Source organism: Cornus florida, unplaced genomic scaffold, assembly GCF_030987335.1.
Source record: "Cornus florida cultivar Cherokee Brave unplaced genomic scaffold, ASM3098733v1 CherokeeBrave_3.0.0_Hap2_Chr11, whole genome shotgun sequence".
In the NCBI taxonomy this organism is placed as follows: Eukaryota; Viridiplantae; Streptophyta; class Magnoliopsida; order Cornales; family Cornaceae; genus Cornus; species Cornus florida.
The window spans coordinates 13,983,193-14,055,281 of NW_026775581.1; the positions used below are offsets into that span (position 1 = coordinate 13,983,193).

Below are 72,089 nucleotides of genomic sequence, written 5' to 3' on the forward strand. Positions count from 1 at the left end.
GATTTGGAAACTCTTCCCTATTTGCTGTGTAGTTGTCTTAGAGTAGCTCTTGTGTGGAAATTATGTCCTCGATTAACTCTCTTGCATCTCTTGGGCCCAGTTGGTTGGATTGGAGGCTATGAATGGTTAGTGTTTTGAGGGATGAGGTTCAAGGCCGCTAATGCGAAAGCTTTGTTACAAAGTTATGCTAGTTTGTATGGAAAGCTAGGAATGCGAGGTCTTTTCGCGGGGAGCTTTGGCCTGCATCTCAAGTTCGGTCGATGGTGGTTTCTTAGTTCTTTGAATTCTTCGATGTGAGGGACCTTTACATATCTGTTGATCATCAAGTTGATAGTAGTGAGAGCCAAAGAAAAGAGCAGCTTAAGTGTGGCATCGTCCTCCAATATGCGGCTGGGTGAAGGTGAACACTGATGTAGCCTTTGAGTGTGGACAAGGGTGGCTAGAGGAATCATAATTCGAGATTGCAATGGGGTATTGGTGGCTGCAACTACCTCTTTCTTCTTAGACATACGAGAGGCCTCGATTGCGGAAGCCATAGTTATGAGGCTGGCTATGAAACTCATCCAAATCTGGGGGTGGTCTTCTATAGCTTTTGAGTTGGACGCAAAGGCTATGGTTGATTGAGGTGGTGGCCCATGGGGGGTCATTTTCTTTTCAACTCCTCGCGGGGGTCAAAGATCTCATATGTTGGTTGAGTCTTAGAGACGATTGGCTATTTTCTCATATTTACAGGTAAACTCCTTATTCTCTAATGATCATTCTTCTTCTTCGCTCTCTCTCTTTCTTTTCTCTTTCTAGATCTACTCTATATGCATATATATATATATACTACATACATCCTAGACCTAACATACGTCTGACAATCTCAAACTAGGTAACTAATATAATAAAGAACTAAAGGAATGTAAGCTGTTAGTGGCTCATTGTCAAGCTCCCAATAATGTTAGGAGCTTGGAATGTGAGAGGTCTGAATAGACCTCCCGTGCAAAAAGAAGTAAAGCAATAGATCATTGAAAATAAATTTTCCTTTGCTGTCCTTGTTGAAATCAGAGTTAAGGAGGGTAAAGCTCCTATCATTCAGAATCGAATTTGTTCTCAATGAGACTGGCTTGCTAATTATAAATCTAGCCATATAGAGAAAATTTGGATTGGGTGGAATAAAAGCCTGTTTGATGTGGATTTGGTTCATGAGGATACACAATCTATGCTAGTTCAAGTGAAGCATATAATGTCTGGCAGAAGTATATTTATTACTGGTGTATATGCTGCTAATAGGGTTAAGGAAAGAAAAAAGTTATAAAATTCTCTTAAGATGCAAGGTACCAAAGTTACAGGGCCTTGGATTGCTTTGGGGGATTGGAATATGATTAGATACAGTCATGAGAAGAAAGGAAGACTGAGGGTTCCTCAAAGTAAGCTTGATGAGTTTAATAATATGATATATAATATTAGTATGGAATACATTCCTATTAATAAAGGGAAATGGTCCTGGTGCAACAAGCAAAATATCCAAAAACGGGTTAACGCTAAGCTGGATAGGGTGCTAGTTAATTCCTTGTGGCTGCAACACTTTAATGATTCTAAGGTAGTTTTTACCCATGCTTCATTGTCCGATCACTATGGCATGGTAGTTCAATGGTTTTTTGATTGCTCAGTAGGCCCAAAGTCATTCAAGTTCCTTAAGATTTAGTGTCTATAGGCTGAGGTTGAAAATGTGGTGAGTAAAGCTTGGGAGATTAATGTTTCAGGCAGTCCTATTCATGTGTTACAAAAGAAGCTCAGGGTTTTAAAGGATGCTGTCAAAGTTTGGAACAAAGAAAGGGGTACTACTTCAGAGCAAATCCAATCTACCAACGATGAAGTTCATTTAGTGCAAATGAAGCTGCTTCATGATCCTGATAATGAAGTTTGCATATCAAAAGGGAGAAAAGCTACTGACAAGCTACAACATGCTCTTGATCTTGAAGAAATTGTGTGGGCTCTAACGAGGCCGCTTGTATACGCCAAAATAATGTAATGAATGTGCGGTTCAAGAAAAACCTTTTAGTCAAATTTAAATTTATAAAAACCATTACTACTAACGTAGCAAGAGTGAGTAGGGATCGTCCCAAGGGATTAGACGTGTTGGAATTTAACTTCGACTCTAGTGGATCACAAGATTGTAAAGGAGAGATTGATTGTTTGATTACACTAAAATTCAATTAATAAAAATGCAATTAAAATAAACTAAGTTGAGATAAGGATTTAAGAGATGAGAAGTGAGGTCTTGGGGTGCATTGGAATCGCCACCAAGCTTGTTCACCGAACCACACACTTTCAACTAATTTGGGGAAAACCTTCTTGTGAACAAAATGGTACTACTAATTGCAATATTAAGCATGGACCATCAAATTCATGTATGAATTGTTTACTTAACCAACAAATAAACTAAGTGTAGCACAACTCACTAATTCTAAGCATGACCCATCAAACTAGTCACAATTGTAGAACACATCAATCTAGAGAATCATGGAATTTGCAATAATAAGTCATGGAATATCAAATCAAGTAAAGATTGTCTACCTACCTACAAGCATGAATTAAATTGTAGAACAACCCATCAAGCATAAGTATAATTCATCAAATTAATTGACAAACTCATCTATTAAAAACCATGTCTAGCCATCACTAGATCCTTAATTAATCACACATAGAATGCAACCAACATAGAGAAACTAGTGTAGAGATCAATTCCCAAATAATCATATATAACACAACATGTAATCACAAAGAGAATCAATAAGAAGAATTAAACCATATGAATCATGTAAGACATAATTCCCAATTTAATCACATATAGACATGTAAATAAACTAGAGAATTAATAGGAAGAATTAGACTATAGAAATTATAGAAATATACCAAGATTCATTGTATTCACAAGGCTAAAACACTAATCACAAGATATCATTCCCCAAAAAATATGAAAGAGATAGAGGTTTAGATTACAAACTTGGGGCTCATCTAAGGCCCAAGGAGAAGTCTAGCTAATCATGGAGGAGGTGGGTGTGATCTAGGAACCCTCAAGGGCAATTCCCAAACATGGCTCCATCTTTTTCCTCTTCTTCTTTGTTGAATTTTAGAGAGAGAGAGAGTGTGTGTAGATCTAGAGATGTGTTCTTGGTGCCTCCACTCTTCTCTTTTCTTCTAACCCTAATCTCTAACTTTTCTAGAGAGAGAAAATAAAAATTACAATAAAATAAAATTAAAGACTAAAGATATATGGTTGATAGATTACAAAAAATGGTTCAATTCCCTTTAAATACAAGGTCATTTTCTTAGTCACTAAGTCAGAAATGCAACCCAAAAATATCTAATCCCGCAACTATATGGTAGGTGGAGTTCGGGTGCGAGGGAATAAAACAGCTCGCTGCCAGCATATTTTCGATCGATCGAAGAAATCTTCGATCGATCCAAATTTTCAGCATTTTTGACCTTTTTTCAGATTTTTCTGAAATCTTCTAAGAACTTTTGTTTGACTCCAAAAAGGCTATAATAGACCATTTTTAGCCCTTTTGAACCTTATCGATCTAAAATAGACAAAAACACAAATAAGTACTAAAACAGGAAAATAAAGATAGATGAATAGACTAAAATACTCTCGTTTATGTGCTAAAATACATCACATTTGAGCACTCAGAAATCCAGGATTAAATGGTTACAAGAAGGGGATAAGTGTACTAAATTTTTTCATAATGTGTTAAGGCAAAGAAGATGTGCTAACTCCATCACTCAATTGCAAAATTCCACGGGAGAAGTCTCATCAGATCCCAAGACCATCAGAGATTGGTTGGTTCAATTTTATTCTGACTTATACAAAAAACAAGAAGAGTCAATTGTTGAGATTAGGCCTTTTAGGAAGGTTTTGACTTAAGAAGATTGTGATAGGTAATGTGACAACCCGAATTTTTAAGAATTGAAAATTTTATTTATTTCATGATTTTATTTATTTGTCAACATTGACTGTTTAATTTTAGAGATTTTACCCACATGGAATTTTATTGGGTTTGATTTTTCTCACAAAGCATGAATATATATGTTCTATATATTTCATGTATCAGTTTGAGGTAGCATTGAGCTTCAGCTGAAAATGCAAAGAAGAAAAGAAATGGGAATTGTAATATTTTGGCGGGTCCCATTTGAATTTTAAAGATGGAGTATTTAGGGAGTTAAATTATTTTGTTACAATTGATATATATATATATATATATATTGTAGCATCTGTTGTATGGAGCAAATGGGCTGGCCGAAATGAGATAAGGAGGAGAGAGAAATTGGTTGATTTGGTTTCCTTGTTGCATGTGTAAGATATATATGCATATATATTTTTGATGTCTGTGGATGAAAGGGCAGCCGACAGTGGAGAAGAAAGAAAAAATTATGAAATTCTAGTGGTTGGCGCGGGTCCCACTTGATTAATGAGTAATGGGTGAAAGATTTTTTCTTTTAATATTTTATTTGGTATAGTTTTTGTTCTCATGGGTTTAAGAAGTGGATAGGTACCGAATTGGTTGGATTTGATTTTTGTTCTATTATATATATATATATATATGTTGAGGTGAAAGAAAAGGTGGCTACCGAGATGAAGAAATGGAAAAGGTAAATAAAAATGTTATGATGGCATTTTAGCGGGACCCACTATGAGATTGTGTGGCCAAGAAATTAATTGGCTGTGCTTTTTTCACGTAGGTTGGTCTGTTGTATTGGAGTGAGATATTGTATTGTTGATATGATGTGATAAGGAAAAAGCAAGAATGAAATGATTTTGTCTGATGGAGTCTTGTGGTGAAATGCTGATATTTGTATTATGTCGGTGGAGGATTTCTTTATATATATATATGTATCTGTCTTGTGACTTGAAGTAAGGAATGCATAATAGAAAAATTGGAGACACACACAGTGAGCCGAGAGCTCACACAGAGAGAAACCCGAGATTGTTAGATGACAGAGAGGGCCAAAGATTGATGCTCGGATGAATTAATTCTTTTACAGTGTAGGGTTCTTCATATCTTGAATGGCCTGGATGATTTTGTTTCAAATATTTTATTAATTGTTACTTTGCTAAAATTGCATATATATATTTTGTTTAAAAGTATATGTAGATTTTTGCGAAGCTTATTTTGCATGAAACTCTTTGAAATCTTTGCTATGGTTTTTTCTACTGGGACTTCCCTCGTCTCACCCCTTTCCAGTTTCAGGTACCAAAGATGATCTTGGATTGTTAGTTGCGGGCTTAGGTGGAAGAGTTGGTGTTGAGGATTTTTATTATTTAATTTATTTAGTGATGTTGTATATAATATTGAGGAAATTGATTTGTATCAATAAAGGATATTTTATTATTTTTGAGATTCTGGGTGTAATTTTGATGTATTTTGATTTGAATAAATCAAGAAATTTATTTAGAAAAATTTAAGGCGTGACAGATAGGTTGGACTGTGTTCTAACTGCAGAAGAAATCAAAAAGCTTGTCATGTATTTTAACCCTGATAAAGCTCCTGCCCCTAATGGTTTCCCAGCAAGGTTCTTTCAGCATTACTGGGGTATTATTGGGCAATATCTTATAAATACTGTGTGTCATTTTTTCAATTCTGAAAATATGCCTCAAGGTATCAACTCTACCTTCCTTACTCTCATTCCTAAATGTAATACCCCTAATTTTAAAAGGATAATCTCGAATTTTTTTTAATTATTTTATTGCATTTTTAATTGATTATTTGATTATTTGGCTAATTGTTTAATTTAAATTATGTGCTTAAATGGCGTATTTTAATTAAATTGTTAACTGATTTGCTTGCTTAAATGATGTGTTTGTTTAATTGTAATTATTTGTTAGATTAAATGATTTAAATATTTTATTTTATTTTTATGGATTTGGATAGTAATAATGGACCAACCATCTGGATCTTATGGATTACTTGGATAGGAGTCTTAATGGGTACGGATAGTTACTCATGGATAGTTGTATATATATATATATGTATATGTATATAAGGATAGTTTATTATTATTATTATTATTGTTTGTTTATTATAAATGGTAATAATAGTAATACTAGTATAGTTATAATTTATATATTATATTTATATATATGTATATCACGTTTATAGACTTAGCATTATATATATAAATATATATGTATTTTTCTATTTTCCTTTTATTTTCCCTTATTATTAGACTTGGGGTATGAATAGGACATAGTAAAATACAGTAGGGGAAAAATACAAATACAAAAAGGTACAAGTATAATTCGATATTTTTTAAAAATACGACGAAAACTAAAAAATACGAATACGGATGCATACGTATATAATACGTCATATGCACTAAAAATTCGGGACCAAAAATTCGGCTATACACATCTTATTATTTTCTTATATATCATATATTTGTTAGAATAATGAAGAATATCTAACAAATAATAAAATAATTTATTACAATTAACACTATCAAACTAATCATAACAGAAATAAACTATCTAAATATAATTAATCAATAACCATAGGTCCATGACATGATCAATTCATCACAAAATTAATGAAAAAAATTCTAATTCAATTAATCAACTATGTTGCCTAAATTAAAAATAAAATGTAGCTGTTTGAACCACTTAGGGTACTTTTGAACAAATTTCAATATGTCTACCTTTTACATAGGATAAATGTGATTTTACTATTGAAACCTCCATGATAGTTAGAGTTTTGTTCAACATGATCCCAAAATGCATCCTTTTTTTTTTTTTTTTTTCCCCTTAATAGTCTATATATTTATAATAAATGCATAAGTATATGGTGTGATACTTGTGAAAATATCTTTATATTCTACTAAAACATCTAGTGAATGTGGTGATTTACAAACTTCCAAAATAATAATAATAATAATAAAGATACTAACAAAATTTAAAAGGTCTCAAAACAAAACAAAAAATTTATAAATGTCTACAAATATCAATAAAAATCTATGATTCTTCAAAATTCTAGTGTTTTACAAGGTATATATATGTGTTTCATTACTTTGATTAAATTTCAATCATTGGATTGACAATACTAAGAGATTAAAAAAAAAAAAAATAGTAAAACAACTGAGTGGTCACAACCTTTCCCGATATTGCACAGCAAATAGTATTATTTTGATGGTGTGAAAGAAAAGAGCTATACCAAACAAAAGACGGTAATTTGAGTTAAGAATGTGTGATTGAGAAAAATACATCATTAGAAACGTGAACGAAAAAAAAATAATAATTAGGTTACTCTAAAGTATAAACATGAATTAAACGGGGCAACCAAAATGAATAAACGAATAAACGCGTTACATACGGGATGATGAAAAAACCCGCGTATTTTACCGTATCTTTTAACTCTGATCGGCAAACGAGAGTATTTTTTCAAAATTCGTACGTTTACGTTTAATTCGTGTATCATACGCGAATTTATTAACTAGGGAATAAGATTAGGGTATAATAGTTAGTGTGTGTGTGTGTGTGTGTGTGTGTGTGTATATATGCCTTATGTCTACCAAAGGGTTTTCAAAACCCTATTCACGTATTGTGGAGGTAGAGAGTTTAGAGAGGAAAAATAAGAGAGGAAGAAGGAGAGTTTGGCCAAGAGTAAGGGCTGAACCAAGGAAGGAAGGAAGAGGCTTGCTCGTGGGTTGAACCAGGAGCAACAGAGGGCTTCGAAAGCAGCTAAGGATCGCTAGAAAAGTTAGGAAGAAGAAGGTTTTGAAATCTTAAGGCAAGTTCTTTTTCTAACTCTTTCCCTTAGATCTCGTGTTCTATACATACCTAGGTTTGATTCCAGGATTAATTAGACAATAAATTAACCATGTATGCATACTAAATTGAAATTAAAACAGAATTTATGTGTAAGTATATGTATTTGCTTGATCTTATATATTCTTACCTGAAATCTTGTTTTAACTTGTGTTAATAATGCATAAGGACTTTATAAAATTGATTGGGACTGTCTGGAACTTAGAACTGATGTTTAGGACCCTTAGCAGAGGTGATCAGAGCGACCGAAGGTCACCGGAGACGGAGAAGGAGAGGTAGCAGGTCGAGAGCCGGCTCCCTCAGGCCGAGAGCCGGGTCCCTCTTGGAGGGAGCCGGCTCCCTTGCTTAGAACATTGCAGATTCGAGTTTTTTGGGTTCTGTTTGGTAATTTGGGGTATTCCAGGGCTGTGTAGGTCAATTTAGGTGTTTTATATGATTGAAGTAAACTTGACAAAATCTCAGAATACATAATCTACATTAATATGCTAAGGACTTGAACAATATGGAATTGTAATTAAATTTACATGTTGTTAATGGAGGATTTAAATTCCTTAAATTTATTCTAGCAATTTTTATGGTATTTTTATATGATTTTAATCATGTGTTGGTAGTATAATATGATTATATATTTATCTAATTTTTATTATACTTACTTTTGGATTTTTTTTTTAATGTATAATTATATTTGTTGCATCAATTATGAATTTTATGGATTAGTGCACCATCGTCAAGAGATGGGGGCATATCAGGGATAGATTAACTAATAAGTTAAGTCCTACCTATTCTTGTCAAGTCACGAAATTAGTTGGATGACATGCCATTGAAATAATATGGTTGGATAGTTTACTTTTATGTTTGGATATGATAGATTTTATATATGTATAGATATGTGCGATGAGATGAGCTTGAGTCTCAGGATTAGTGATTAGGGTATGTATATTGCCCAGGATACATAACTGGATATAGTGGATAGATGTGTGCCCTAGTTGTTACGACCCGGTCTGCCTTCCTTTCCTTTTTCCGGAAATTTTATGAATGAATTTTTTTTTCGTTTAATTTTCTTTTCTGAGCTCTATTTCGTGTCGCTTAGTGTCATCTCGAGTACTTAAAATTGGTTCCTGAGACTCTTTTTCGTGGATTAACAACTTCCTTTGAGGACCGAGTCATTTTCACATTTTTCGTTTTTCGACACTATTCACTTTTCGTCATTTTCCCTATTTCGTCATTTTCCCTATTTTGTCTTTTCCCCGTTTGACACTTTGTTGGCGTAACCACACTTCTTGTGTTCGGAGTTGGTTTTTGACTTCATGTATCTCCATCTTGAGTGGTTTCCACGAAATACGTATCTTTACTTTTGCAAGAAAGTACTCTGGTTGCTCCTGGTGTCCATAGGGGCATGGATGCAAAGTTCTTTGAAATTATTTTCTTTTCTTGGGGTGTTTTTCGTAAATATCTTTTAAAGATATTTTATTTCAGGGGTTTTTAAGAAAATATTTTTGGAAGATATTTTCATTCTGAGGCAGCTTCGCAGTTAACACTTTTTGGAGGGGCCATTGTGCAATTAATGAAAGTTATTACAAAATGTCTTGTTTTGAGCCTGGATCCTCGTACGGGATTCATTTTCACATTTCGTCGAGTTGTGTACTCTTGGAATTTCCTCCTGGTCGATGTTTTCCAGTTTCAGGATTTTTAGCCCCAGTTTTCGCCAAACTTGTTTTGGGCATAACTTTCTGTTCGAGACTCGGTTTTTGACGCCGTTTCTTCCGTTGTTCATATTTTATCATTTTGAATCTTTTTTGTTCACAAAGTTTTACCATTTCAGCGCGTCTGCTCAAATTTTACTTTTTCGGACCCGGCGGGGCCGTTCGGGGCACTTTTTGAGATTTCTATAAAAGGGGGGTGAGATATTTCATTTTTGATCTTCTCCCCTCTTCATGCACAACCTGGAGCTCCCATGGCAGCCCAAGGGGTGCTGCCATATTCTCTCTCCTCTTTTGGTTCACTTTTCCTTGATGGAAAGTCTTCGGCCTTAACATGTGTTGTTCCCCTCGCCGTGCTCTACTTTTCCCCCTTATTAGAATTCAGTTTTGACCATTTCTTGAGTTTGGTTTTGAGGTTAAGTTATGATTTTGATGGGGGTTATGTTCATGGTGTTGTCCCCGATAAAACCTCTCGGTATCGTCGAATTCGGAGCACTTTTATTTTGGTGGGCCTTCGGGATTTTCATCTCAAATTGAGGTAAGAGATCTTTTAGGTTTAAATTCTTGTTATATAGCATGCTTGTGATGCTTATACTACTTGTTTGCATGATTAAATATAAAATCTAGAGATTTTATTATTTATTTTTCTTATACGGGATCTAATTTTTCCGGTTGCTCATGACTTGGTTTAAACATGTAGCATGATTTTATATTGTCCCTTGATATGCTCATTGTCGTGTATTAAAATTGGAACATTTGAATAAGTATTAAAGATTTTATTTAATATTTATCTTAGGTGAAAGATTAATTCACATGGCCTTAACTAGCTTAAAATTAATATGTGTTAGCATATTATATTAGGCCTTAGCATGCTCTTCAACATAGTTGAATTTAAAAGTAATTGGAGGTGTTTTGAAAATTAGTAATTATTAATTAATTTGCCCCGAGTGCACTATTCACTCTATTTAAATTCTGACTTGATATTCTTGATTTGCATGCCATATAGCTTCACATATATTTGATTTAGAATATTCGGTTAGGTTTTGAAACCTTTTATTTAATTAAATTTCATGTTTAAGATTTAATCCTCATGGTGATATACAACTTGGAATTGAATTGTGGCATGCTAGAAAATTAAGCTTAGGTATAGTTGTTCACATATATAAAATTGAGATTAATTGCATGAGAATTGCAACTTTTATTTTATATTTAACTTTAGTGAAAGTTTAGTGAAATAAACTTGTAATGTGATATTTCACTAGTCCTTGGCATGTTCTCTAAGATATGTTAAATTGAGAGCATTTGGTTAAGTTTGAAAATCTAGGGATTTTAATTAAAAGAATTAATTAAAATTTATTTAATGGTCCCCTTAGCTTAATTAAGCTTTTAACTTGATAATTGTATTGATCATGACTTGTTACTAGCATATATTAATTTGGGACTATTAGAAGTTGTTTTAGAATTGGGATTTAAATTAGCATGATTTAATTAAAGTTCTACTTTGTTGTTCCAACAACCTAATTGAGTTTTAGAATGGATATAGGTGATGACCATGCCATGTCCTTTAACATGTATTAAATTGAGGTTATTTGGAATTGAATCGGAATCTAGAGAATTTAATTGTGTTTATCTATTTAAATTCTATCAATTTGTTCCATGATTTAGTTGTGTTTTAGAAGTGATTTCTATATTCAAATCATGGACTTGGAATTGTTGTATATTCATTTGGTTATGTTTTGAACATTGGATAACATAGTTGCTATGTTTGTATTCATGAGAATATGTTTTCCTTATTAAATATATTGTTGCCTTGTGTAATGATTTGCACACTTCGTGTTTAACATTTTTCATGCATAGCGTGTAACGAATCGCACACTGAAGATTCAACATTCATCATATCATATTAGTTATGGATTTAGAGCATGTATTGTATAGGTTTCCAAATTTGGTTGTGCTTAGTAGATAGTTGATTATCTTGCATATTCCTGTTGATATATGCGTTGTTGACAACTTGTTGATTTTAGAAACTTGGGGATGTCGTTGTTTGACTATGGCTAGGACGTGGTTCTAGTACGGGGGATAGTCCCTCTATATGGTCTAGTGCGCACATAGGGAGGTTGCCCATGGGGTAGTAACCCTAAAGTAACTATGTTGTGGGCCTGATCCGGCGTGACGTCCGAGTATCCACTTTGTTTGATTTCGCATTTCATTTTCAAGTTGATAACTAGATGATGTTGTAACTTGTTGTTTCTTATTTGTCGTTCCATTTTAAGTTACAGGATGTTAACTTTGCGAAATTGTGCTTTATGCGTTGTATTGGAAGTTCCAATGTTGGTTAAATTGCATCGATATTGAAAATCGTGTTTTAACGTTCTAATAAAGCTTAGGATTGATCCTATTGATTCTTTTATAATATAGACGTTAGGTGGCATGAACCACTACTGTTATTTTGTGCTTTAGATTCTAAGTTGATGGCTTTGAGAACTTAAACTTTGTTGCATTGTATAACATGCTCTTTTGTTAATGAATTGCATGGATAATGTGATTCTTGTTAACTTGTATTCAAATATGCTTTTGTTATATTGTATAGATTACTCTAGACCTAGTTCAATTGTATTAAAAATGCAATTCATGTTAATATATGCTCAAGCATTCTTCTTGTCGTGTTCTTTAGATTATCCCAACCATGATTCGTTTCATACACGTATGTATATCATGATTCTTGTTGCTTAGACTCTAAGGTAGCTTAGGATGCTCCCCGAGTCTCACTTGGACATAGACGTTAGGTGGCATGAGCCCCGTTAACATGTTTCACCTTAAGGTGATAAATTTGTAAAATGCTAGGTCGATGCATGCTCATCTCCTACGAGTAGCTTTATGTTACTCACCCCTACGATACTGGGGCATATTTCAGGTACGAAGACTTGGTTCGTGAAGCCTAGCATTCCTTGGATGTCGAGTAGCTTTCAAGTTTCCATTTCATGCAAATGTTAGCATGAAATGTCATTTTGTAGACTTATATGTCAAAATATGTATGTTTGATTCCATGTATGTAATGTGTACTTAAGTATACTCCTTTCAATGTATTTGATATGTATGAGATAAGGCCAGAGGCCAATGACATGTATATTGTATTCTATGCAACTTTTTAACTTCATGAAATGTTATGAAAAACTTGAAAAATCGCAAGTCATTGCTTCACCACGGTTGCATCGGGTGTGGGAATTCCATTTTCATTCTTTTATAGGGTCTTATTAATCTTGTATGAAGTGTGGCCAAGGGCCAAACGGTCATTTGATCCCGTTTTGCATTTTTGGATTCCGTGTTTTCCATTCCAAGTCCATTTTTGCCTTTTTACCCGTTGGGGGGTCGGATTTTGAATCGGCTATATTTTTAAGCCATGGACCATTGTACGCATCTAAATAGGTAAGTTACATTTGCGTGCATGGTCATTTCCGGATAAAACCTTATCGTTTGTGTTTTGAGCCTCTTGTGAATTCATTTCGCATTTTTTTTTCATATACTGATCTAGGGGCACTATGGACCTTTCACATCAGTTTTATTTTCGTCTTTTTGACATGGTTGAATAGAAAACATGATTTTAGGGGGGGTATCTTCTTCGTGTTTTTCCAGAAAATGTCATCTTGGTACCGGAAATCCCTCGTGAAGTTTCAGCTTCCAGTTTTCATTTAGCAGCTTTATGACCCTCTTGTTCAGTTCTGATCTAGGGGCATTTTCGGGATTTCACAGTGAGTTTTTTTCGATTCCGTTCACTTTGTCGGGTAGAAAACTCGATTTTAGGGAGGGTTTCTTCTTCGTATTTTTCCAGAAAAACTCATCTTGACCTCCGTTTCAAGCCTCAGTTCTGGGCAGATAAAAAAAAATGTAGCAGCAGCCAAGGGCTGCCACTAGCCATGTCCTTGGGCGCAGGCATGCATGCCGGTGGGCTCACGCATGGGCGCCGTGTGCGCCATGGCCCCTTGTCAGGCCGCCGCGACGTCAATTCTTCTTTTGGGCTTTTCTCCTTCGTCCGGACTCCGATTCAAGTGAATTTTTTTTTGAACTTGACTAATTTTTCGCTGTCTTTCCAACGGTGTGCTCAGTTACACCCGATTCTTCCTGGATAATTACCACTTTACCCTTTTTGCTTTAAGTGCTCGTTTCTCTTCGTCATGCCGTTTCTCCTTCGTTCGGACTCCGAATCATGCGATTCTTGAGTCCATCTTGATTAGTTTTTCGTTGTCCTTCCAGTGGTGTGCTCGATGGCACCCGAATCTATAGTTTTCAGAAATGACTATTTTGCCCCTGGGGGCTTATTTGTCATATTTTCGATCTTTTGCTTCCGCATCAGTTCTTGAAAAGTTCCACGACCTCATGGAAGGTCACTTTGACTTCTTAGAGTCTTGTTTTCTGTTTTCGCTTCCGCATTCGGATCCGTTATCGGATCATCCTTACAGTTCATCACAGGACACGCTGGCCTAAAAACCAGGGTCGTCACACTAGTAGGTATAGGTACTCATACCCACTATATGTGTGTTTTGCATGTTGCCTACTATTCAGGTTGAGGCAGACCTATAGTCCAGTGAGAGTCCTATAGTGTGTATCTATATATATATGAATTACTTAGTTATTGTTGAGTTGACTAGGATGTATACATGTATCGGGTCTCTGTTTGGATTGTAGTAAGTAGAATAGAACTTGTTTGTGGGCTGACCCACCATTATTTTTTCAAGTGTTGTCAGTTCCAGACTTAGAGATTGTTTGTGCTAAGTAGAGACAGTCTTCATCACTCTTCTATGTATGATTCTTCTTTTTATTTCAGTGTTGGATTTTGTTAATTCAGTTATTAGTATTGGGATTTTGTTTAGGGGTCCACGTGATAGATTTTCGAGTTGTAATCTAGATGGTTACTGGTATCAGAGGATTTGGATTATTAGAGGATTAATTCTATTGAATTATTTTATTGGAGGATTTTATTATTATTTAGTTTCTTTTTAGCTTCTTTATTATTCTTATTTCCTTTTGTATTCTATGCTTGTTTATTACCTTAATTGTTTAATATTTTCCTCAATTTTATGTGTGGATTTGATCGACCCGTGTTCCGCAATCGAGGGGTATCACACTAAGCCTAACCATGGGGATAAGATAGCAAACTACATACCTATAGCCTTATGTAATCTGGTGTATAAAATTATTTCTAAGATTTTAGCAAATATATTGAGCAGTGTCCTTCCCAACTTAATTTGCCCTAAGCAATCCGCATTCATCAAGAATAGAAGGCTTTATGATAATATTTTGTTGGTCTTTGACCTGGTCAAGGGGTTTAGGAAGAAGCAGGTTGATCCATCTATGGCCTTGAAGGTGGATTTGAAAAAAGCATATGATTCAGTAGAATGGGGTTTTATTCAGAGGATGCTGCAGGTATATGGTTTCAGTGTCAAATGGATTAACTGGATCACCAAATGTATTTCTTCTCCAAAATTTTCCATTTTGTGTAATGGTGTTCCTGCTGGTTTTTTCTCTGCCTCTAGAGGTATTAGGCAAGGTTGTCCTTTATCCCCTCTTCTCTTTTCTTTTGTTATTGAATACTTTAGTAACTTGATGGAACAAGCTATAGAGGAGGGTAAGATCAAACTGTACAAGGCTGTGGCTATGACAGATATGAAGATTTCTTATGCCTTTTATGCAAACGATTTGTTAATGGTGGTAAAAGCTTATATGTCCACTGCAAAGGCAATACTTGATGTGTTCAAATAGTTCTAAGAGGCTACAGGGTTGCAGGTTAATAAAGAAAAGAGCTCAATTATTTTTTCTAAAGCAGTGAAAGGAAGAAGAAGAAGATTGCCAAGTATTTTGTAGTTCCAAACTGAGAATTTTCCTTTTAAGTATCTAGGGCTGCCTTTGTCTAATATTAACTTAAGAACAGGTGATTTCAGAGCTTTGTTGGATAAGATTAATGTTAGACTAGCTCATTGGAACACTATCACTTTGTCAATTGCAGGAAGAATTGAATTGATTAGATCAGTTCTTTATTCTTATCTGTACCATTGCGTTTTTGGATTTAAGATTCCTTGGGAGGTTAAGACGGGCTGGAAAGGAGATTCAAGAACTTTTTATGGAGTGGTAAGCAGGATCTAAAGAAGATGTCTCAAATAAAATGGAGTCAGGAAGGTTTTAACATTAGAAGAATTCAAGATATTGATGTTGCTGCAAAAATGTCTCTCTGCTGGGATTTTGTGCAAAAGAAGGACAAATTGTGAATTAAATTGGCTTCATGCTATGTATCTACAAAGAGTTTCTTTCTGAAATGTGGTTCCAAAGTGCAGTGATTTAGCTATTTGGAAACAAATGATAGGGGTTAGATAGATGGTATTGGAAAATGTTGAGTTCAAGATTGGAGATGGAATGATTTTTAGCTTGTTAACTAATCCTTGGTGTGAGAATCAATCTCTGATCCAAAAATTTGGGGCTGCTATGCTTAGACAGGTGGACATAAATCTTATGGAAGCTGATATTATAGTGAATGGCAGATGGGATATGCCTGCTTATTTGCCTGAGGAAGTAAAGGATGTCATTTAAAGGCTTACTATTAATGCTGCGAAAGATCCTATTGTTTGGAAGCACTGTAAATTCTTTTTGAAAGCAGCCTGGAATATCTGCAGGTATACAGGTCAAGTTTTGAAATGGAGTTGATTACTTTAAAGATATTGTAGACCTAAAATTGCTGTGGTGGTATGTATCATTCTGCACAATAGAAATTTGTATTTGGTGAATCTGCAGAAGTGTGGGATTGTTTTAACAGTTATTTGTCACAATTGTTGGAAAAATGCAAATACAAACGATCATTTATTCTGCACATGTTCTTATGCTCAGTCCATTTGGTAGGAATTGTTCTGCTTGCTGCAAATGGAACTGCCAGTTTGGAATTCTCAGATGCAAGTTGTGGATTGGTTTTGTTTGCAAACTTCCAGTAAATCTTCTAAGATTAAGATTCTGAGTGCTATTTTTGAAACCACTATATGGAAGATTTGGACTGTTAGGAATGCTATTCTTCATGATGGATTTAAAGATCAAGCTTCTTATGTTGCCAAGACTATTGTATAGGAGGCTTTGTCTTTCAGCTTAGTCAAGAAGATTTAATACTTACGTTTTAAGTGTCTTAATGTTATTATATTCAGTTTTTTATCCTAGTATATACTGGAAACAGGCTTATTCTAGCCTTTGAGTTGTAAAAGGAGGTATGCCTCCTTATGCGCTTGTACTGTCTATATTCTGCTTATAAAATCACCCCATTCAAGAAAAAAAAGTATTATTTTAATGAATACGATATAGATATATATATACACATTATTATATATATAACTACTAATCCCCATGGGTCACTATCCAACCCATTTAGGATTTTATTCAAATCGTCCAAGATCCATCTAGTTGGTCCATGGGATACAATCCAAATCCATAAACTTTTAAAATAAAATAAAAATAAAATAAACAAATCATTTAACAAACACAATTAAACATTTAAAAATAATTTAATTACATAAACATATCACATGAAATCAAATAAAATACACATACACAAGTAACCACATAAATAATTTAACCAACTCAAATAAAATAAAAATAAATAATCAATTAATGACAGAATAGGGCAAAGGCCCATATACCCTTTTGCTTTTAAAGACAATGGGCCAAAAAAAAAAAAAAGGTCATGGTTTTTAGACTTTTGTTGTCCTCATGTCACAGAATTTATTGCCCTCAATAATAGTTGCAACTTGGACCAAAAATTCAACACTTCAATGATCAGCAGTCCCACTTATTAAGTAAAGGGAAAATAATAAATTTAGTCTATTTTTCATATTCTTTCTTTTTTTTCCTTAAACTAAATAACTTAAATGTTTTTTTATATTAAATTATCACAAATTGAACCAAGAATAAGAATAATAATTTATATTAAAAATGGAGTGCATTTACAAAAAATTAAAATGTAGACTTATATTGTAGCATGTATGTGCGCCAAGTGTTATTGATCAGGCCGACGATGGACTTGACTTCATATTTGGCAGAAATATTTTGTATACATACCACATTAAACCTAAGCTAGCGCTAATGAGTAGTGGGTTCATGAGTTTCGTGACGAGGGTATCCAATTTATCTTTACTTGGATTGTAATTCTGCAATATATATCAAGGTTTGAGAGTTTATATAAAAGTTGTGTGTTATTCTCCTTTTTCAAATTAAGTACCTCCTACACTACTCAATCCTTCGAGGAGGCTGGGGGTTTTCGGATTGTAATTCTGCAATACATTAAGGTTTGAGAGTTTATATAAAAGTTGTGTATTATTCTTCTTGTTCAAATTAAGTGCCTCCTATGCTCCTCAATCCGAGGAGGCTGGGGTCTTCATTGAGATTCCGTTGATAGTGAGAAAATTTACAGCGTGGGGGATCCCCACAGAAAACAGGCCCCAAAGCCTACAAAAAACACAGTGTAGGGCTGGCAGCCAAGAACTATACAAAAGACTGAAACAGTTGTACTGGTAACCACAAACAAGAGAAACAAACAACCAATTAACAGAATAGACTGAAGGACACACCCCACAGAACACTATCTTCCACAAGCAACAACAAAAACAAGCCAAAGCTAGCTGTGGATGAATTGGCATGTACCAATTCAGGTTGACTCTCAATCTGTGGATGAATTGGCATGTAACAATATTTAGGGAGATCCAATTCTCCAACTAAGCTTCTTATATACTAGATCAATCAATTGGCATTAGCTCTGATGGTACGGTCTCTCGTCTCAAAAGGATAGGTTGAGTGTTCGAGTCCAACAATAATTGTGTGTGCTTACGTGTTTACTGAACTATCCGTGAATTTGATAGAGCTTAGCCTACTTACATATTCCTCAAACAGTGCTGTGTGTCATTTTTGAAAGGAAAAAAAAAAACTCACAAATAATTTTGTTTCCAATACCAATTAGAGTTGACTTACCAAAAAAAAAAAAAAAACTAAAAGCTGAACCACAAGTACTGAACAACACGAGGTAAAAATTTATAGACAGCCCATAGGTCACTATCTTAATTCCTAGATTTAGAGGATCAGAAAGGCTATGAATAGTATCATTCTTGCTTCATATATGTCATAACCATGGACAAGTTGTTTTATTTATATTTTTGAAGTCCAAGATTAAATAAGTTTACAAGCCATGCCAAACAAAATCAGGAGCACAATGGTCCCAGAGTTCAATCAAGCTAGGGGTGTTTAGACTAAAATCATCACTAGAAAACCACAAAGAACTCTCGTTATAACCTGCATTATTAATCTTTGGCTCTTCTAATTCAAAGAACCTAACCGCGCTCTCACTGCCTTTTTCAGTAATGACATTTTGGTCTTGATCAGCTCTGCCATTATCGTCATCACAACGTGACTTAGAATTTGTCATGTTCATTGGAATAGTACTATACTCATTCCCTACTTTTGAGGCTGCTCGCGAAGAAGCTCCAACCTTGGTTTTCGTCTTCTTCACCCCAAGCTTCTTGCTCAAATGAGTGTTCCACTGGTTCACTTGATTATCAGTTCGTCCAGGCACACGTCCGGCAATTAAAGACCACCTTCATATTTAAGACGAGGATATTTGCCAATTTTAGTTGTTTGAATAAAACTAACATGCACTATGTCAGAGCAATAGGACTAATGGTGCAGCAAATGCTTATACTAATTAAAACCTTAAAGTAGAGGGTCACAAAATCTTACAATAATTAATCTCCAAAAAATAAAAAATCTTACAATAATTGCCAATACAATCTCTACAGGTCCACTTTAGAGAAGATTCAAGTTTTATATTATATATGCATTAATGTATTGATCTCCTTGAGCAAATCCAATTTGCTCACCATCCCTGTGAACACATTATCATGACTTTACAGCTGTATAATGTGAATTAGTAAAAAAATTATGTTTTCAGAAAATTAAAAACTGTAGATAAACTTGTTTTGTTGCAATTTTCTAAAAGTTCTGATAAAAAATTTGTTAGACAATTTATGTTTTTTTTCTTGAGAACTGTTTTAAGAAACAAAACTCAACCAAACAAACCCCCAAAATTTCAGAATTTTAACTATGAATTTAAAATCCAAACATTAAAATTCATTAAAAAAGAAAAAAAGAACTATGAAAATGATTGAGAAATATAGATCATATATATTGGTTAAGAACAATATGTATAAATGAAAAAGAAGATATATATATATATATATATATATATATATAAACAACCTGTTTCCTAGGAGATTATGAAGCCGAATGATGAGGTCATTTTCTTCCTCCGAAAATTGCTCACGCTTTACACAAGGACTTAGATAATTCATCCACCTTAACCTGCAACTCTTCCCACCCCTCTTCAAACCTATACATACATACATATATATATATATATATATATATATATATATATATATATATATATATATGAAAAGTTACACAAAATTAAACAAAAAATTAGCAACATCCACACACACACACACATATAATCCCAGTTGCATGCAATATAATACAAACTTTTTATAGATAAAAAGTCCAAATAAACTAACCTGTCATTTTGGCAACAGAATTCCACTTTCCTTTTCCATGCACTCTTACGTACTCCTTGAGAATTCTATCTTCTTCTGACCACAGCCCTTTTTTGTATCCATGACCTCCTTCCATGTGCTTGGAGCTCAGATGTTGGAGAGCAGAGAGAGAGAGTTGGGTTGGAGGTCAGATGTTTGGTTCCTGTATAGCCTTCTGTATATATATTTGTGAAAGTATAGTTGATGAAGATTCTATGTCAGTGTATAATAAAGTGTGTGGCTTGGATTTCAACATCTATATATGCTCCTAGAAGTCGGTACCTTGGGATTGTATTATTGTTAACTTTTGTTTTATATTTTTTTTCCCCAATCAGAAAAATTGAGATGTGTCATTCATGTCATGTGACATGAATTGTTTTAGGACTATTATATGGCAAAGCTGTCCGACTGCCAACAAATAATGTTGTTTGCTACTCTAAAGCTCACGTTTCATTAAGGTGTAGGCCCTATCACCGCCCCATCAGGCTACATAGCTACCATTCTCCAAAAAAATTTAAATGACACAGTGATTATATGATCAGATGAATCACATATGGTTATGATTTGTCGTTGCGGTATCATTTGCGATCAGTGTATCGTCTTTTATCGCAGTGTAACGAATTCGAAAAAATATCAGTCTAAACTAGTCGAACTCATCGATTTATGAAGGTGTGTAATAATATTAAACCCTTGAAAAAGAGTTATGAACCAACCGTTACAATGAACTATGTATATAGTCTCACAAATAAATATATCAGATATATTTTGTAATTAGTCAAGACTGTATAAGTATCTCATAATGTAATAATTTCCCAATATTCCCTCTCCCTTCTCTGTATTTGCACTTTATATATATAGATATGTATGTTTGTATTTTTGGAGGTACAATCAAACAAGAGTAGTGAGCCCAAAGAGCTTGACCACATACTCGGAACTCAGAAGGCTTATCTGCTAGCAGTGTGGAAAAGTCACATGAAAGAGAAAATTATTCTTTTGTTCTCCAACCATTCGAAGTCTGAAACTGATCTATATATATCTCATGCACGTGAGCTTGAGCTCAATCCATCACTAGTCTTCAAACAATAACGTGAGCTTGAGCTCAATCCATCACAAGTAACTACCATATATGGTTTCGAAATTCATATTTTTTTTAGAAAAAAATTGTCCAACTGAAATATCTTATAGTAATCAGATGAAAAGAAAACACATTATAGAAAATTTGTAGTGACAGTGAGGTAAATGATTCATAAAATCTAGCTGGTTTGAAATGTAGAGATTTAACAGTGGTGGTGAGCACTTTGGAAGCATTGATGTGCTACTAAAGTGAAGTGGAATATATGCTAAACATTACAGCAATCATAAAAAATCAATTCAATTAAAAACAGATCCAATGTCGGGAAACAGAATATACAGCATATTATTCAGAATGGATAATTATATATACCTCCCTTGTAAATTGCTAGAGACCTCCTATATAATTTAAAAAATAATACTAACCTTCTCAGTCAGGTTGATTTTGACCTGAACTTGTTAAATGATTATTATACCATTATAATTTTATTAGTTCAATGTATGAACAAAAAAATATCATTTTCAAACTTTCTAAGGACATTATTGAGTTGTAATTAAGTAAATTTTAAGCATGACATAGTACACAAGAGTATCAAATTTTATTACAGAAGGTCAGTTTTACTTAAGCCTAAACGAGAAAGAAGTTCAATGTTATATTTGAAACTAGATGGGAGGTCCCCCCTCCCTAACCCCAATGGGTTGGCTTAAGTGAGTAAGTCATTTGGTTGTGATGCCTCACGAAGCATCAAGTGTGAGGTTCGGTTCCTTTTGAATGCAAACAATTCTTTGAAAGGGGTGTGTGAGTGTCATCAACTATGAAAATGTTTTTTTGAAAGATCCTTCTTAGTTAGACAATTTACAAAAAATGCAAGTGTAATTATCTCAATTCAGAATTATCTAACGGATTAAGTGCAAAAAATACCCTCACTATATACAAGATGTGCAAGAAACAACTCTATTAAGAAAAAAGTACATATAACTTTATGTATTATTCATCTTTAGAGCAAATTGCCCCTAATCATCAACTTTGACCCAATATTTTTATAAAAATTCCAAAATACCCTTAAGCAACAATTTTATTTTATTTTTTTCTCTCCATCCTTTCTCTCTCTTCAAAACCGTCTCTCTCCACTCAAAAAAGGACAACTTGGCCAGGGTGAAGCTTGCAGTTGGAGTTCAGAACTCAACCATCATTAGACTAGCCGGAATCACGACACCAGTTCGCCATCATCGGATTAGCCGCAATTTGCGGCTGGAATATGCCGAGTTTTCATTTGGAAAAGAGTTACCAAACTCATCATCATGTACCGCAGCTTCACCGTCGATAACTTCAATCCATACTTGCCCGCCGTTCGTCGTCGTTTCTGTCCTCGCATATTCGCCAGAGTTCATCCTAGCCGTCATTCCCTGCCGTCGCTTTGAGCTCGCTGTTCTCCAAGCTCGCCAGTAAGAACATCCCATATTCGCACTAGTAAGCTCAATTGCCGGAATTGTTTGTGCGCTCGCCGAAGTGAGCTTGCTAAACTTGGATACTTCTCGTCACTTGAAGGTTTTGCACTCACCGGAGATTCAATGGAACTCTCTGTTTCTTTAGAGCTTCACTATCACCGAACAGTAACTTACCGGAGCAGTACCGTAATTTTTTGAAATGGTGCTCGCCGGTGTAAGCTAGTTTTGCCGAAGCTAGGAGCTTATGTAAATGGGTCTCTGATGCTTTCTTCAGTGCCGTTGGTTTTTCTTCGCCGTTTGGATCATCTATGTGGACATGGGTGTCGCCAGAACTTGGAATGCTGAGGCAAGCGTGTGAGCTTGTAGTTGCCGAAGCTTCAAGCTTGGAGGTGTTGGGAAACGTGCAAGTTTTAAAAACTTTTCGAGGGATTTAAATTCATAAATCTTGATTCATCACATAGAGACAAGTTTTATGCAAAAATAAAACATGATGTATCATTCAATTAAAAGATTGAATACTTACATCAAGGTTTGAGTAAACCTTAGATCTCTCCTCTAAAGTGAATGTTTTCACTTATTGTAGATCCCTTTTGCTAGACACCTTTTCCATGGATCTCCATCTTCTTGGTGATGGTCTTGCCTTTAGGAATCACTCATAAGCCTCCATGAATGACCTTGGAAAACTAGGCTTGTGGGAGCCTCCATTAGATGAGAACACTAACCCTAATTTTCTAGAGAGAGAAAATTTATTCCTCTTTCCTTCTTCCAAAAATCACACACCAAAATATACATAGACCATGTATATTTATAGGCAACATAAAAATAAAGAAAAGGAAACAACAAATCATTCTCAATCTCTAATTCATATGTCTCAAATCTAATATGATTCCAATATCAAGTTGGGCTATGAGTGAGAATCCATTGGGCCTATTATTTTATTGGCTACAATGAATTAATAATTGGCCCGGTCCATGGACCCAATTTAATTAATTCATAAATTAATTTTTACTCCACTAAAAGAAATTAATTGAACTCCAATTACATAATAAATAACCACTAAGTCAATATTGCACTTTGACCCCTCTATTCTTAATTAGTTATTGGATATATAAAGCCATCAATCCGACTACTTAATTAATATATTTATTTTGGTACCATTGATTATTTCTGGCTCGATCACAATAAAACATTTGTTTGACAAAAATAATAATTTAAATAAATAAATATATAATAAATCATTTTGTCTAAAAACACACGAAGGCCTTCGAATTTACTTTGTGATCAACCATAATCAATACAAAATAAATACAAGTAACAATGATGCAAATATTGAAAATATAACCCTCTAACTATTAATTACATAACTACTCAAAGTGTCGGTCTAAGGATCTCGAAAAATCCGCCGAACAAATCAAAGTAATTATTAATTAATAAAAGAGTCTATAATTTTCTCATGCTTAAGAGTCAAATGCCATGACGGTGATAGGGAGCAATTGCATACGACGGCTCTCGCAATATATCTCAACCTAGCGCGGATCCAGTTCAAATCTTAATTAATTATGAGTCCATCCATAATTACCGACTATGAACCATTTATGATTATTATTTATATATCATGCATTGATTGCCATCACATACATATATATAAATATTTCTTGTAATCAAATAGACACTATCAATTCTATAATGAATCGAAATATAATACATTGAATTCACCAATTGTATAAAACATAAATATTTCAGAAACGTCAGGAACATATGTTACTTTAATCCAAATAGGAATTTGCTATGCCAAGGCATATAAATCCCAACAGCTCCCACTTGCCCTCATAGCCAATTCAAATTGCACCTAACTCTAATGTTATCCAGATGATGATCAAAATTATTGATCAATGACACCTTTGATAATGAATCAACAAAGTTGTGTTCCAATGCAATGTTCTAGCTACAAGTACATTTTCTTGCCGGACAATATCATGTAGAACATGATACTTCCTCTCAGTGTATCTTGTTCCTTTATAGAACCTTGGGTCATTGGTTTAGACTACTTCTACACTATTGTCGCAACATAGCTCAATAGGTAGGCTAGTATACTCCACAACCTCCAAATCAGTGAGATCAAACCAATAGGCTTCCTTTGCCGCCTTTAAGGCTGCAATATATTCCACCTGCAGGTTTGAGTCAGCAGTTGAAATCTGCTTAACAATCTACCAACTGATTTCCCTTCCATTAAGTGAACATACATTAAGTCATGAACCTCATAGTATCTACTTCTGATTAAAAATCAGAACTAACATACCTGACTAGGACCATATCATCACATCCATAAATGAGTATGATATCCTTGGTCCTCCTTAGATAATTTATGATATTTTTCACAACAGACCAGTTATCAAGTTCAGGATTGGATTGATATCTTTTGACTATCCCTACTATGTAGCGGATGTCCTATTTGGTATAGACCATCGCATATATGAGACTTCAATATGCCGAAGCATATAGTTCCAGTCTCATTTACTCAATCTCCTCTGCTAGTCTTGGAAAACTACTTACTAGAGAGAGCAATCCATATCAATAAAACAAGAACTCATTCTTTGAGTTATGCATACCAAACCTGGTCAAAACTTTATTAATGTAGGATTATTAAGATAAGCCTATTTTCCTTTTAACCTGATCTTGCAAAAGCTTGATCCTAGGAATATAGCTTTTATCTTGAAGATCCTTCATTTAAAAGTAATTGAACAACTACCTTTTTATTAATGACAAAACTTCCACATCATCCTAAATGAGTAGGATGTCATCAATATATATAGAATCAGAAAAATAATGACATTCCCTTGTACACTCATGATTTATTCACTAAGAAATCTTCTGGTGTCTTTTTGTAGATTAACTTGCCTTTCATAGGTATCACCCTACTAGAAAGTTCTACAAGATCCCAGAACTTATTAGAATACATAGATTCCAATTCTAATTTCATAGTAACTCGCCAAAACGATCTGCATCCATATCGGTTCACGCTTCCGTGTAGCTTACTAGGTCCAACTCATGTTTAACAGGGATGTCCATAACGGTCTCACCTAAAAACATGATTCTGTCGGATTGGATGATAATCCTCCCACTACATCAATGTACCGATGCAAGAATCTGTGTACTAGATGATGCTAACGCATCAATAGGGAATTCTTATATTATTCTTAATCTCTATTATAATAAGTGTGTTCATATGTGGTACATCTGGTACTCATACCATATTTTCTAACACTATGCTACTAGGTATGTGATTCATAATATGATTCTCCTATACATAAACAGTGAGTGTAAAAAATTAACTTTTATCATTGAGATCATAAAAATAATCCGTCCTAGTGACATTTTAGAGTACCTATCAAATCTATCATGCATATGATCTGTTTCCAACTTACTTGTCCATATCAAGAGCACATGTGTAAGACTACCCCATATGTGCATGTGATTCAAACTAAGATTTAGTCAAAAACACAGCTCAACGGTATCCTTGAGACAGACTAAGATGGAATGCAGTTCATAATGCGCATCGATGTCATTAACGCTAAACTCTTAAATGAAAGAGATAATGTGGCATAACTGATCATAGATCTAACCATGTTAAGTGGAATTCTGTTATTCCTATTTGACACCTAAATTAATTTAGCGTCAATTGCGAAAAATTGGTACACAACACCCTCATTGACCATATAGTCTTTGCACTATCCCAAGAAATACTCATATACTCGATCAGATCGAAGTGTCTTGATAAGTTTACCTAATCTGTGCTCCACATCAGTCTTGACCCTCTCGGAATATACCAAAAGTATAAGACTTGTGTCGCAACAGGTAAATTTATCCAAAACGTGAGTAATCTTGATTGGATGTTCATAAGACCACACGTGTCCGTGTGTACCGACTCCAATTGTTCTTTATGTCTATTTTATTTGGCTGATTAAGCCCTTAGAGTTATCTATCCTTCAAAACAGGATTCACAAGTTTGGTTTAGGCTCCTCTGCCTCACTAGGTAATAAACCTTCTTTGACCAATCTTTGAATCTCATTTTGATTGATTACAACCCAAAAATAGACACCAAAAAATACAATGAGTCAGGAATAACAAATTTTCTCTTAACATTCAATCTAGAGATGCAACATTAGTTTCTACATCCTGCAAATCTTAAGAGTTTGTGATTATAGTATATTAACCATCTTTCAATGCACCAGAAGCAATCGCATATCTATTCAATTTTATAAAACCAGTTTTACAAAATAACGATCTAGTTTTTATAAACCACAAGTGAAACAAAAATTAGATAGCGTCTAACCTCTGTGCATAAAGATAATTCTCTAATACTAATATACTCATACTCTCTAATTTCAGATGTAATACTCCCACTAACTTAGCTACAACTTTGACATCAGGTCAAGTACAAATATATTCCATATCATCGAGGCTTCTGGATTCCTGAAATCCTTGCAATGAATTGCAAACATGTTTAGTGGCTCCAGAATCTATTCATCAGAAATTAATAGATACAATCACATAACCTGGCTCAATGATTGAATATATATTTTCCTATGCCACGTCATTGTTTAGACAGTTCGTCCTTTAGTGTCTTCGTTAGCAGCAAAAGAAACAATTTAATTTGCCCTCAACATACACTACCTTATTCCCTTTAACCTTTTGGATACCCATGTTATGTGTTAGCCTAGTCCTATTATCATCCTTCTTCTTTACTTTGCCCTTCCACTTGGGCCTAGAAGAAAATGGTATAGACTAGGTTAGATTAATAGGATCGTCTATACTTTTGATTATTCCTATATCTATTACCAATTCTATAAGAATATCAGCGAGTGAGAACTCAAACTGATTTCTTATTTAGTTCACTCTCGAAAAACCGAACCACTTTGGTAACAAGGCGATAATCATGCCAACTTGAAACTTACCACCCAAGTCAGCCGTATGAATCTCCAGCTAATTTTTAAATAATAAACAATCATTTTCCAAAATTCCATTTCATACTGGAGTTCCTTAGGCTATCTTGATGCTATTCAAGTCTGACATACTCTCCATCTAATCTCACCAAAATATCTTATTGACATTTAACATGATGCTTCAAGAAAATAAAATAATGTAAATGTTAGCTTTGGAGCGTATTCGAGGTAAACTCTAGAATATTACACCAAGTCATCTCATTTGCCCTATTTCACTTATGCAAAGCATTAATGTTCTCTTGGGTATCTTAAAGTAAATGGGTTAGGTTTAGGAGTAATAAATACATTTGTACCCTTACGTTGTGAATAAAATATCTAAGTTCCTTTCCCAGTCAATATTAATAAGGTCCAGTTACATTGAATATGTAAGCAAGCAGATAAACTGAATTAGACATAATTAATCTGAATATAAATGCATTCATACAATATGCAAGGTGAATTATTAATACTGTCATGCATATTTAAAATTAAAATGAGTTTGTTAACCACATAATATAATAAATCTCAATTGAACAAGAGATCATTATCATTATTGGTGAACAATCATTTTTAATTAATGCGGGTCCCTAAACTCTATAGCATAATAAATCAACCAATCAATATGTCAATAACTTATCCTGTTGGAGGAGTTCATTATTACTATTGTTGAGATTCATCTACTATTAGGTGAGCACTTCCATTAAAATAGTATGTGGGTCCTTTAACCACTGCATGAAAAATCGGATAACCAATACGCCAATAACTTATTCGGTTGGCGAAGTTCATTATTGCTATTGGGAGGCAAATCCCATCATTTCCATATCTCTTAAGACAATGCCTTGCCTATCTATATGGAATGATTCCCGATTTGGTTTAGCCTTTCTAAAATCACCTAGTGTAGACCACTCCGTTGGGGAGCTAACACTATTGATTTTAGATTGAGTGTATAACGTTATTAAAGTTCTAATGAAAAATAAAATATTAAATATCTTGTCATTATAATCTAGACTCTTTAAATCATGCGTAGGGCCTTATTTTAAAGATCTAATTACAATGAACATTTAATATTTTTATTTTCATGAGACAACCATTCTTGTAATATTAAGACTCTTCAAATCATGCGTGGGGCCTTATTTTTGAAGATCTAATTACAATGGTTTTAATAACGAATGCCATGGGGTAATGTATAAAAATCTCCGTTCCCGCTCAATTTTTAATCATTCATAATTAGGGTTTTCAATTTATTCAAATACATGATATGATGCATGCTAAACGTCTTGATTTTAATCCAATTAAATTTAGAAAATATTTGGACTTTAAATAATTCACTAATATTTAATTTGAAGCACACTTTAAAAATAATTTACAAAAATAAATTTACGTATCCCAATAAGTGCCCTCAAATTTATTAGTAATCAAATCCAATTAATTTTTATAATTTAATTAATATAAATCAAGTCATTTAATTAAATATCATGAATCCAATGCATGAATAATAATTAATCAACAATTATCTAACCCATGCATCACATAAATAATCAAACTACAGACAGAAGCAATTTAAATCGCCAATGGATTCAACTTTTAACATTTAAAAACTATTCTTGCTGTGCGGGCGTCCTTCAACAGTGTATAAACATCCATAGGAAGCTTGTACGCGTTAGGAGAAGTAAAATACTGCTTGAAACGAACCCTGAGGACCCCACACGCGCCTGGAGCAAGCAGAAGGACAACACACGAGCCCCCACGCGTTCCCACGCGCCTGGGACGCATGGGACGTGCCCCCACGCGCCAGGGGTGCGTGGGACGCGCCTCCACGCGCCTGCACGCGCGTGGAGGAGTATGGCTTTGGCTGGCGCGTGCATCTCACGCGCCAGCATGTTCTTTAAGTCCTTTCTCCTGGCGCGTGCTCCTCACGCGCCAAGCTCACCATCCCAGTGCCACATGTGATTTTAGCCTCCTCCGACGCCTCTTCTCGCCGCCGGCGAAGCTCCGGTCACCGGAAAAACGCCGAAAATTCCAGAAAAATTAGAAAAATTCCCAGAAAATTAAATTAAGCCTCAAAAAAATTCCAGAAAAATTCCAAAAAATTCAGAAAAATTTCAGAAAATTACTGAAGCATAATTTAACCCTTTTGGACCTTCTTAAAGCTTTATAGCATCCTTTGACGAATATTACATGGTTTTAAAAATATTTACAACTTGAAATACAATGGAAAAAATAAATTACATCATTGAACTTTCAAACGGCTAAATCAAAGCCTTAATTACATTCATCCAAAGATAAATTATATTCAATGAACCTATAAGCTTCATCCATGGCCCAAACATTCATTAACATTCATCCAATCACAAATATACATACATCCCGATCATATAAAAATATATACATATGCATATAAAAATTTGGATCCATGAATGATGATTTTCATAAAATCATGATCTCTAGTAATAAATCAAACCATGCTCTGATACCACTGTTGGGAAACGTGCAAGTTTTAAAAACTTTTCGAGAGATTTAAATTCATAAATCTTGATTCATCACATAGAGACAAGTTTTATGCAAAAATAAAACATGATGTATCATTCAATTAAAAGATTGATTACTTATATCAAGGTTTGAGTAAACCTTAGATCTCTCCTCTAAAGTGAATGCTCTCACTTATTATAGATCCCTTTTGCTAGACACCTTTTCCATGGATCTCCATCTTCTTGGTGATGGTCTTGCCTTTAGGAATCACTCATAAGCCTCCATGAATGACCTTGGAAAACTAGGCTTGTGGGAGCCTCCATTAGATGAGAACATTTATTCCTTTTTCCTTCTTCCAAAAATCACACACCAAAATATACATAGACCATGTATATTGATAGGCAACATAAAAATAAAGAAAAGGAAACAACAAATCCTTTTCAATCTCTAATTCATATGTCTCAAATCTAATATGATTCCAATATCAAGTTGGGCTATTAGTGAGAATCCATTGGGCCTATTATTTTATTGGCTACAATGAATTAATAATTGGCCCGGTCCATGGACCCAATTCAATTAATTCATAAATTAATTTCTACTCCACTAAAAGAAATTAATTGAACTCCAATTAAATAATAAATAACCTCTAAGTCAATATTGCACTTTGACCCCTCTATTCTTAATTAGTTATCGGATATATAAAGCCATCAATCCGACTACTTAATTAATATATTTATTTTGGTACCATTGATTATTTCTGGTACGATCACAATAAAACATTTGTTTGACAAAAATAATAATTTAAATAAATAAATATATAATAAATCATTTTATCTAAAAACACACGAAGGCCTTCGAATTTACTTTGTGATCAACCATAATCAATACAAAATAAATACAAGTAACAATGATGCAAATATTGAAAATATAACCCTCTAACTGTTAATTACATAACTACTCAAAGTGTCGGTCTAATGATCTCGAAAAATCCGCCGAACAAATCAAAGTAATTATTAATTAATAAAAGGGTCTATAATTTTCTCATGCTTAAGAGTCAAATGCCATGATGGTGATAGGGAGTAATTGCATACGACGGCTCTCGCAATATATCTCAACCTAACGCGGATCCAGTTCAAATCTTAATTAATTATGAGTCCATCCATAATTACCGACTATGAACCATTTATGATTACTATTTATATATCATACATTGATTGCCATCACATACATATATATAAATATTTCTTCTAATCAAATGGACACTATCAATTCTATAATGAATCGAAATATAATACATTGAATTCACCAATTGTATAAAACATAAATATTTCAGAAACGTTAGGAACATATGTTACTTTAATCCAAACAGGAATTTGTTATGCCAGGGCATATAAATCCCAACAGCTCCCACTTGCCCTCATAGCCAATTGAAATTGCACCTAACTCCAATGTTATCCAGATGATGATCAAAATTATTGATCAATGACACCTTTGATAATGGATCAACAAAGTTGTGTTCCAATGCAATGTTCTAGCTACAAGTACATTTTCTTGCCGGACAATATCATGTAGAACATGATACTTCCTCTCAGTGTATCTTGTTCCTTTATAGAACCTTGGGTCATTGGTTTGGACTACTTCTATACTATTGTCGCAACATAGCTCAATAGGCAGGCTAGTTTACTCCACAACCTCCAAATCAGTGAGATCAAACCAATAGGCTTCCTTTGCCGCCTTTAAGGCTGCAAGATATTCCACCTGCAGGTTTGAGTCAGCAGTTGAAATCAGTTTAACAATCTACCAACTGATTTCCCTTCCATTAAGTGAACATACACTAAGTCATGAACCTGATAGTATCTACTTCTGATTGAAAATTAGAACTAGCATACCTGACTAGGACCATATCATCACATCCATAAATAAGTATGATATCCTTGGCCCTCCTTAGATACTTAATGATATTTTTCACAACAGACCAGTTATCAAGTCCAGGATTGGATTGATATCTTTTGACTATCCCTACTATGTAGCGGATGTCCTATTTGGTATAGACCATCGCATATATGAGACTTCCATAAGCCAAAGCATATAGTTGCAGTCTCATTTACTCAATCTCCTCTGCTAGTCTTGGAAAACTACTTACTAGAGAGAGCAATCCATATCAATAAAGCAAGAACTCATTCTTTGAGTTATGCATACCAAACCTGGTCAAAACTTTATTAATGTAGGATTATTAAGATAAGCCTATTTTCCTTTTAACCTGATCTTGCAAAAGCTTGATCCTAGGAATATAGCTTATATCTTGAAGATCCTTCATTTAAAAGTAATTGAACAACTACCTTTTTATTGATGACAAAACTTCCACATCATCCTAAATGAGTAGGATGTCATCAATATATATAGAATCAGAAAAATAATGACATTCCCTTGTACACTCATGATTTATTCACTAAGAAATCTTCTGGTGTCTTTTTATAGATTAACTTGCCTTCTATAGGTATCACCATACTAGAAAGTTCTACAAGATCCCAGAATTTATTAGAATACATAGATTCCAACTCTGATTTCATAGTAACTCGCTAAAACGATCTGTATCCATATCGGTTCACGCTTCTGTGTTGCTTACTAGGTCCAACTCATGTTTAACAGGGATGTCCATAACGGTTTCACCTAAAAATATGATTCTGTCGGATTGGATGATAATCCTCCCACTACATCAATGTACCGATGCAGGAATCTATGTACTAGATGATGCTAACGCATCAATAGGGAATTCATATATTATTCTCAATCTCTATTATAATAAGTGTGTTCATATGTGGTACATCTGGTACTCATACCATATTCTCTAACACTATGCTACTAGGTATGTGATTCATAATATGATTCTCCTATACATAAACAGTGAGTGTAAAAAATTAACTTTTATCATTGAGATCATAAAATAATCCGTCCTAGTGACATTTTAGAGTAGCTATCAAATCTATCATGCATATGATCTGTTTCCAACTTACTTGTCCATATCAAGCGCACATGTGTAAGACTACCCCATATGTGCATGTGATTCAAACTAAGATTTAGTCAAAAACACAGCTCAACGGTATCCTAGAGACAGACTAAGATGGAATGCAGTTCATAATGCGCATCGATGTCATTAACGCTAAACTCTTAAATGAAAGAGATAATGTGGCATAACTAATTATAGATCTAACCATGTTAAGTGGAATTCTGTTATTCCTATTTTACACCTAAATTAATTTAGCGTCAATTGCAAAAAACTGGTACACAACACCCTCATTGACCATATAGTCTTTGCACTATCCAAAGAAATACTCATATACTCGATCAGATCGAAGTGTCTTGATAAGTTTACCTAATCTGTGCTCGACATCAGTCTTGAACCTCTCGGAATATACCAAAAGTATAAGACTTATGTTGCAACAGGTAAATTTATCCAAAATGTGAGTAATCTTGATTGGATGTTCATAAGACCACAAGTGTCCGTCTGTACCGACTCTAATTGTTCTTTAGGTCTATTTCATTTGGCTGATTAAGCCCTTAGAGTTATCTATCCTTCAAAACAGGATTCACAAGTTTGGTTTAGGCTCCTCTGCCTCACTAGGTAATAAACCTTCTTTGACCAATCTTTGAATCTCATTTTGATTGATTACAACCCAAAAATAGACACCAAAAAATACAATGAGTCAGGAATAACAAATTTTCTCTTAACATTCAATCTAGAGATACAACATTAGTTTCTACATCCTGCAAATCTTAAGAGTTTGTGATTATAGTATATTAACCATCTTTCAATGCACCAGAAGCAATCGCATATCTATTCAATTTTATAAAACCAGTTTTACAAAATCACGATCTAGTTTTTATAAACCACAAGTGAAACAAAAATTAGATAGCGTCTAACCTCTATGCATAAAGATAATTCTCTAATACTAATATCCTCATACTCTCTAATTTCAGATGTAATACTCCCACTGACTTAGCTACAACCTTGACATCAGGTCAAGTACAACTATATTCCATATCATCGAGGCTTCCGGATTCCTGAAATCCTTGCAATGAATTGCAAACATGTTTAGTGGCTCCAGAATCTATTCATCAGAAATTAATAGATACAACCACATAACATGGCTCAATGATTAAATATATATTTTCCTATGCCACATCATTGTTTAGACAGTTCGTCCTTTAGTGTCTTCGTTAGCAGCAAAAGAAACAATTTAATTTGCCCTCAACATACACTACCTTATTCCCTTTAACCTTTTGGATACCCATGTTTTGTGCTAGCCTAGTCCTATTATCATCCTTCTTCTTTACTTTGCCCTTCCACTTGGGCCTAGAAGAAAATGGTATAGACTAGGTTAGATTAATAGGATCGCCTATACTTTTGATTATTCCTATATCTGTTACCAATTCTATAAGAATATCAGCGAGTGAGAATTCAAACTGATTTCTTATTTAGTTCACTCTGGTAAAACCGAACCGCTTTGGTAATAAGGCAATAATCATGTCAACTTGAAACTTACCACCCAAGTCAGCCCTATTAATCTCCAGCTAATTTTTAAATAATAAACAATCATTTTCCAAAATTCAATTTCATACTGGAGTTCCTTAGGCTATCTTGATGCTATTCAAGTCTGACATAGTACTTTGACATACTCTCTATCTAATCTCACCAAAACATCTTAATGACATTTAACATGATGCTTCAAGAAAATAAAATAATGTAAATGTTAGCTTTGGAGCGTATTCGAGGTAAACTCTAGAATATTACACCAAGTCATCTCATTTGCCCTATTTCACTTATTCAAAGCATTAATGTTCTCTTGGGTATCTTAAAGTAAATGGGTTAGGTTTAGGAGTAATAAATACATTTGTACCCTTACGTTGTGAATAAAATATCTAAGTTCCTTTCCCAGTCAATATTAATAAGGTCCAGTTACATTGAATATGTAAGCAAGCAGATAAACTGAATTAGACATAATTAATCTGAATATAAATGCATTCATATAATATGCAAGGTGAATTATTAATACTGTCATGCATATTTAAAATTAAAATGAGTTTGTTAACCACATAATATAATAAATCTCAATTGAACAAGAGATCATTATCATTATTGGTGAACAATCCTTTTTAATTAATGCGGGTCCCTAAACTCTGTAGCATAATAAATCAACCAATCAATATGTCAATAACTTATCCTGTTGGAGGAGTTCATTATTGCTATTGTTGAGATTCATCTACTATTAGGTGAGGACTTACATTAAAATAGTATGTGGGTCCCATAACCACTGCATGAAAAATCGGATAACCAATACGCCAATAACTTATTCGGTTGGCGAAGTTCATTATTGCTATTGGCGGGCAAATCCCATCATTTCCATATCTCTTAAGACAATGCCTTGCCTATCTATATGGAATGATTCCCGATTTAGTTTCGCCTTTCTAAAATCACCTAGTGTAGACCACTCCATTAGGGAGCTAACACTATTGATTTTAGATTGAGTGTATAACGTTATTAAAGTTCTAATGAAAAATAAAATATTAAATATCTTGTCATTATAATCTAGACTCTTTAAATCATGCGCAGGACCTTATTTTTAAAGATCTAATTACAATGAACATTTAATATTTTTATTTTCATGAGACTACCATTCTTGTAATATTAAGACTCTTCAAATTATGCGTGGGGCCTTATTTTTGAATATCTAATTACAATGGTTTTAATAACAAAGGCCATGGGGTAATGTATAAAAATTTTCGCTCCCGCTCAATTTTTAATCATTCATAATTAGGGTTTTCAATTTATTCAAATACATGATATGATGCATGCTAAACGTCTTGATTTTAATCCAATTAAATTTAGAAAATATTTGGACTTTAAATGATTCACTAATATTTATTTGAAGCACACTTTAAAAATAATTTACAAAAATAAATTTACGTTTCCTAATAAGTGCCCTCAAATTTATTAGTAATCAAATCCAATTAATTTTCATAATTTAATTAATATAAATCAAGTCATTTAATTAAATATCATGGATCTAATGCATGAATAATAATTAATCTACAATTATCTATCCCATGCATCACATAAATAATCAAACTACAGACAGAAGCAATTTAAATGGCCAATGGATTCAGCTTTTAACATTTAAAAACTATTCTTGCTGTGCAGGCGTCCTTCAACAGTGTATAAACATCCATAGGAAGCTTGTACGCGTTAGGAGAAGTAAAATACTGCTTGAAACGAACCCTGAGGACCCCACACGCGCTCACACGCGCCTGGAGCAAGCAGAAGGACAACACACGAGCCCCCACCAGCTCCCACGCGCCTGGGATGCATGGGACGCGCCCCCACGCGCCAGGGGCGCGTGGGACGCGCCTCCACGCGCCTGCACGCGCGTGGAGGAGTGTAGCTTTGGCTGGCGCGTACATCTCACGCGCCAGCATGTTCTTTAAGTCCTTTCACCATCCCTGCGCCACATGTGATACTAGCCTCCTTCGACGCCTCTTCTCGCCGCCGGCGAAGCTCCGGTCACCGGAAAAACGCCGAAAAATTCCAGAAAAATCAGAAAAATTCCCTAAAAATTAAATTAAGCCTCAAAAAAATTTCAGAAAAATTCCAAATATTTTGAAAAAATTTCAGAAAATTACTGAAGCATAATTTAACCCTTTTGGACCTTCTTGAAGCTTCATAGCATCCTTTGACGAATATTACATGGTTTTAAAAATATTTACAACTTGAAATACAATGGAAAAAATAAATTACATCATTGAACTTTCAAACGGCTAAATCAAAGCCTTAATTACATTCATCCAAAGATAAATTATATTCAATGAACCTATAAGCTTCATCCATGGCCCAAACAGTCATCAACATTCATCCAATCACAAATATACATACATCCCGATCATATAAAAATATATACATATGCATATAAAAATTTGGATCCATGAATGATGATTTTCATAAAATCATGATCTCTAGTAATGAATCAAACCATGCTCTGATACCACTGTTGGGAAACGTGCAAGTTTTAAAAAAAATTCGAGGGATATAAATTCATAAATCTTGATTCATCATATAGAGACAAGTTTTATACAAAAATAAAACATGATGTATCATTCAATTAAAAGATTGAATACTTACATCAAGGTTTGAGTAAACCTTAGATCTCTCCTCTAAAGTGAATGCTCTCACTTATTGTAGATCCATTTTGCTAGACACCTTTTCCATGGATTTCCATCTTCTTGGTTATGGTCTTGCCTTTAGGAATCACTCATAAGCCTCCATGAATGACCTTGGAAAACTAGGATTGTGGGAGCCTCCATTAGATGAGAACATTTATTCCTTTTTCCTTCTTCCAAAAATCACACACCAAAATATACATAGACCATGTATATTTATTGGCAACATAAAAATAAAGAAAAGGAAACAACAAATCCTTCTCAATCTCTAATTCATATGTCTCAAATCTAATATGATTCCAATATCAAGTTGGGCTATGAGTGAGAATCCATTGGGCCTATTATTTTATTGGCTACAATGAATTAATAATTGTCCCGGTCCATGGACCCAATTCAATTAATTTATAAATTAATTTCTACTCCACTGAAAGAAATTAATTGAACTCCAATTAAATAATAAATAACCTCTAAGTCAATATTGCACTTTGACCCCTCTATTCTTAATTAGTTATCGGATATATAAAGCCATCAATCCGACTACTTAATTAATATATTTATTTTGGTACCATTGATTATTTCTGGCTCGATCACAATAAAACATTTGTTTGACAAAAATAATAATTTAAATAAATAAATATATAATAAATCATTTTGTCTAAAAACACACGAAGGCCTTCGAATTTACTTTGTGATCAACCATAATCAATACAAAATAAATACAAATAACAATGATGCAAATATTGAAAATATAACCCTCTCACTATTAATTACATAACTACCCAAAGTGTCGGTCTAAGGATCTCGAAAAATCCGCCGAACAAATCAAAGTAATTATTAATTAATAAAAGAGTCTATAATTTTCTCATGCTTAAGAGTCAAATGCCATGACGGTGATAGGGAGCAATTGCATACGACGGCTCTCGCAATATATCTCAACCTAACGCGGATCCAGTTCAAATCTTAATTAATTATGAGTCCATCCATAATTACCGACTATGAACCATTTATGATTACTATTTATATATCATACATTGATTGCCATCACATACATATATATAAATATTTCTTCTAATCAAATGGACACTATCAATTCTATAATGAATCGAAATATAATACATTGAATTCACCAATTGTATAAAACATAAATATTTCAGAAACGTCAGGAACATATGTTACTTTAATCCAAACAGGAATTTGTTATGCCAGGGCATATAAATCCCAACAGCTCCCACTTGCCCTCATAGCTAATTCAAATTGCACCTAACTCCAATGTTATCCAGATGATGATCAAAATTATTGATCAATGACACCTTTGATAATGGATCAACAAAGTTGTGTTCCAATGCAATGTTCTAGCTACAAGTACATTTTCTTGCCGGACAATATCATGTAGAACATGATACTTCCTCTCAGTGTATCTTGTTCCTTTATAGAACCTTGGGTCATTGGTTTGGACTACTTCTACACTATTGTCGCAACATAGCTCAATAGGCAGGCTAGTATACTCCACAACCTCCAAATCAGTGAGATCAAACCAATAGGCTTCCTTTGCCGCCTTTAAGGCTGCAATATATTCCACCTGCAGGTTTAAGTCAGCAGTTGAAATCTGCTTAACAATCTACCAACTGATTTCCCTTCCATTAAGTAAACTTACACTAAGTCATGAACCTCATAGTATCTACTTTTGATTGAAAATCAGAACTAGCATACCTGACTAGGACCATATCATCACATCCATAAATGAGTATGATATCCTTGGTCCTCCTTAGATACTTAATGATATTTTTCACAACAGACCAGTTATCAAGTCCAGGATTGGATTGACATCTTTTGACTTTCCGTACTATGTAGCGGATGTCCTATTTGGTATAAACCATCACATATATGAGACTTCCATATGCCAAAGCATATAGTTCCAGTCTCATTTACTCAATCTCCTCTGCTAGTCTTGGAAAACTACTTACTAGAGAGAGCAATCCATATCAATAAAGCAAGAACTCATTCTTTGAGTTATGCATACCAAACCTGGTCAAAACTTTTTTAATGTAGGATTATTAAGATAAGCCTATTTTCCTTTTAACTTGATCTTACAAAAGCTTGATCCTAGGAATATAGCTTATATCTTGAAGATCCTTCATTTAAAAGTAATTGAACAACTACCTTTTTATTGATGACAAAACTTCCACATCATCCTAAATGAGTAGGATGTCATCAATATATATAGAATCAGAAAAATAATGACATTCCCTTGTACACTCATGATTTATTCACTAAGAAATCTTTTGGTGTCTTTTTGTAGATTAACTTGCCTTTCATAGGTATCACCCTACTAGAAAGTTGTACAAGATCCCAGAACTTATTAGAATACATAGATTCCAACTCTGATTTCATAGTAACTCGCCAAAATGATCTGCATCCATATCGGTTCACGCTTCCGTGTAGCTTACTAGGTCCAACTCATGTTTAACAGGGATGTCCATAACGGTCTCACCTAAAAACATGATTCTGTCGGATTGGATGATAATCCTCCCACTACATCAATGTACCGATGCAGGAATCTATGTACTAGATGATGCTAACGCATCAATAGGGAATTCATATATTATTCTCAATCTCTATTATAATAAGTGTGTTCATATGTGGTACATCTGGTACTCATACCATATTTTCTAACACTATGCTACTAGGTATGTGATTCATAATATGATTCTCCTATACATAAACAGTGAGTGTAAACAATCAACTTTTATCATTGAGATCATAAAATAATCCGTCCTAGTGACATTTTAGAGTAGCTATCAAATCTATCATGCATATGATCTGTTTCCAACTTACTTGTGCATATCAAGCGCACATGTGCAAGACTACCCCATATGTGCTTGTGATTCAAACTAAGATTTAGTCAAAAACACAGCTCAACGGTATCCTTGAGACAGACTAAGATGGAGTGCAGTTCATAATGCGCATCGATGTCATTAACGCTAAACTCTTAAATGAAAGAGATAATGTGGCATAACTGATCATAGATCTAACCATGTTAAGTGGAATTCTGTTATTCCTATTTGACACCTAAATTAATTTAGCGTCAATTGTGAAAAACTGGTACACAACACCCTCATTGACCATACAGTCTTTGCACTATCCCAAGAAATACTCATATACTCGATCAGATCGAAGTGTCTTGATAAGTTTACCTAATCTGTGCTCCACATCAGTCTTGACCCTCTCGGAATATACCAAAAGTATAAGACTTGTGTCGCAACAGGTAAATTTATCCAAAACGTGAGTAATCTTGATTGGATGTTCATAAGACCACACGTGTCCGTGTGTACCGACTCCAATTGTTCTTTATGTCTATTTCATTTGGCTGATTAAGCCCTTAGAGTTATCTATCCTTCAAAACAGGATTCACAAGTTTGGTTTAGGCTCCTCTGCCTTACTAGGTAATAAACCTTCTTTGACCAATCTTTGAATCTCATTTTGATTGATTACAACCCAAAAATAGACACCAAAAAATACAATGAGTCAGGAATAACAAATTTTCTCTTAACATTCAATCTTGAGATGCAACATTAGTTTCTACATCCTGCAAATCTTAAGAGTTTGTGATTATAGTATATTAACCATCTTTCAATGCACCAGAAGCAATCGCATATCTATTCAATTTTATAAAACCAGTTTTACAAAATAACGATCTAGTTTTTATAAACCACAAGTGAAACAAAAATTAGTTAGCGTCTAACCTTTGTGCATAAAGATAATTCTCTAATACTAATATCCTCATACTCTCTAATTTCAGATGTAATACTCCCACTGACTTAGCTACAACCTTGACATCAGGTCAAGTACAAATATATTCCATATCATCGAGGCTTCTGGATTCCTGAAATCCTTGCAATGAATTGCAAACATGTTTAGTGGCTCCAGAATCTATTCATCAGAAATTAATAGATACAACCACATAACCTGGCTCAATGATTGAATATATATTTTCCTATGCCACGTCATTGTTTAGACAGTTCGTCCTTTAGTGTCTTCGTTAGCAGCAAAAGAAACAATTTAATTTGCCCTCAACATACACTACCTTATTCTCTTTAACCTTTTGGATACCCATGTTTTGTGCTAGCCTAGTCCTATTATCATCCTTCTTCTTTACTTTGCCCTTCCACTTGGGCCTAGAAGAAAATGGTATAGACTAGGTTAGATTAATAGGATCGCCTATACTTTTGATTATTCCTATATCTGTTACCAATTCTATAAGAATATCAGCGAGTGAGAACTCAAACTGATTTCTTATTTAGTTCACTCTGGAAAAACCGAACCACTTTGGTAACAAGGCAATAATCATGCCAACTTGAAACTTACCACCCAAGTCAGCCCTATTAATCTCCAGCTAATTTTTAAATAATAAACAATCATTTTCCAAAATTCCATTTCATACTGGAGTTCCTTAGGCTATCTTGATGCTATTCAAGTCTGACATAGTACTTTGACATACTCTCTATCTAATCTCACCAAAACATCTTATTGACATTTAACATGATGTTTCAAGAAAATAAAATAATGTAAATGTTAGCTTTGGAGCGTATTCGAAGTAAACTCTAGAATATTACACCAAGTCATCTCATTTGCCCTATTTCACTTATGCAAAGCATTAATGTTCTCTTGGGTATCTTAAAGTAAAAGGATTAGGTTTAGGAGTAATAAATACATTTGTACCCTTACGTTGTGAATAAAATTTCTAAGTTCCTTTCCCAGTCAATATTAATAAGGTCCAGTTACATTGAATATGTAAGCAAGCAGATAAACTGAATTAGACATAATTAATCTGAATATAAATGCATTCATACAATATGCAAGGTGAATTATTAATACTGTCATGCATATTTAAAATTAAAATGAGTTTGTTAACCACATAATATAATAAATCGCAATTGAACAAGAGATCATTATCATTATTGGTGAACAATCCTTTTTAATTAATGCGGGTCCCTAAACTCTGTAGCATAATAAATCAACCAATCAATATATCAATAACTTATCCTGTTGGAGGAGTTCATTATTACTATTGTTGAGATTCATCTACTATTAGGTGAGCACTTCCATTAAAATAGTATGTGGGTCCCTTAACCACTGCATGAAAAATCGGATAACCAATACGCCAATAACTTATTCGGTTGGCGAAGTTCATTATTGCTATTGGCTGGCAAATCCCATCATTTTCATATCTCTTAAGACCATGCCTTGCCTTTCTATATGGAATGATTCCCGATTTAGTTTGGCCTTTCTAAAATCACCTAGTGTAGACCACTCCGTTGGGGAGCTAACACTATTGATTTTAGATTGAATGTATAACGTTATTAAAGTTCTAATGAAAAATAAAATATTAAATATCTTGTCATTATAATTTAGACTCTTTAAATCATGTGTAGGGCCTTATTTTTAAAGATCTAATTACAATGAATATTTAATATTTTTATTTTCATGAGACAACTATTCTTGTAATATTAAGACTCTTCAAATCATGCGTGGGGCCTTATTTTTGAAGATCTAATTACAATGGTTTTAATAACGAAGGCCATGGGGTAATGTATAAAAATCCCCGCTCCCGCTCAATTTTTAATCATTCATAATTAGGGTTTTCAATTTATTCAAATACATGATATGATGCATGATAAACGTCTTGATTTTAATCCAATTAAATTTAGAAAATATTTGGACTTTAAATGATTCACTAATATTTAATTTGAAACACACTTTAAAAATAATTTGCAAAAATAAATTTACGTTTCCCAATAAGTGCCCTCAAATTTATTAGTAATCAAATCCAATTAATTTTCATAATTTAATTAATATAAATCAAGTCATTTAATTAAATATCATGGATCCAATGCATGAATAATAATTAATCAACAATTATCTATCCCATGCATCACATAAATAATCAAACTACAGACAGAAGAAATTTAAATGGCCAATGGATTCAGCTTTTAACATTTAAAAACTATTCTTGATGTGCGGGCGTCCTTCAACAGTGTATAAACATCCATAGGAAGCTTGTACGCGTTAGGAGAAGTAAAATACTGCTTGAAACGAACCCTGAGGACCCCACACGCGCTCACACGCGCCTGGAGCAAGCAGAAGGATAACACACGAGCCCCCACGCTCTCCCACGCGCCTGGGACGCATGGGACGCGCCCCCACGCGCCAGGGGTGCGTGGGACGTGCCTTCACGCGCCTGCACGCGCGTGGAGGAGTGTGGCTTTGGCTGGCGCGTGCATCTCACGTGCCAGCATGTTCTTTAAGTCCTTTCTCCTGGCGCGTGCTCCTCACGCGCCAAGCTCACCATCCCTGCGCCACATGTGATTCTAGCCTCCTCTGACGCCTCTTCTCGCCGCCGGCGAGGCTCCGGTCTTCGGAAAAACGCCGAAAAATTCCAGAAAAATTAGAAAAATTCCCAGAAAATTAAATTAAGCCTCAAAAAAATTCCAGAAAAATTCCAAAAAATTCGGAAAAATTTCAGAAAATTACTGAAGCATAATTTAACCCTTTTGGACCTTCTTGAAGCTTCATAGCATCCTTTGATGAATATTACATGGCTTTAAAAATATTTACAACTTGAAATAAAATGAAAAAAATAAATTACATCATTGAACTTTCAAACGGCTAGATCAAAGCCTTAATTACATTCATCCAAAGATAAAATTACATTCAATGAACCTATAAGCTTCATCCATGGCCCAAACATTTATCAACATTCATCCAATCACAAATATACATACATCCCGATCATATAAAAATATATACATATGCATATAAAAATTTGGATCCATGAATGATGATTTTCATAAAATCATAATCTCTAGTAATGAATCAAACCATACTCTGATACCACTGTTGGGAAACGTGCAAGTTTTAAAAACTTTTCGAGGGATTTAAATTCATAGATCTTAATTCATCACATAGAGACAAGTTTTATGCAAAAATAAAACATAATGTATCATTCAATTAAAAGATTGAATACTTACATCAAGGTTTGAGTAAACCTTAGATCTCTCCTCTAAAGTGAATGTTTTCACTTATTGTAGATCCCTTTTGCTAGACACCTTTTCCATGGATCTCCATCTTCTTGGTGATGGTCTTGCCTTTAGGAATCACTCATAAGCCTCCATGAATGACCTTGGAAAACTAGGCTTGTGGGAGCCTCCATTAGATGAGAACACTAACCTTAATTTTCTAGAGAGAGAAAATTTATTCCTTTTTCCTTCTTCCAAAAATCACACACCAAAATATACATAGACCATGTATATTTATAGGCAACATAAAAATAAGGAAAAGAAAACAACAAATCCTTCTCAATCTCTAATTCATATGTCTCGAATCTAATATGATTCCAATATCAAGTTGGGCTATGAGTGAGAATCCATTGGGCCTATTATTTTATCGGCTACAATGAATTAATAATTGGCCCGATCCATGAACCCAATTCAATTAATTCATAAATTAATTTCTACTCTACTAAAAGAAATTAATTGAACTCCAATTAAATAATAAATTACCTCTAAGTCAATATTGCACTTTGACCCCTCTATTCTTAATTAGTTATCGGATATATAAAGCCATCAATCCGACTACTTAATTAATATATTTATTTTGGTACCATTGATTATTTCTGGCTCGATCACAATAAATATTTGTTTGACAAAAATAATAATTTAAATAAATAAATATATAATAAATCATTTTGTCTAAAAACACACGAAGGCCTTCGAATTTACTTTGTGATCAACTATAATTAATACAAAATAAATACAAGTAACAATGATGCAAATATTGAAAATATAACCCTCTAACTATTAATTATATAACTACCCAAAGTGTCGATTTAAGGATCTCAAAAAATCCGCCGAACAAATCAAAGTAATTATTAATTAATAAAAGAGTCTATAATTTTCTCATGCTTAAGAGTCAAATGCCATGACGGTGATAGGGAGCAATTGTATACGACGGCTCTCGCAATATATCTCAACCTAACGCGGATCCAGTTCAAATCTTAATTAATTATGAGTCCATCCATAATTACCGACTATGAACCATTTATGATTACTATTTATATATCATGCATTGATTGCCATCACATACATATATATAAATATTTCTTGTAATCAAATGGACACTATCAATTCTATAATGAATCGAAATATAATACATTGAATTCACCAATTGTATAAAATATAAATATTTCAGAAACGTCAGGAACATATGTTACTTTAATCCAAACAGGAATTTGCTATGCCAGGGCATATAAATCCCAACAGGAGGTTGGAATTGTTGTTGGCTGTCTTCCCCGTTTGGATCAGCTAGGTGGGCATGGGTCTCATGTAGAGTTTAAAAGCTCCTTGTTGGTTGTGTTCCCAAATGGTGATTGATTAATAGATCGAACTGGAACTGAAGTTTTGCTAAAATGGGTCTAGTTTGCTCAAGGCTTCACCCGGTTCAGGTTGCTCCACTCTCTCCTCTCTGTGGTGATGGTAGTTGGCAAATATGAAAGTAACAAGAAAAAATGTTCCGGGAAGGAGAGGGATACAGGGAGAGAAATAAAGGAGAAAGAAAACATTTATTGTTTTGTTTATTTCTATTATGAGGGTATTTTAGAAATTTTAATTGTTAAATTGATGTAATGTCTTTATTTATACAAATTGAAATAATATGAGTTTCTTGCAGATCTTATGTATAAAGAAGGTGTTTTTTTGCACTTAACAGTCTTGACCCTTATCTAAATAAATAGTTCAAAGAATATAGAAATTTGAGTAATTCAATTTCTTAAAAAATAATAAAAATAATAATAATAATAATTAGACTAATAACATTTAAACAAAAAGTAAAATACTTCCAAATGGACATTAAAAATAGTGAATCATTATCATAGACAGCTGACAGCCCTGTTGAGGCTAGCTTTCAGCCAATTGCTAGAAGTAAAAAGAAACACAAATAAGTCTCCTTCAACTGTTATAACCAAAAAAACAAAGTCTCCTTCAACTGATTCATTGACCGTTCCACTATCCATATATCGTACCGTCGGTAACAGAAAAGGTACGTGACTGCATATATATATATATATATATATATATATATATATATATATGTATGTATGTCTAAATTTTAACGTTGCGTTGGTAATGAGTTTTGTTTATATATATAGGGATTATTACATATAAATGGGGTTAGGGTTCCATATTTACTAAGAGGTTGAGTCAAAGTCTCATATTTCTTAAAAATGAGGTTGACTAAATTGATGACATGGCATATGAATTATTACTGTTTAAAACTTGTGGTGCCTAAAATGCCCTTCTCACTATTCCAGCACATTTACCTTATTGCCCCCGTTTAATTTAGTCACCCAACTCTAAAGCATTGTTGCCCTAAAATACACAGTCGTGCATCACAAATCCAGCGAAGCAAGCCCAGGCAAACACAGCATCACCGAACATGGAACCCTAACCCTCCCTCATCTCATTCGTGAAGAGCCCTCAAAATCCCTCTCTCTCTCTCCCCCCATCTCTGTAACAAGATTGAAGCGTAGCCGTTGAGCCCTAACCCTCATTCAAGCCCTCTCTCTTTCCCTCTCTGTAACAGCGAAGCACTTCTCCATGTCTAACCGTCGTTGGTGCGCCCTCTCTGTAACCCAGCGAAGCACTTTTCCACTTCTGCCATTCATTTATTGTTGTTCTAGTAATATGGTAAGTACTCTCTCTCTCTTAACACACACACGTTTATTTTTTAGATGATTATGGTCCTGATTTAGTGTTATAAATTTTTTTTTTTTCCAATTGGATGTCTGATTTTCATGTTGGTTATGTTTATATATATTCTCCTCTTATAATTTCTATTATGCAATCATATATATATAATTTCTATTCTGCAATCAAGATTGTTGTTGCTCTGTTTGTTGTATATGTTTGAAATGTGCGTAACAAAATGTTTCTCTCTTGTGCGTGACAAAATTAATTTTTAAAACTCAGTTTTATCCCACCAACAAAGGCAAAATTTTCATAAAGTAGATACTTAATTAATCAAATGTTTTTTTTTATTTTTTATTTTTTATTTTTCTTCTTCTTCTTTTGTAATTAGGTTTGCTTGTTTTTGAAGAGTTCATGCTTTCTTTATACGTTGACTGAACTGAAATCCCAAATGTTATCCTACAATCTTTCCACTAGCATGGATTTTCATAGTTAAAATACTTGGAATTTGCTGAAGAAAGCATAATTAAACAGGATAAAAAACAAATTTCCATGCATGTCCTTTGTTACATACATCAGATTATAGTTCAATGTTAAATATATAGGCATAATATACATAAGATAACAAGCAACCCAACTCATATGTGTGCCAAAAGCCCCAAATACAATCATTTTGTACATTCAGTTACACAGAAAACCACAAAGCTTTACTTTTCCAAGTATCCCAAATTAAGATACAAATAGGATCAGAATCCTTATTCATATTTATAATTCTATATCGAAAATCACTAACTTGCATTTGAATTGGAATATCCATGTGCATGAAAAAATCATATGTGACCCTAGTTGGAGGAATAAAAATTCCTAAAAGATTGTAAAAGTCAGCATCCTTCCTTTAATAATATATAAGTGATGGGCCCTAACTTTCTAGTTCTTGAGGTAAAGAGTTAAATGGCCCAAAATTATTTTACCCCCCTCTATTTTTAGTGCATTACTCCATGTATGTCTAGCTTACATCAGCTGCTAAGAGAGGAAGACGAAAGACAGACAAACTTTGAGTCTGTTCTTAGATTAAAACTCGTATCCAATTGCACCAAGTAATGATCCTGATGGATTTTTGGAACACGCCTAAACTTCAATATCATTCTTTTTAATTTTTTATCTCATTTTCTTTGTCCTACATTAGTTATCAGTTTGCATTTCTTTGATTAGCACCAATATGAAAAGGGTGAAGGAGTTCCAAACAAATTGATTTCCCCTTAGATTGGCAGAAAAGAAAGTTCAAGCATCTCACAACTAAAAATACTAAGGACAGCAGCACTGTTTATTTTGCTAAACCTTTTTTTTTTTGTTCTTTGAACCAACCAAATACAGCTCTAAACCAATCAAAGGTCCTGCCTTTCAAATTTTATATAGTTAAAAGCCACAGCAAAGTGACCAAAATTCAAGAGGGTGTTTTTGGGTAGCTAGTTTCTGTTGCTACAAATGCAAGAAAAAAGAGCAATAGAAGCAAACTGATAATGATACTTGTGAAGTTTAAAGGCCATCAGTGGACTGTTAGTAGACCAGTAATTAATAAATAGGGATTATTACATATAAATGGGGTTAGAGCACCATATTTACTTAGAGGCTGAGTCAAAGTCCCAAAGTTTCTCTAAAATGTGTTTGACCCAAAAGTTGAGGTGGCACATGGAAAAATACTGTTTCATATTTCTGTTGCCTAATATACCCTTCTTCCTATTTTATGTGTTGCTTAAAATACCCTTTTGTACACTTGCCTATTTTCAAGTCCTAATTCCTCGTCACATTCCATTCATGCCGGCCTATCTCTCCCCCCTTCTCTGTAAACAGCAACGATCAACAAACCCCTCTCTCTCTGCCCTAACCCTCACTGAATTCTCTCTCTTATTCGTACAAGAGTCGTTTCTCTCTCATCGTTGTTCTCTCTCTTTCTCAACAACTCTTTCTAAGCCAGTCCCTCCACCCTCTCTCCTCTCTAGCTTCATCGCTCTAGGAATTGAGAAACCCAACTCTTCTTTTCAGTGCAGCAACACTTGGCTCAGAAGAGGGATCAAGAGTTCTCGGTGAGCTTCAAAACCGTACATTTGTCAGTGTATTTTCATTGTTTCAATTAAATTTTTCTTTTTTTCTTTTTCCGGCTGTAATTTTGTATTGAGTTATGATGATTCGGTGTTTCTTAAGCTTTTTTGTTGTAATGGTTCTTGAATTTGTGTTTTCTTCCTATTGTAGGCTATTGGGTTTTCTAAAATTAGGGTTTTCTTAGGTGGGTGGGTCATACCCAAATTATTATGAGAGGTTGTTTGTACTCTTGGGCTGCTGGAGTTTTTTGTTTGCTTCCTCTCAGTTGTTATTGAAAGTTTTGGTTGCATTTTTTAAGCTTCTTGTTTTATATCCTTTATTTTTCGACAATATAACGCATTCTTACCTGCTGAATTTTTTTTATAGAACATTAATCTGATCTTAAAACTTAAACGTTGTACTGTTAATGCCTGCCTGTGTATAGTAGAGATTCAATGTCCCTAAATCCAAATAATTCATGTTCTTTAAATTTACTAGGACCATATGGAAACAAGTGGCAGTACGTTTGGTGCCTACAGGCTTTTTGTTGGATTTCACTAGTTAGCTAACTAGATTGTGCCAAGGTAACAAGCTTAAATCCTATCTTCATAAGTCATTTGCTCTGGAGACCTTATGATACAATCAATAAATGTAAACTGTAAAGAGGCATGCATGTGATAGTCTTTGGGTAGGGACACTTGTTATCAAATGTTTGTGAAATCTACATTCCCATTTGCATTTGCTTGATAAAAGAATTGTTTAATATTACTAGTATTGGTTCTACAATATTAAATTAAAAACAGGTTTTTCATACATACTATATTTGTTGTGGTTTAGTGGTTAGAATGTAATTACATATAAAATTTGAGTTTGGTTCAATTAAATGAAAATGCTTTATAATAATTTCATGATTAATATCTTGGGTGTTAAGAATCACTAATAAAGATTTTAGTTCTCAATATAAAACAAAAGGGAAGAAGCTACTCTGTTTGGATCTTTGGACTGTGACTCAGAGATGAAGTAACAAATCTTCATGGTTATGCTATTATTTGTGCCTTAGCTTATAAGGTTGGAAGTCTTTGGTAAATGTTTTCACTAGGGAAATATAGCATTTTAGAGCATGTCAGTGATGGCCTTGGTGTCTGATAATTACCAACATTTGAATAAATTAGATAAATAATTCTTTTTAGTAGACTGATTGAATATGTTAACATTTTTGAACGATTAAAAAATTTAGTCTAAGATATTGCCATGCAATGACCAGAAATGGAAAAGATTTCTTCACCATCTGTTCATGAAATTTGAATGGGTTTAAACAGCAAAGTTCTACATATGCTCACAAGTTCCCCCCGCGCCCCCCCCCCCCCTAACCGGTGAAGAGTGCAAGTTGTTTTATACCTAAGCCCAAATTTAGTTGAAAATACAAGACACGAACAATAATGGGAAAACTGTTATATGACCTTTACGTCTAAATTTTATTTACGGGAAAAGAAAGAGAGAATGAAAGAAAGAAGTAAATTTCGATCAAAATTCTGTCCAAGACTGATGCTTTGGAAGTTATTTAGTTTCTAACGAGATGGAAAAGAGAAAATATAAAGCAGTAGGTAATTATCTAAACACCAGTTATATAAATAATAATAAATAAATAAATTAAGTACTTATTCAGTTTTATCAAAAGGGATGCAGAAAAACCCAAAAAGATAAACATATTGTCATAAAACAAGACATAGCATTGGTAATACTAATACCTCTTCAGGCGTTGATTCTCTTCTCGAATAGCCGAATTGGGTCATAACCCTCCAAACACGCCGCATAAATAATTATCCTGACATTGAAATTCAAGCAATTTTCAACCCATCAAAGAACCAAAACAAATAGCCCAAACTCTCTATATATATACACAGATAGAAAAACAAAAATTGGTAAGAGGGGGACATACAAGGTGAGCTCTCTGGCGGCTCTGGGGCTGCAAAACCTGCCACTCTCGTCAATTCTGCGCAGCATTTCTCTGGGAGATGAGAGAGAGTTTGCCGATTTTTCAAGAACTTTCCCAACAGCCGTGAGAGCTGAAGAAGTGCGAAGAAGAGAGCTTAATAGAGAAATTAAGCTTTCTGAGAATTAGGTTTTGAGTAGCATTCTCTATACCAGATTAGAATATGATACCTCTTTGCATTATTTGGAATCAAAGTAAAAATAAAAGTTAGAACTAAATTGAAGAGTAACACTACTTTTTGTATAAATATCAACATTAAGATGCATCATGCTTATTTTTTTATCTAATATATTCTACACCCGTGCATATATATAAATATATTGTGGAACGTACATATTAAATTGATGACTTAATATGAATGCCACAATTAAACACACTACCTTAGGGGGGTATTCCCAAAGTTTCTCATTTTATCTGTTCGATTTTCTAATAATAGATAATAAATAATCTCCTATTGTGTACAGAATCACAACACTTACTCCAAAAACATATTTTATATATATATATATATATATATATATATATATATATATATATAATATTGTGAGTTGAGTTGAGAATTTCACTTGATAGAGCTTTGATGTCAAATAAATAAAGAAAGACAGGTTTCATAAATGAGGAGTGAAGAGGTTGAGGGAACACTGACAATATTTCTTTGTATTTTGCTCTGTTTTGAAAAGGCTACATGAGAGAGCTCTCTCTCTCTCTTTGAGGTGGATCTGATTTTTTTGGTCCAAAACTCTGGCACTACAATCAAACCAAAGACACCACCTTTATGTGAAGGTGAATACGGATACTACATCTCTTTGCACCAGGAAAGGAATCAAAATCAAAATCAAAACAGCTAATGGGTGATTTAAAGTTTTCAATGGGAAACAGATAAGTGTAGTACTACTAAAGTCTTTTTTAAGAGAAAAGCCTTCAAACATGGTAGAGTTTATAGATTTTTGTGGGGATTGCTTTATTAAATCTGCCTATGCTCTTTTAGCTGCATTATATATTTTTCTCGCAATCGAGATATACATGGTTTTACCCCACTAATTCTCGGAGCTCCCAAAGAATTATTTGTACTCATGGAAGCGTAGTCTCAAAGAATTATTTGTATTTATGAGGAATCTAATTTTAAATCTGGTGCTTCATGTACTTTTATTTTTCGATTTTCAATTGTATCCAAACATCTTATTTTTTTATATTTCCATTAAAATGGTATCTCTCTTTGATTTTGGATCATGTGTGTGATTATGAAATTATGTGTTGATTTGTAAGGTTGCTTTTAGATTTGGACAAAAATAAAATGAAATGCTCTTTGAATTATCGACTCTCAATTAACTATGTTGGCAGCCTATTGCAATCGATTAGAATGATTAATAAATTCTTAAAATTTTGTTTCTTGTGAGTGAGGGTCTAATTTTGTAATTTTGCTTTAATGGTATTTGATAGTAACAGAAAAATTCAGTAAGTTTATATTTATATTTGGTTTTATACTAAGTCGCATAAAGTGGTAGATAGAGCGCAAAAGCAACAAAATTAAATTACAAACAAATCGTGAGAATGGAAGCTAGATTTACACCTGTTAAAAAGAATTGTATAACCTAGATTTTAACACAAACACACTTGTCATAGGCTAGCTACACCTATTGTAACTTCTGCGGCTAGCTATTGGTCACTGTTTGGTGTTTGTTTGAGTGTGTTTAGATCATATTTCAGCCACTGCATGAATAGCTTCCCAATGAGATTGAGGAAAAACTTCAAGACAAAATGGCTGAGCTAAATCTAGTTTATGATTATGTTAAGTGCTGTTAGAAGGAGATTGAAACAGCACTAGACCGTCAATAAGCACATCAATCTTAAGAATCATAGTGTGAACTATACTCTAATACAGGTCCATAGAACACGTGTGCCATTAGGGGAGAGAAAACCCTAACGTACCTCGATTTGGAAGGAGAAAGAGAAGGAATGAGAGAATGGTATAATAATACTTGTTTAACCTTCCAAAAAAAAAACCTTTAGGAGTCATCCAAACCAACATGAATTTGTTCTGATTTTTACAAGAGTTGGGCTGAAATATTTAAACATAACACGACTTTGTCATATATATGTATGTTTATACATGATTTTAACACACATACACTGGCCATAGGCCTAAATACCACACATTCACTAGTACATAATGGAACACATACACAAAACTAGTAGTAATCATGATGCAACTAATAAGCTCCATATGATCAAAGTAGTTTCACGGCTTATTTATCATTAAGCAGTAGTTGCCATGGACTGATATAGATATATATTCAAAGCATATAATTTTAAATTTTTAAGCTCATTACATCAACAAACTATCAAGACTTTCATTTTATTTTCGTCCAAATCTGAAAGCAACCTTACAAATCAACACATAATTTAATAACCACACACATGATCCAAAATCAAAGAGAGATACCATTTTAATGGAAATATCAAAATTTAGTTAAAACCATTAATACTGACCATGGTTATATCCATTTGAAATTTTAAATTCACATTGTCAGTTACAACCAATACACACCACAATATTGCTCGATAGCTATGAGCAGTATCAATTCACTCCGTTAGAAAATAATATCTATGTAAAATCAGCTATATCTGTATCCTCCTACAAAAAGAGTCAGAATTTATCAATTTTTTACTATTATTTTTTACATGGAAATTGAATCCTTATTTGGAAGCGACATGAGATACCACTCAAGCTAAGTCGCTTAGATGGGGAAGGGTGGTAATAGAAGTGGAAAAAGTAAGTAATACAAAAAATAAAAAATGGTTCCTATTAGAAAGAATTCTGAAACTTAACAATTTGTTCAATTTTAAGATAACCAGACTATTTACAGGAATCTTCCATGCCCACATAGTCAGAGGGCCAAAGAAGAATGATTTTATTTATTTTGGTAGCTTTTTTCATTCAAGCTATATATTCAAGGCTCTTTGATGACTGCAGACTAAATCCTCAGCAGAACCTAATTGGTAATGTGTTTTACTGCCTGTCCCCAAGAATCATTTGTTCACATACAAGAATCATTTGTTCACATAAGCAGAACTACTAAATACATACTGGTGCAAGATAATATATTAAACCAATTAGAGTATTCTGCCACGGTGCAACATACCACCAACTCAGCATATCAGCTGATCCTTAGCATTAATCAACTACTGAACAAAGAAAAATCAAAACCTATAATCAAATAAAACTAAGGCACAGTTGAGAAACAGCTTAAAAGTCAGAGACCTGAAGAAACTTAATTTACTTCATATAAATTATCATTAGATGAATTATGAATTATGCCACTTGTGTGGCTTTGAAGTCTTATTATCCTAACAACTAACTAGGATTATTTGTGTTGACGAATCTGAAATATATTCATATTTATGTTTGTGGTATTGTTCATTAAAGACTGATACACTTTCAATCAAACCTCCTCCAGTTTGCCATCAATCGAAGCAAGTCTTAAGCCCTAAATGATAACACATGGCTCAGATTCCTTTGTCTGATCAGTAAGCAAATCGTAACTTTTTCTGTTCAATTCCTTCGTCTTGATTCCTTTTTCACACACACTCGTTAACACATGCACACATATGTATATATATCTGTGTGTATATATTGAACATATTGCAATTGGATTTTATTTCTTTTCGTCATTATTCTATGCTCCTTTGCTTTTGAAAAAAGAAAAAACATATATAAGTATTTGATGGTGGACTTGTTGGATCAGTTTACGAGCCTTTTAGGATTAGTCTCAACATGGAAATCCAAAAAATTTTATATCAAATGCTTATAAAAAATTTGAGATCAAGTTTGGATTTTGGTGGATTAAGACCTTTAGATTTTATTTATTTAACGTCGCTAAATCATTTAAAATTAGATAACCAATACTATACTAAAATTTCTTCAAATTTTAGCAATTTTTAAAAAATTAAATTAGATGGAGACCTCTTAGCCTGCCCTGGACACCAAAGTAGGCAATAGTTCAATCATTTCCAGCTGGACTGAGTGTGTGGCGTATAGGTTTCATCATCCCATTTATCTTAATTTGCTGCTCATCATTGTGGAATGTGGACCTCAGTTTTAAAGCAAATTAAATAAACAGTGCTCCATTGATGTGGATTATTATTATCTTAATGGATTTGTCAAAATGACTCAAAAACATGTGATCTTGGAGGCATACTTTGTTAAGCAGAAGAAAACAAAGTGTATAAGAAATAGAAAAGTTGGAAAGGATAACCTTAAAAAGCTTTCTTTTATCTCCTAAACTCCAAAGATAACAATGAGCAGCAAGTGTTCATTTGAATACGTTTATAAATCATAATCCAACGTAATAGATGGGTATTTTATATTAAATAATATTTCTGTCATAATGGGTGATGTGTGAAAATCATTTGTTGGTCAGTTATTCAAATTCCAACCTTTGTTAACAATAGCATTCTCTATATATTTAAATTACTTCTTCTAAGTTTGATCTAGTGTTATGTGTGTATATACATATACACATTACATACATATATATATACACACACATATTCTATTTCTTCATTCCATAGTCTTAAATCTTTAACTAGGAATTTAGGAGTTAAAATTCAAAGCCACCAACACATAGGTAGTCCAATTAGTTTTTATGTATAATTAATTATTATAACTCAATTTAGATCAAGAATTATTCAAGATTGTTACCTCTTTCTCAAATGGCATGTAGAGTATACCTCTGTGTAATGTGTCTTTAGGCATTTACGCACATGATAGGATAGATGCAAAAGCTAGCAAACTCTATAAATAAGGCTTTTTTAATATATGTATTTAGCATTAATTTATCAAAAAAATGTATTTAGTATTAATTTATTATTCGAACATTCCCTTGTACTTGTCTCCCCCATTTTCAAGACTTACATATATAAATTATGTGTGTGAAAAATATTCAACACTCTGCTCTCTCTCTATTTAACTCTCAATTTTTTATTTTCAATTTATATTGTCCCATTTAACTCTCTATTCATCTCATAATCTCCCTCATCTTGTATATATGTTTGTTGTACACATAGTGATACAATTATCTAGTAATCAATGGCATTGATTTTGTGGTTGTATTTTGACGACGGCCGTTCCAATACGCCAAACTGAATGTAGTGAATGTGTGGTTTAAGAAAAGCCTTTTATGTCAAATTTAAATTTATAAAAACCACTACCAACACTACTACTAACGTAGCAAGAGTGAGTAGGGATCGTCCCAAGGGATTATACGTGTTGGAATTTCAACTTTGACTCTAGCGTACCAAATGATTGCAAAAGAGAATTGGGTTGGTTGATTACTTCTAGAAAAGAATTAATTAAAATGCAATAAGATAAAGAGTAAGTAAGAAGGAAAGGTCTTGGGGTGTAGAGATCACCACCAAACAATACTATTCTAAACCATAATCAAGTGACTAATGAGGGAAATGAATGTGTTGCGACAATGTTGTGTGTGTAAAAGACATTCAATTGGTAAGGGTGACTCAACAAGTGCAAATTATCTCAATCAACATGTGTGAGGCCACAATACATCTATTGGTAGAGGAATATATTGTCTAGACATCATGTGAAGAGAACAAAATATCAAATCAAGTCATTGAACCTTTCATTAAGCTCATAGTACAAGCAATCCATAAGGATGACTTAGTTAAACATGCATTATCTAAACATCATGTGAGAGGCCACAATTTATCTATTGGGAGAGGAATAAATTGTCTAAACACATGTGAAAGATACAACATATCATAACTAGTCATTAATCCTTCATTAAGCTCACAATCCACATACAACACAATATTAGAGGAATATGCCATTTGGACTCACAAGCATGGAACATCAAATATCAAGAGTAGATTGTCCTCCCATCTAACATTATACTACCACTACACTAAATCTACACTACTAGCATGAAAATAAAGCTATCTAGACTAGGGGAGAGGCACAAGCCATCAAGAATAGGCATAAACCATTAAATGAACCAAAATAGCATTCATTAAGCATATCATCTTGATAATCTCTAGATCTATAGCATCAATACACATAGACATGCATCAAAAACATTAAATCTAGAGATAAGCACATGAATATCCTACTCTAGCATACATAGACATATGGGTAGAATAGAATAGTCAATTGGAAGCATTAAACCATACAAACCATGAAATAATCAAGATTTATATATACATGAATATCAAGATGTATCATACAACACTAATCCCTCAATAATACACAAGATTAGAGTATAGAAAGCATGCTTGGGGCTAACTCTAGCCCCAAGAGGATGTCTAGACACTCATGGTAGTGATAATCCAACCCTCAAGGGCTAACTCCATGGCTGCTCCTTGTTGGTGAAGATCTCCTCCAATGGTTGCTCTAGCTTCCCTCCTTCCTCCTCTCCAAGAAGAGCCTCCAAGATGATTTTCAATGTGTGACAAGAGACTCTAGACTCTTCCCCAAAAAGTGTATCATATTCCTTATATAGGTAGGTCAAATACACCCTATGATGAGCTATGGTCGTGCAAGGCATATTCTCCAATGATTGGGTGAAGGACGGAATAAATGAGCTGGACTTTAACTTTTTCTCGCTGGAGGAAGTTCGATCGATCGAACCTTAACTTGGATTGATCGAAGATGGGTTCGATCGATCGAACTGCATCTTGGATCGATCGAAGTGGTCTGACTCCTCCGAATAAGGATAAGGCTGAGATATTTTGAAGATATTTATGGGGAAAAGGACAAAAGTGGTTGGTAGGCGTATAGCTGTGGATAAGATCAATCATTTGAATAGGACAAAATAGGGTTCGATCGATCGAAGGTGATGTTGGATCGATCGAACTTGGAATTTCAGCAAAGGCCAAGGTTGTATATATCGAGAAGAACTGTGATCGATCATAGATGTTCGATCGATCGAACTCTAAGTTGGATCGATCGAACTTTTCAGCTGCACAACTTTGATTCCTTTTTGCTCCTTTCTTTCTCCACTTTGCTTCCTCCTTTGGTTTATCTCAGGATTGCTTCAATTAAGCTCTTATTTGGCTGAGTTAGCTCAATTTTGGGATTAGTGCCTGAAAATATAAATAACACGTAATAAGTCTAAAACAGCAAAGTAAGATAGATAAAGGTACTAGAATGCTTAAACTTAACGGGTTTAAATGCGCACTTTTCAGTGCTCATCATATTTTGATTTGAAAAAGGCCTGTAGTGTGTGTTTAGGAAAAGTTTAATCTTGACACCGCCTATCCCTATTGAGGGAATTGGTAGTGTTTCGCTGTAAATAGATCTCTAAATTACATTATATAATTATGATATTTAATTGTTTTATATTTCATTATTTTTTGAACTTCATATTTAGTTTTTTTTTTTCCTAACTAATGAGTCAATTTTTCGAAGCAGTTGGACAAATGAATGAGAGACAAATTATATGCTATTGTCGATTTGATGGGAAAATTGACAAAAATGAGAATGGGGAAATTATATACATCGGCGGTGTCACAGACCCTTTTATGATAACAACAACAACAACATATGAATCATTTATAAATGAGTTACAGCAACGTTCATCTTCAAACATGAGTGGTAAAGTCATATATTATACCACCGAATCTAACAAGAATGAACTTTTGAGGATGACAGGAGAATCTAGATTTAGAGTGATGCTTGTAGTGAGTGGTCCTATGCTAAATGTGTATATGGAATATGCAGCGCCTGTAATTGCATCATGCACAATTCCTACTGATCATAGTGAGAGGTAAGACACATATATTTAAAGTAATACATTGATGTATACGCTGCATAGGTTATGTGATTTTTAATATACCTTTTTATCCACTTGTACACAATTTGTTGAAGCCACATTGATAATTGGTCTTCTGCAAAGTGTTGCGTCAACGTCTTCATTTCCTCCGATAAATGCGTATCGGGATTCTTTCCGACACATTGATGACATTCTTTGCGTGGATCAGCTTTTTGACAGCCCAAATGATTTCAAAGATGCACTCGTTTTGTTTGGTCTTCGTAATCATTTTCGGTTCAAGTACTTGGATAATAGCAGAAAATATTATAGAGTTGTGTGCGAGGTTAATAATTGTCCATGGAAATTGTCAGCTGGTTGTGAAGGAAGTGGTGATATAGTGAGAATCAAGTAGTTTAATAATGTTCATACTCACACTGCTTAAGACATTTCAGATTATAAAGCCATTTTTTGGTCAAAGGAAATGGGTCGAGCTATTGTGAACAAGGTTAGGGACAATCCTAAATGCACCCCTAAGACTATTTCCACAGACATAAACGGTGAATTTTCTGCTAAAATGACTTACATGCAATCGTGGAGAGCTAAGGAGTGTGCACGTCATATCATTGAGGGAAGTCCCAAGGATAGCTATATTTTAGTCCCGTGGTTGTGTGAACGAATAGCAGAATATATTCCCGGGACAATTACATCGTGGGAGTGCACGGATGATAGGAGATTTAAGCGAGTGTTTGTAGCTTATGGCTGCTCCATACGAGGTTTCATCAACTATTGCAGGCCCATGTTAGCAATCGATGCTTGCCACTTGAGTGGCAATTATAAAGGAAAAATGCTTGGTGCAACGGGGTTCGATGCGAATGATGGCTTGTGGCCTTTGGCGTATGCTGTTGTTTCTTCTGAGAATGATGATGATTGGCATTGGTTCTTGAGCAAGGTGAAAGAGATTCTAGATGGTCGCATTGTGACAATCTTAACCGACAAGCATCCGAGCCTAATAAGCTGTATTAGAGATATTTTTGGCTCCCAGTACCACTCATAGTGTTTTCGTCACCTAACGGCGAATTTTTCTACATCCATTCTTGGGAGACAAAGTTTAAGATTGAGGGCTTCGGGTAAAGAGCATGCGAAAAAATTACTCGATAAAATTGTATATGCTCGAACTGTAGATGAGTATGAGAATGCATTGGCTGCCATGCGGGTATTTCGAGGGGAGTTGTGCGATTGGGTTTTGGCGAATTCACCTGAACATTGGTCAAATGCTATGTTTACTTCCAAGCGTTGGGATAAATTATACACCAATCAAGCAGAGTCCTTCAATGCATGGGTGAAAGAAGAGAGGGTTTTTTCAATCACAAGGCTGATGGATACACACATGCAAAGACTCAGCAAATTTTTATACCAAAAGAGTTTGGACGTTCAGAAGCGGACTATCCCGGTTGGGGATCGTATTGAGGAGAAAATCCAAAAAGAGCAAGAGTTAGCACTTGGTTTTCAGTCAATGCGTGTTTCGCCTACTGAGTGTACAATATATGATCGAGACAGAAAACCATTCAGGGTGGTATTTGGCAGTGAAAATTCTTGTAGTTGTTTGAAGTGGACCATGAGTGGGATTCCTTGTTCGCATGCATGCTATGCCATCCATGAATTATCTTTAAATATTTATGAGATGGTTGATCCATGGTTTAGGGTTGAAACACAACAAAAACTATGCGAACATCTCATGTCTTCTGTCCCTATGCATGATATGCTGAATCCAGCTGCTGTTGCCGCTGCTGCTGCTGCTGACGGTGAAGGTGCTTCCCATCTTAGGCCTCCTGCGGTAACACATCCCCATGGATGACCTCGTATTAAACGAATCGAATCACAATTTCAAAATGTAAGGTCGTTACACTGTTCGCGATGCGGCGAGAATGGTCATAATCGTCGAAAGTGCAAGGCTTCTATACCTGGATAGAATAGTTATATAATTTCTAATTCTAGTGGAGTTATTTTGTAAGGTGTTAAGGCCTTAAATATGGAATTATTTTGTAATTACTATTAATTCCTTGGAGCTCCCCTACTGCATTAGTATAACTATGTTGTGATAGTATTTCTAACTTATTTAGAAAACATTTCTAAGTATGATGTAACTTATTCTAAGTTGAATCTGTATTATTCGTCTGGTGGTTTATTTTGGTATTGAAATTATTTTCCTGGGTCCTCGTATGAGTCTCATGTGGAGTGTTATTTAAAAATCATAGGTGTGTGAGTTTTCTGGCAGCTGGAGGGTCGTAAAAGCAAGGAGGTTATGGGATTATGTGACAATGGACGGGCTTACATGTTACATGCTTACGGAAGGCTAGGAAAATAACATCATATTAAAGTCATTATGACTTGTTTCCTCACAATGCCAGAGCACGCAATATACTTATTCGCATAATCTATTCTCAGGTGTCTAATTTATCGTATGCGTGCCAGAGAGCGTCAATTAATAAAAATAGCTTTTTGAAGTTCAATTCTAGTGTTTATCTTTTTTTTTTTTTTTTTAATGGAGAATTGTTGCAGATATATTTTTCCCCAAAATTTGGGTGAACATATATTTATAGCAAATGTGAGTGATTCTTGTGCTGTATTGGCTATCACAACCGGAGATGGCAGCTTGGTGCCTGTTCAGTTTACTGTTATTTCAACCACAATTTACCTCGTGTGTCTCTCTCTTCCTCACTTTCTTTGTGTCTCAAAAATTATATGAACATTGTGTTTACATTATCAACATTGTTTGACAGATGAGGCTGAATGGATAAATCAGTACAAAGGGAGAGTGTTCAGTTTAAAAGACAAGCCTGTGGTGCACAAAATTTGGCTGCCGAATGAGGAATGCCCCAGATAAGCAATGTCTAGAGCCTTTGGGGACTACTTTATTAAGGATTTTGGACTTATATCCGTCCCTGAAGTGAGGTGTTGTCACATGTAACCAGCAGAGACAAATTTGTTGTGTTGCGAACCGATGAGGTATGTATGGCACTTTTTGGTATTTATCACTTGTTCTTTTTATACAATGACAAAGAAAAAGACTTGTTTGTTTCTCTATTAATTGTCCAAAACCTGTAAAAGATCACTTGAACGAATACGTTTCAAACTCATGAGCATAATTGACAATAATCACTTCAAATTATGTGATATCAGTTATTATTAATGAGTTTACAGGTTTTTGTTTTGGCTCAAATTGATTGGATTTTGAAATTAGTATGGATTTTTGAAGTTGATCTTAACATGCTGTGATCCTTGTTTTGTAAGCAGAATTTTTCCTATCTTTTCCTTCAAACCTGATTTAATCGGTAAGAAAATTTATTGATTTAAATTGATAGAAGAAAAATTGTGTGTTTAAGCTTCCAATGGACTTGGTTTCATGAAAATTGTTTGAGAATTTCTTTTTTATTGATTTTTCAAAGGGAAGTATGTATTTCTGGGAAAAATTGTTTCAAATAGATTTTTGGGCTTCCTTCTGATTTTTGTGGTCCAAATAGTCCAATCAATTAAAAAAAATAAAAAAATAAAGAAACAGTAATAAAAAGGATTTTGCTATAATCTTAGTTGACTACTGTTACCCCATTTATTTATTTATTTTGTTTAGAGTCTTGCTTTTAGTTACTAGCGCCTAATAAAAAAGTTGTCTGCTCATATGTCCCTTATTTTTGAGTTTTTTCATTTAACCATCTCCACTTGTACAATATTTTGGTGTTATATTTTCTTTAATTGATTTGCATATACTTCAAATGTAGTCTTCCCGCTAGGGGCTGGGAAGAGACAACAACGGGAGCGTCGATTGCATGGCTATCAAGTACATCAAATTTGTAAGTTATATGGTCTTTATGTTCGATAAAATTCTTTTATGATTGCACATTTGTAATGTTTTTTATACTGGGTCACATGCCTTTAAGTGACCAATTTTATGGTGTATCTTGAACTTTATTACCTTATTGCTACATCGGCCCATGTGGAGGCCATTTTTATTTCTTGTTTTAAAATGTTGAAAGCATGGGAGTATGGGATCATCGTATGTGGAGGTTTTAATTGATTGTTGTGGAGGAGAAGTTGTTGATATGTTGTTTAATGAGTTAATGCAAGTTCTCACGTTCTTCGTACATTTAAACCGTAATAAGCGTAAATGCAAGTTCTCACGTTGCCCGTGCTACACGTGTATTAATGAATGACGTAAAAACTTTTTCTGATTTTTGGGAAAGTATAGAGAATGCTAGAGTCCAAACTCGTCTTTTAACATATTGTATCAAAAATCAATCCCTTTTCGTCCTTAAACTCTCCCTATCAGCAGACCCTTTTTCGTCTTCCGCGTTGTCAGTCTCCATCAAACGAATAATATTCTTCCACGTTAGCGTCGTCTTCCTCTTTCCTTCTCTCTTTGACGCATACATACATAAAAACGCCCCGTTCGCTTCTCTCTCTCTCTCAAGGGTTTCTTAGTTACAACATTTCGCTCTCTAAACCAAACGATCAATGCTAAGCCACGACTCTTAAAATTTTTAGACTATGTATTTTTTCATCAATTCATATATATATATATATATATATATATATATATATATATATATATATATGTAATATTTTCATGAACTTTTATTTTTATTTATATTATATTTAATTAGTATAGTCCATTGTTTAGAATTGGTTTTTGAGATTTTATTTAATTTCGTTGCCGATAATAAGTGAGAAAAATGAAAGACTGAGATTTTTTTTTTTTTTTTTTTCACTACTCTAATAGTAATAATAAAAATAGTAATAATAATAATATAAATGTAAGGCGGTTCAACCGCTTTTATGAGTAGCTTTCGGCCGTTGCAATATTTGCTGAAATCAAATATTTTCGCGCAAAAAAACCCTACTCACAATTTGCTAATTTTCTCTTAAACCCAACTCATTCATCAACGCTCTCCTACTCTCTCTCTCTCTCTCTCTCTAGTCTTGTTCATCATTTTGTTGGGATTTCTACTCTATTTTTATACAATTTCGATCCCTATATATATATATATATATGCTGTTCCTAAAACATCAATTTTGGATTCAGGAATTGGACACAAAAACGTCGCGATTCCCTCTCTCCGATCAGAAACTTCGAAGGCAAAATTTGTGCGAAAAAGTATGTGTTTCCATCTGCTTGTGTGTGTTTATGTATGTTCGCCAACCAATTGAAATTTTCGGCTTTTTGTTTCGTTGCAATGAATTCCAGACGAGAAAAGTATAAATTCTTTTAGCTTTTGTATCGAATTCCTTTTGATTTTCTTTCTTTTGTTTGTCTTCGTGAATTTCTTGGACTTTTGGATTTACTGTGAACTACGGTTTCTTCCTCTAATGTTTGAATGTTTCTTTTTTTTAGATGATATCTAGTGTTGTTTGCAATATCTTTAGATTTTTGTGGTTGATGTTCCCATTAATTTCTTGGATTTTGATTTTGTTTCACGTGAGGGTTTCTTTAGCATATTTGGATGGTTTATTGTCTATGAATATGAGTTTTCAGAAATTTAGGGTTTATTTGTTCAACTTATATAGATTCTGCATGACTAGAATGTTTTACATCATTAGATAATTTTTTAAGTCATGGTCCTGTAGGTTTCTTGGTTTGGATTTCCATGGGATTCAACATGAAGATTCAGGGAAAACACACTCAATATGTTTTTGTTTCTATTTGTATAAATTTGTATTTACGTAGTTCTTTCTTTATTCAGAGAAACAGACCCAATAAAGTTTAAATAATCAATAGGTCCCTTAATCTCTTGAGAGAGGTGCAATGAGATTGTGATCAAAGACACATCAAAAGAAGAAGGGAATTCAAATATATTTGATAATGAAGCAATAGGTATAGCCATTTTAGGGCTTTCCTTTCACAATTCCTCATTGGGGGGATCCACAACACTTCTCCCTTTTTCCCTTATAACTTCCTCCCACTAATTCGAATTAGGTCTAGCCGTCCTCCTTCATTCTCCATTTTTGTGTATGCTTAGTAGTGGGCTTAGAAGAGCAAGATTGGGTAGAATGACCAAAAGATTCACAATCTAACATCTGTGACTTCTCATATAGCTTCCTCTCTATATATACCAGTCTCAAACCTTGACCAGTGGGTTTATAATTCAAACCATAAGCCAACAGGCTATAAGGTGAACCGGTAAGCATTTTCATTTCTCCAGTTGTTAGGTTTCTAAGTGAGGAAAAGAGATAATAATGTAATATTATCATATGTCCTATTGTCTTGGATTACAAAGAATTTTTACTCGAAAGGAACCAAAATAGTTATAGAAGACAGTAACGACAGTTTTAGGTTTTGTTTTTGTGTTCCACATAAAGAAAATATTAGATTTCAAAATATACTCTCTTTATTTATTTATTTATTTTTTAATATCTTTGCCTGTTTTCTTTTGTCATCGCAATAGGCTTCTCTTTTTGCTCCTTGGTTTTAAACTCTATGGCTGATTTTTTCCTGTCATTTTGCCTTTATATATATATATATATATATATATATAGGTTTTATTGCAAATTCACACTAATCTTGTTCTTTTGGGATGGCAGCTGGATAGGTTTATTCCCAACCGATCTGCAATGGATTTTGATTTTGCACATTACATGCTCAACGGTGGGATGGTAAGAAAGGAAAGCCCAACACCATGCTCTCCAGCCAAAGAAGCTTACAGGAAGAGGATCCTTGCTTTTAAGAACAAGTCTAAGAGATATATTCCCCAAGTGGGTTTTCTTTCTTTCCTTTTTCTTCTTGTTGCTAAGCTCTCATTCTGATTTGTGTTTTGGATTGATTGCTTTCTTGTTGACATGTGTTTGTTTGGTAATTTAACAATCTCCAGAAAGGATTCTTGTTGCTTCTGAGCTCCTAGATGAGTTTTATTTGAATTTACTGGATTGGAGTAGCAGTAACATTGTCGCTATCGCTCTTGGGAATTCAGTATATTTGTGGAATGCTGCTAATGGTGCTACTTCTGCACTTGTTGTGATTGATGAGGAAATTGGGCATGTGACAAGTGTCAGATGGGCGCCGGATGGAGTACATCTTGCTGTTGGTTTAAGCAATTCCCACATCCAGTTGTTGGACCCTTCATCTTGTCGGATGGTAAGAGTTTTCTTTTAATTATGCTTTCGTTTTTTCTTTTTTATTGATCATTTATGCTTTTGTTTCTTTGAACAGATTATTGTAAGTAATTAGATGAGGCATGGTGAAAAGTTGGCATTCTTTTTTAATGTTGTACTGTTAAAAAAAGATGACAAGCATTTTTGACTAGTTGTAAGAAACCTTGGTCAATAAAGAAAAATTTTATTACAAAAAATGAGATGATAAACAATAAGATTCAAAACACATTCTCACTGAAAGAAAATTTAAATTAGAGAGGAAAAAGCCTAAAAATAAAGAATAGAGGCACTCACACCCCGAGTGCTTGGAGGAACGAAACTTTCAACCTCTTACTTTCCAGGAACTCTGGTCTTTGATATTTCATGAACTCATGTTTTCCATGATATGTAGGTGCTAAGAAGAAATTGGGCTTCTGTCAGTTTCTCTAACTGCATTTTGTGTGGAAAAAGAAAAACTTAAAGAAAAAAGTATCTTTAAATGCAACACAAGATGCATTTTTATATCCCAATTAAGTTCTGATAAAGTTGGTAGTTTCTTTTACCTTTTATTTAGTTTGGAAGAGAACAAAGTCCAGTTTAGTGGTGAAGTGCAAGGTTGAATGAGGCATGTATCATTTAAGATTTTATTATAGTGATATAATGCATAAAGTGAACATGTTTGAAGGATTATGGCTTGTATAGTTAGCCTATATTTTAGAAAACAAATATTAGAACTAAGAGTTTTATATTCTTTATTTGGAGTGAAATGAAATGTATTTATTGCAAATTGTCACATTTCTCATTATCTAGGCATTACCTTTGATTTTTCTGGTGCCACCTCTCCATCCTGTACTCTAATTTGCTTGGTTTTTCTGAACAGCTGAGGACTTTGCAAGACGGGCATAGTTCAAGGGTTGGTTCTCTTGATTGGAACAATCACACACTGTATTAGAAAACTGTATTAGAAAATTAAAAGAAACCAAAAACTGTCTTGGTATGGATGATGGCTTTAGGATACTGCTGAAGAAAATACTAAAAAAAAAAAAAAAAACTGTGTTGGTGTAGGAGTGATCCCGAAGTAGGGTTATTAAAGAAATTAAAGACTCAAAAGGTGATGTTTAACTTGTTAATTTTGAAATATAGTTGCAGTTTCTTTGTCCAGTTCTTTTATGATCCTGCTTTCTTACCCCTTGCTGAAAATATCCTATATTGGATCTTGGTTCCCTTTACTATTTAGTCTATTACTACTTACATATCTTGTTCACTGATAATCAAGTTAAATTATACCTGTAGTTGAGAATCCAATATAATTAATTGGTCTTTCTGGGTGTATACCAAAATTTACATGAAAATACAAAACCTTTGGAATTAAATTAGGCGGGTCACGGGGATTTAGACCTCCATTACCCAAATTAATTGTATGGGAAAACAGTATTGTTTATCAGGAGTAGGCGGAATTAAGTTGCCAAATGCCCAAATTAGCACTAGTCTTTCTTATCTTGGTTTTGTTTATTTATGTATGTTATTTTGTTCGTACGTTTTGGTTTTCGCTACATTTGTTTGTCAATAATGATGATATCTATTTGATTCATAAATGACAATCTTGTTCTTTCCCTTTTGTGATTAGCATACTGAATTTGAGACTTGTGTGATGCAACTACTTACTTGGATTTTGTACCATGGACAATGAGGTGATTTTTTGACAAGTGCAGACTGAAACTCAAGTGCTAGAAGGTTTATAAATTTGCTAAACAGCAGTGCTAGGAAATTGATGATATTCTTGACAAATGGATTTTGTTCCTGTTTTAGAACATTGATGAATGGTGAATTGTTTTGGAACTTTAGTAAATGATGAATTTTTTTAATGTACAATGAATTTTTTGTTGTAGTGATAGGCAGACACCATTCATGCACAACTTGAAAAAGTGATGGATGAAATAATTTAAAGATTATCCAAATGATATAAATAATTTATAGGAGGAAATCTATTTAAAAAATAAATTAACATTATAATAGTTTTGTTAAAATAAAGACAATAGATTAGTAAATTGTAATTACAAATAGGGATGTCAATACTCTGCCTCATGACAACAATGGCACTATTTATAACTTTTTCAAACACTAAGGCTTTTTCTTGATGATGTGACCATACCTCTTTATCTGCCATGGTGTAAGGCTGTTTTGCATTATTTGGCTTTTTGTTCAATCACATGGCTAGACACAGAATGGGACTCTTACTGAATAAATCAGCTCTTGTAGATACACAAAAGCAACCCACTTTCTCATCTTATCATCACATGGCTAAAGTTAAAAATAGTGGTGCTAGGTGCATAAACACGTGAACTATTATGCAAGACACCCCACTTCCTGCCAAAGAGAGAGAGGTGTAAGTCCCTTTTGTCAAATCATCACATGGATAAAACTCATTCACATGTCTGTGAATTGGGCTTTGTAAATAGACATATGGCATATGCACAAAGCCATAACATTAGCACTAGTAAATCTCAAGGACTGAGTTTTTTTGAGCAATAACGGGGAGGTGGAATTCATAAAAATACTGCATAAAATTAGTAAAGATTCATACATTTCATATAAATACTGCATAAAATTTAACTCAACTACTAAGTTTTTTTGAGCAATAACGGGGAGGTGGAATTACAAAGTCATCATCCCCTGTATCTGAATAATCTGACAACTCTGAAGCAACTTATAAGTCTGGATCATTAGTAATGACTTGAATAACTTCAATTGGATCCTTATACATCTTCTTTGCAATGGAAATGCTCTCATTCCTGCATCATCTAACATATAGATTTTTTAATAGCTTTGATCAAATATGAGAAAAAATAAAGATACTACATAATCAAAGTACACTTAGAAATCTATTTAAAAAATAAATTAACATTATAATAGTTTTGTTAAAATAAAAACATTAGATTAGTAAATTGTAATTACAAATAGGGATGTCAATACTCTGCCTCATGACAACAATGCCACTATTTATAACTTTTTCAAATACTAAGGCTTTTTCTTGATGATGTGACCATTCATCTTTATCTGCTATGGTCTAAGGCCACTTCAAATTATTTGGTTTTTTTTTCAATCACATGGCTAGTCACAGAATATGACTCTCACTGAAAAAATCAGCTCTTGTAGATACACAAAACCAATCCACTTTCTCATCTTATCATCACATGGGTAAAGTTAAAAATAGTGGTGTTAGGTGTATAACACGACAACTATTATGAAGACACCCCTATCATGCCAAAGAGAGAGATGTGTAAGTCCCTTTTGTCAAATCATGATATGGGTAAAATTCATTTACATGTCTATGAATTGGGCTCTATAAATAGACATATGGCATATGCACAAAACCATAACATTAGCACTAGTAAATCTCAGTTGTTGATCTATGGACCGAAAGTATATAGAACGAAAATACCCGTTAAGAGATGCGTGGATTGAAAGTAGTTGTTTTACATTCTCAATCGTTCTCAAAACTATTCCATTTTTAACTCGTCACATCGATGGTTCATTTTTTTTATGTAAAACTAACCTGGCATATAATCGTCGTCACCTCCATCGAGATTTGGTGTGTATTTATTTTTCAATGCGTTTAAGTGTATATTTATTTTTTCGTCAATAAACGTTTTGATTGTGTTTCTACAAATGTACCCTGTATTTATTTTGCTATTATTTGGCTTCTATTCATTATAGCATTATAAGCTATTCCATTTTTAACTCCTCATATTTGAAACTATTCCATTTTTAACTCCTCACGACACTTCGTGAGGCCATGAGACCCCTCCGATGTATAGGATTTTGCTGCTTGCCATTGTCTTCAACCAGCAAATGTTCTTCCTTCATTTATAAGAAAATACTAGGAAATCTCCTCAGTATATATAATAAGATACTAGGAAATTTTCGAGCTCTAGTGAATTGTCTTCCATAAATTTATGCCAACCCTTATAAAAATATTTTGTGTTGTTAACCTCTCTCACTTCAACCCACTACGATTTGCTTGCATAACTCCTAATTATAGACTTGGAAGGTAAAACTCTATCAAATTGCTTAAGGAACGCTGGTGGAAGTTGCAGTCGTTGAGAGCTCCGTTCCGGGAGAAAAACTTTGAAGAACTAGGGACACTAATCAGGTAAGGAGAACTTTTTGCAAAGTACTATTTCATAATGGAAATGGTCTAAAAGCAGCTTCTTTACCTATTAGGGAGAGAATAATTGTTTTTAGGATATCTTATAGAATATAAAAAAAAAATAGCTTTTGTGTAATGTTTTAAGTGATGTTGGAGTATATTTTGTATTATTCATTCCCTCAAGTTAGATAGATTGGAATAAAGTTTGTACTCTTTATGGCACTAATGGGTTTATTTATGGATGTAATGTGCAACCTAATTAGCGGTGTGGGTTATAATACCATTTTCAATTGCAAAAATAAATTCCTTTTGCGAAGGTACCACTTTTTTTCCAAAGGTACCACATTTTTGAACTGAAGGTACCACTTTTTGGCATTAAGGTACCACATTTTCTCTAAACACTTATTCATGGCGCTAATGGAGCTATTTATGGATGTAATGTGCAACTTAATTAGCGGTGCGGAGTGTAATACCATTTTCAATTGTAAAAATAAGTCCCTTTTGCGAAGGTACCACTTTTTTCCAAAGATACCATGTTTTTGAATTGAAGGTACTAGTTTTTCGCATCAAGGTACCACGTTTACTCTTAACACTTATTCATGGCGCTAATGGAGTTGTTTGTGGATGTAATGTGCAACTTAATTAGAAATGCGGGGTGTAATACCATTTTTAATTGCAAAAATAAGTCCCTTTTTGTGGAGGTGCCATTTTTTTTCCAAAGGTACCACGTTTTTGAACTGAAGGTACCATTTTTTGGAAAAAAATGTACCACATTTTCTCTAAATACTAATTCATGGCACTAACGGGAGCTATTTATGGGTGCAATGTGCAACTTAATTAGCGTTGTGGGGTGTAATACCATTTTCAATTGCAAAAATAAGTCCCTTTTGCGAAAGTACCACTTTTTTCCCAAAAAGACCACGTTTTTGAACTGAAGGTACTTCTTTTTGGCGTCAGGGTACCACATTTTCTCTATACACTTATTCATGGCGTTAATGGATTTATTTATGGATGTAATGTGCAACCTAATTAGCGGTGTGGGGTATAATACCATTTTCAATTGCAAAAATAAATCTCTTTTGCAAAAGTACCACTTTTTTTCCAAAGGTACCACGTTTTTGAACTAAAGGTACCACTTTTTGGCGTCAAGGTACCATGTTTTCTCTAAACACTTATTCATGGAGCTAATGGAGCTATTTATGGATGTAATGTGTAACTTAATTAGAAATGCGGGGTGTAATAGCATTTTCAATTGTAAAAATAAGTCCCTTTTGCGGAGGTACCATTTTTTTTCCAAAGGTACCACGTTTTTGAACTGAAGGTACTACTTTTTGGAAAAAAGGTACCACGTTTTCTCTTAACACTTATTCATGACACTAATGGAGTTGTTTATGGATGTAATGTGCAACTTAATTAGAAATGCGGGGTGTAATACCATTTTCAATTATAAAAATAAGTCCCTTTTGCGGAGGTACCATTTTTTTTCCAAAGGTACCACGTTTTTGAACTGAAAGTACCACTTTTTGGAAAAAAGGTACCACGTTTTCTCTTAACACTTATTCATGGCGCTAATGGAGTTGTTTATGGATGTAATGTGCAACTTAATTAGAAATGCGGGGTGTAATACCATTTTCAATTGCAAAAATAAGTCCCTTTTGCAAAGGTACCACTTTTTTCCCAAAGGGACCACGTTTTTGAACTGAAGGTACTTCTTTTTTGCGTCAGGGTATCACATTTTCTCTAAACACTTATTCATGGCGCTAATGGATTTATTTATGGATGTAATGGGCAACCTAATTACCGGTGTGGGGTATAATCCCATTTTCAATTGCAAAAATAAATCCCTTTTGCGAAGGAACCACTTTTTTTTCCAAAGGTACCACATTTTTGAACTAAAGGTATTACTTTTTGGCGTCAAGGTACCACGTTTTCTCTAAACACTTATTCA

General features: G+C 33.9%; 2 protein-coding genes and 1 long non-coding RNA gene across 4 annotated transcripts; 2 read left to right on the forward strand and 1 right to left on the reverse strand.

The window, feature by feature from the left end:
• Positions 1 to 4,777: 4,777 nt before the first annotated feature.
• On the forward strand, positions 4,778 to 5,385 carry LOC132283922 (uncharacterized). 2 transcript variants are annotated; one of them, XR_009472165.1, is made up of 2 exons: positions 4,778 to 5,032; positions 5,232 to 5,385. It is a non-coding gene; the product is annotated as an uncharacterized LOC132283922 (long non-coding RNA). The 2 variants fall into 2 exon arrangements; XR_009472164.1 differs by having other exon boundaries at positions 5,238 to 5,385.
• Positions 5,386 to 14,856: 9,471 nt separating this feature from the next.
• Positions 14,857 to 15,264, forward strand: LOC132280845 (secreted RxLR effector protein 78-like). The gene has a single exon (XM_059782602.1). The coding sequence runs from the start codon at positions 14,857 to 14,859 to the stop codon at positions 15,262 to 15,264; it is 408 nt and encodes a 135-aa protein (XP_059638585.1).
• Positions 15,265 to 18,596: 3,332 nt separating this feature from the next.
• Positions 18,597 to 20,430, reverse strand: LOC132285928 (transcription factor WER-like). Its single transcript, XM_059788164.1, has 3 exons — positions 20,094 to 20,430; positions 19,780 to 19,909; positions 18,597 to 19,118 (listed from the first exon to the last, which is right to left on the reverse strand). Exons 1-3 carry the CDS (start codon positions 20,206 to 20,208, stop codon positions 18,704 to 18,706), a joined length of 660 nt encoding a protein of 219 aa, XP_059644147.1. The 5' UTR covers positions 20,209 to 20,430; the 3' UTR covers positions 18,597 to 18,703.
• Between the last annotated feature and the right edge of the window lie 51,659 nt (positions 20,431 to 72,089).

Coding starts and splice junctions, on each gene's coding strand:
- LOC132280845 (XM_059782602.1), top strand. CDS start 14,857: ATGGCCTTGAAGGTGGATTTGAAAAAAGCATATGATTCAGTAGAATGG.
- LOC132285928 (XM_059788164.1), bottom strand. CDS start 20,208: ATGGAAGGAGGTCATGGATACAAAAAAGGGCTGTGGTCAGAAGAAGAT. Junction 19,910..20,093: donor TTCTGTTGCCAAAATGACAG/GTTAGTTTATTT, acceptor ATGTATGTATAG/GTTTGAAGAGGGGTGGGAAG. Junction 19,119..19,779: donor CATAATCTCCTAGGAAACAG/GTTGTTTATATA, acceptor TTAAATATGAAG/GTGGTCTTTAATTGCCGGAC.